The 71522-nt window shown below is 44.1% G+C and overlaps 3 protein-coding genes and 3 long non-coding RNA genes across 25 annotated transcripts; 5 read left to right on the plus strand and 1 right to left on the minus strand.

The window, feature by feature from the left end:
• Positions 1–20190: 20190 nt before the first annotated feature.
• Positions 20191–21019, plus strand: LOC127330150 (uncharacterized). Its single transcript, XM_051356472.2, has one exon. The coding sequence runs from the start codon at positions 20268–20270 to the stop codon at positions 20739–20741; it is 474 nt and encodes a 157-aa protein (XP_051212432.1). The 5' UTR covers positions 20191–20267; the 3' UTR covers positions 20742–21019.
• Positions 21020–24732: 3713 nt separating this feature from the next.
• Positions 24733–26835, plus strand: LOC127333337 (autophagy-related protein 8A). Its single transcript, XM_051359729.2, has 6 exons — positions 24733–24875; positions 25014–25057; positions 25789–25844; positions 25929–25981; positions 26310–26428; positions 26519–26835. The coding sequence occupies exons 2-6, from the start codon at positions 25021–25023 to the stop codon at positions 26611–26613; spliced, it is 360 nt and encodes a 119-aa protein (XP_051215689.1). The 5' UTR covers positions 24733–24875; positions 25014–25020; the 3' UTR covers positions 26614–26835.
• Positions 26836–30497: 3662 nt separating this feature from the next.
• On the plus strand, positions 30498–36944 carry LOC127333338 (uncharacterized). Its single transcript, XR_011750930.1, has 8 exons — positions 30498–30879; positions 31661–31740; positions 32544–32617; positions 33244–33327; positions 33423–33476; positions 33554–33676; positions 36087–36313; positions 36873–36944. It is a non-coding gene; the product is annotated as an uncharacterized lncRNA (long non-coding RNA).
• Positions 36945–39472: 2528 nt separating this feature from the next.
• LOC127333340 (uncharacterized) lies at positions 39473–50026 on the plus strand. Of its 19 annotated transcripts, none has more exons than XM_071826141.1 (13): positions 39473–40045; positions 40177–40260; positions 40343–40386; positions 41102–41245; positions 41383–41524; positions 41637–42064; positions 42143–42423; positions 43166–43406; positions 47658–47702; positions 47970–48028; positions 48099–48275; positions 48752–48987; positions 49722–50026. In XM_071826141.1, exons 1-4 carry the CDS (start codon positions 39492–39494, stop codon positions 41149–41151), a joined length of 732 nt encoding a protein of 243 aa, XP_071682242.1. In that variant the 5' UTR covers positions 39473–39491; the 3' UTR covers positions 41152–41245; positions 41383–41524; positions 41637–42064; positions 42143–42423; positions 43166–43406; positions 47658–47702; positions 47970–48028; positions 48099–48275; positions 48752–48987; positions 49722–50026. The 19 variants fall into 19 exon arrangements, 2 of the variants coding, with proteins under 2 accessions (XP_071682242.1, XP_071682241.1); XM_071826140.1 differs by having other exon boundaries at positions 39477–40045; positions 40343–40395; XR_011751784.1 differs by adding an exon at positions 40687–41003 and having other exon boundaries at positions 39536–40260; positions 40343–40395.
• On the plus strand, positions 43892–45137 carry LOC127333341 (uncharacterized). 2 transcript variants are annotated; one of them, XR_007871079.2, is made up of 4 exons: positions 43892–44147; positions 44232–44325; positions 44533–44648; positions 45019–45137. It is a non-coding gene; the product is annotated as an uncharacterized lncRNA (long non-coding RNA). The 2 variants fall into 2 exon arrangements; XR_007871078.2 differs by having other exon boundaries at positions 43892–44325.
• A 16707-nt stretch (positions 50027–66733) lies between the features above and the next one.
• On the minus strand, positions 66734–68431 carry LOC127333342 (uncharacterized). The gene is made up of 2 exons (XR_007871080.2): positions 68227–68431; positions 66734–66969 (listed from the first exon to the last, which is right to left on the minus strand). It is a non-coding gene; the product is annotated as an uncharacterized lncRNA (long non-coding RNA).
• Between the last annotated feature and the right edge of the window lie 3091 nt (positions 68432–71522).

The raw sequence follows: 71522 nt of genomic DNA on the forward strand, positions 1-71522 counted from the left end.
TGAGGATCACTCACGTAAATTGGCATAATTTTCTGAGTTACCTACAGAGAATTAGGCCTAGATTCGTGACAGCAAAGAAATCTGTTTCTGCGCAGTAATCCAAATCTAGTATGAACCTTACTATCAAAGACTTTACTTGGCACAACAATGCAACAAAATAAGATAAGGAGAGGTTGCTATAGTAGTAACAACTTCAAGACTCAAATATAAAATAAAATTGCAGTAGTAAAATCATGGGTTGTCTCCCATAAGCGCTTTTCTTTAACGCCTTTCAGCTAGGCGCAGAAAGTGTGTATCAAGTATTATCAAGAGACGAAGCATCAACATCATAATTTGTTCTAATGATAGAATCAAAAGGTAACTTCATTATCTTTCTAGGGAAGTGTTCCATACCTTTCTTGAGAGGAAATTGATATTTAATATTACCTTCCTTCATATCAATGATAGCACCAACAGTTCGAAGAAAAGGTCTTCCCAATATAATGAGACAAGATGCATTGCATTCAATATCCAAGACAACAAAATTAACGGGGACAAGGTTATTGTTAACGGTAATGCGAACATTATCAACTCTCCCCAACGGTTTCTTTGTCGAATTTTCGGCAAGATTAACATCCAAATAACAATTTTTCAATGGTGGCAAGTCAAGCATATTATAGATTTTCTCAGGCATAACGGAAATACTTGCACCAAGATCACATAAAGCATTACAATCAAAGTCATTGACCTTCATCTTAATGATGGGCTCCCAACCATCCTCTAGCTTCCTAGGAATAGAAGTTTCGCGATTTAATTTCTCTTCTCTAGCTTTTATGAGAGCATTTGTAATATGTTTCGTGAAAGCCAAATTTATAGCACTAGCATTAGGACTCTTAGCAAGTTTTTGTAAGAACTTTATAACTTCAGAGATGTGGCAATCATCAAAATCCAAACCATTATAATCTAAAGCAATGGGATCATTGTCCCCAAGGTTGGAAAAAATTTCAGCAGTTTTATCACAAAATAAGGGGCTTTAAAGTAGCTTTTAGCAAGCTTTCAAAGTGCTTTTTCACGCTTTGCATTAGAAGTGGAAACATTGCCAACACCAATTATTTTACCATTGATAGTAGGAGGTGCATCAACATGTGGAGAATTAGCATTACTAGTGGTGGTAATAGTCCAAACTTTAGCTATTTTATCTTCTTTAGCATTTTCTTCTCTTTCCCACCTAGCACGCAGTTCGGCCATCAATCTTATATTCTCATTAATTCTAACTTGGATGGAATTTGCTGTAGTAACAATTTTATTATTATGATCTTCATTAGGCATAACTTTCGATTTCAAAAGATCAACATCAGCAGCAAGACTATCGACTTTAGAAGCAAGTATATCAATTTTCCCAAGCTTTTCTTCAACAGATTTGTTAAAAGCAGTTTGTGTACTAATAAATTCTTTAAGCATGGCTTCAAGTCCATGGGGTGTGTTCCTATTATTGTTGTAAGAATTCCCATAAGAATTACCATAGCCGTTGCCATTATTATAAGGATATGGCCTATAGTTGTTACTAGAACTGTTCCGATAAGCGTTGTTGTTGAAATTATTATTTTTAATGAAGTTTACATCAACATGTTCTTCTTGAGCAACCAATGAAGCTAATGGAACATTATTAGGATCAACATTAGTCCTACCATTCACAAGCATAGACATAATAGCATCAATCTTATCACTCAAGGAAGAGGTTTCTTCGACAGAATTTACCTTCTTACCTTGTGGAGCTCTTTCCGTGTGCCATTCAGAGTAATTAATCATCATGTTATCAAGAAGCTTTGTTGCGTCGCCAAGAGTGATGGACATAAAGGTACCTCCAGCAGCTGAATCCAATAGGTTCCGCGAAGAAAAATTCAGTCCTGCATAAAAGGTTTGGATGATCATCCAAGTAGTCAGTCCATGGGTTGGGCAATTTTTAACCAAAGATTTCATTCTTTCCCAAGCTTGGACAACATGCTCATTATCCAATTGTTTAAAATTCATTATGCTACTTCTCAAAGATATAATTTTAGCAGGAGGATAATATCTACCAATAAAAGCATCCTTGCATTTAGTCCATGAATCAATACTATTCTTAGGCAGAGATAGCAACCAATCTTTAGCTCTTCCTCTTAATGAGAAAGGAAACAATTTTAATTTTATAATGTCACCATCTACATCCTTATACTTTTGCATTTAACATAATTCAACAAAATTATTGAGATGGGCAGCAACATCATCAGAACTAACACCAGAAAATTGCTCTCTCATAACAAGATTCAGTAAAGCAGGTTTAATTTCAAAGAATTCTGTTGTGGTAGCAGGTGGAGAAATAGGTGTGCATAAGAAATCATTATTATTTGTGGTTGTGAAGTCACACAACTTAGTATTTTCAGGAGTACCCATTTTAGCAAGAGTAAATAAAGCAAACTAGATAAAGTAAATGCAAGTAACTAATTTTTTGTGTTTTTGATATAGCAAACAAGATAGCAAGTAAAGTAAAACTAGCAACTAATTTTTTTTGTGTTTTGATATAATGCAGCAAACAAAGTAGTAAATAAAATAAAGCAAGACAAAAACAAAGTAAAGAGATTGGAGGTGGAGACTCCCCTTGCAGCGTGTCTTGATCTCCCCGGCAACGGCGCCAGAAAACAGTCTTGATACGCGTACATCACGCGACCGTTGGGAACCCCAAGAGGAAGGTGTGATGCGTACAGCGGCAAGTTTTCCCTCAGTAAGAAACCAAGGTTTATCAAACCAGTAGGAGCCAAGAAGCACGTTGAAGGTTGATGGCGGCGAGATGTAGTGCGGCGCAACACCAGGGATTCCGGCGCCAACGTGGAACCTGGACAACACAACTAAAGTACTTTGCCCCAACGAAACAGTGAGGTTGTCAATCTCACCGGCTTGCTGTAACAAAGGATTAGATGTATAGTGTGGATGATGATTGTTTGCAGAAAACAGTAGAACAAGTATTGCAGTAGATTGTATTCGATTAAAAGAATGGACCGGGGTCCACAGTTAACTAGAGGCGTCTCTCCGATAAGAATAAGCATGTTGGGTGAACAAATTATAGTTGGGCAATTGACAAATAAAGAGGGCATGACCATGCACATACATGATATGATGAGTATTGTGAGATTTAATTGGGCATTACGACAAAGTACATAGACCGCTATCCAGCATGCATCTATGCCTAAAAAGTCCACCTTCAGGTTATCATCCGAACCCCTTCCAGTATTAAGTTGCAAACAACAGACAATTGCATTAAGTATGGTGCGTAATGTAATCAATAACTACATCCTCGGACATAGCATCGATGTTTTATCCCTAGTGGCAACAGCACATCCACAACCTTAGAACTTTCTCACACGTCCTGCATTTAATGGAGGCATGAACCCACTATCGAGCATAAATACTCCCTCTTGGAGTTAAGAGTAAAAACTTGGCCAGAGCCTCTACTAATAACGGAGAGCATGCAAGATCATAAACAACACATAGGTAATAGATTGATAATCAACATAGCATAGTTTTCTCTATCCATCGGATCCCAACAAACACAACATATAGCATTACAGATAGATGATCTTGATCATGTTAGGCAGCTCACAAGACCCGACAATGAAGCACAATTAGGAGAAGACGACCATCTAGCTACTTCTATGGACCCATAGTCCAGGGGTGAACTACTCACTCATCACTCCGGAGGCGACCATGGCGGTGAAGAGTCCTCCGGGAGATGATTCCCCTCTCCGGCAGGGTGCCGGAGGCGATCTCCTGAATCCCCCGAGATGGGATTGGCGGCGGCGGCGTCTCTGGAAGGTTTTCCGTATCGTGGCTCTCGGTACTGGGGGTTTCGCGACGAAGGCTTTAAGTAGGCGGAGGAGATAGGTCAGGGGGCCACACGAGGGCCCCACACGCCAGGCCGGCGCGGCCAAGGGCCAGGCCGCGCCGCCCTGCTGTGTCGCCACCTCGTGGCCCCACTTCGTGACTCCTTCGGTCTTCTGGAAGCTTCGTGTGAAAATAGGCCCCTGGGCGTTGATTTCGTCCAATTCCGAGAATATTTCCTTACTAGGATTTCTGAAACCAAAAACAGCAGAAAACATCAACTGGCTCTTCGGCATCTCGTTAATAGGTTAGTGCCGGAAAATGCATAAATATGACATAAAGTATGCATAAAACATGTAGATATCATCAATAATGTGGCATGGAACATAAGAAATTATCGATACGTCGGAGACGTATCAGCCTCATCCACTACCTTTGCAGTAGTAGTAGATTTTCCAAATAGAAATTCAAGAGAAGATCTCTCCATAATGAATTATAGCAGCAGGCAGAAATAAAATCAGCACGTACAGAAAAGTTTCCCTTACCAATTCCACTTACCAATAGCGCTTCACTCCCCGGCAACGGCGCCAGAAAATAGTCTTGATGACCCACAAGTATAGGGGGTGTATCGTAGTACTTTCGATAAATAAGAGTGTCGAACCCAACGAGGAGCAGAAGGTGTTGACAAGCAGTTTCGATGAAGGATTCACTATAAATGCTAACAGACAAGTATTCAGGGGATTTTGATATAGCAGATAAATAAAGTACGAGTAAGTAAAATGCGAGCGAAATAATTGCAGCGAGTGGCCCAATCTTTTTTAGCACAAAGGACAAGCCGGTTTGTTTACTTATAATGACCAAACGTTCTTGAGGACACACGGGAATTTAGTCTAGTGCTTTCGCTTCATATAGATGATTAATCTTCATTGTTTTGATAAGTGTTGTGTGGGTGAACCTATGCTAATGCACCGCCCTTCCTAGGACTAATACATACATGTGATTATACCCCTTGCAAGCATCCGCAACTACAAGAAAGTAATTAAGATAAATCTAACCACAGCCTTAAACTCTGAGATCCTGCTATCCCTCCTGCATCGATATACCAACGGGGGTTCAGGTTGTTGTCACTCCGGCAACCCCACAATTAGCAAACGAATACAAGATGTATTCCCCTAGGACCATAAAGGTGAAGTATCATGTAGTCGACGTTCACATGACACCACTAGAAGAATAACACCACAACTTAAATATCAAACCATTGAATATTACTCAACATAATTCAGTACTAACATTTAGACTTCACCCATGTCCTCAAGAACTAAACGAACTACTCACGAGACATCATATGGAACATAATCAGAGGTGATATGATGATGAATAACAATCTGAACATAAACCTTGGTTCAATGGTTTCACTCAATAGCATCAATAACAAGTAGTAATCAATACCGGGAGAGTTTCCCCTATCAAACAATCAAGATTCAACCCTAGATGTTACAGCGGTGACGAGGTGCAGCGGTGGAGATGGCGGTGATGATGATGGAGATGATGGTGATGATGATCCCAATGATGTCCAGCTCTATGACGGTGACGATGGCGTCGATTTCCCCCTCCGGGAGGGAATTTCCCCGGCAGATTTCAACCTGCTGGAGAGCTCTTTTCTCTCTGGTGTTTTCCGCCCCGCAGAGGCGGCTGTGACTCCTCGCGACTATCCTCTGGAGCTTAGGTTTTTGGGACGAAGAAGTACGCGAAGGAGAGGCGGCAGAAGGGGGTTGTGGGCCCCCTCCCCACAAGGCGGCGCGGCCAGGCCTGGCCCCGCGCCGGCCTATGGGGGGCCATGGCGGCCCTCCTCGGTCCCTCCTTTTGGCTGGCTCCGTCTTCTGGAAAAATAAGATCTTCGGTATAATTTCCGTCAATTGCTGATCTTCCGAAATATTGCATTCTGACGGTGCTTTTTCAAGCAGAATCCTGACTCCGGTGAGCGATTCTACAATAATCATGAAACATGCAAAATAGATGAAATAACATAAGTATCATCTCTAAATATGAAATATATCAATGAATAACAGTAAATTATGATATAAAATAGTGATGCAAAATGGATGTATTAAGGGGAACATATTACATCTAGATCTTGGAGTCTTCTATGGATTTCCTCAATTGTTCTTCCTCTCTTATTCTCCTTTAAGCTTTTGTAGATTTGATGGAATTTATCAGTGGATGACTTGAGAAATTGCATTTTTCCATTGCATTTAGTATGTCTGTTTGAGCTCTCTATAGAGATTCAGTGAAGTGAAAGTTTGGGAGCTATTATTCTCGGGTACTTGTACCCCTTGGGTTTTTGGAACCCTAGATAGCTTGTTGGCCTTTTGCGGTGTTGTCAGCTTAGTGGTAATCACTTGGGACTATCCGATTGTTGTGGAGTTTGCTTAGAGATTGTGAAATTTGTGGAGTATAATTGGGAGCCTCCAATTAAGTTGCGGAGCTCGCTCCACCTTGTACGGGTTCAATGACCACCCTCAAGGGTCCCATAATGGATCGAGGTTTTCCCTTTTGGTGGGAATACTCTAGGAGAATACGGTTATCATTTGTGGAATTTATAGTGCTTTGTGCCTCCACATCGCTCCAATAAAGATTAGCACCCGCAAAGGGTGTGACTTCGGGGTACAACGTCATCTCCGTGTGCCTCGGTTATTTCTTAACCTTGTTTCTTAGCATAAGTTGTTGGTGCACATAGGTTATCCCTAGTTCATAGGTTTTGTGCTTGGCCAGTTAAACGTTAGTTTTATTGTGCACTTGTTCAAGCCCCTAACGTAAAAAGTTTTGAACCGTCTATTTGAAGGGGTTTGCAGAACAAAACAATTTTTTCTAACTTAACGCAAACCCTAATATGCCCAAGATCTATCCAAGGAGTAATGCAGTTACTGAGATGATATCAATGACGGAACCTCGTAGATCGATAGCAGTTAATGTTCCGCTATATCGTGGTTGATATAGACGTACTCTCGTCACCGACCTCAAGGTCGTGTAGAAGTCCTCTCTCATGATGTCGAGTGCCGAATGTGCAGCACCTCATAGTTTCACACACGTACGATACTCAATGACGCTCCCGCCTCCGATAAAGTGAAGTTGCACAAGTAGATCTTTTGGATCTGGATCCCAACAGCGCTCCCCAATACTGGGTGAAGTTGTCTCCCTCCCTATGCAGTTCTTGGGGAACCGCACGGAAAAGAAAACTAGAGAGATATATTTCTCTATTTAAGTGTGTATTTAATTTGCCCCTATGGGTCTCTTTGTATAGGGGGGAAAGGGGGGCAATGCTTCATAAAGGGGGCAAGGTGGGACAAACGAGAGATGGAGGTGGGGAGCCGGCGGGCAGCCCTAGGGCTGCCACCTACCACCGTGTGCTCCCTCCTCCCCGATCAGCCTAGGTGGGCCGGCCCACTTGGCCTAGCCGGCCACCGCCCTTTCCTTCCTATGGTCCCCTTTTCATATGGGGCCCAATAAAGGTAGGTAGGCCTTTTTTAATTAAATAAAACATAATTTTAATTAATTAAATATATTTTAATATATTAATTCATTTAATTAACATATTAAACATATCCTTTAATTGCCATTTGCCCGAGACACCCCCGAACTATTCCAAACAATTTTCGGACAACTCCAGAACCCTCTTCTGGATATATTCTCTCAACTTCGATGAATCCAAAATTAACTTGAGTTTCGCTGAACCCTTAAGTGTGTTACCCTACGGTTCGGGAATAACATGGATGTGATCGGAGACAACTTCTCCGGTCAAATGATCACTAGGGGGTCTAGATAACCATGGTGATCTCTATGCATTCCACGAAGATATGATCGTTGTTTGAACCATTGCGTTGAGTCTTATTCCTTTTGTTCAGTCGATACCGGCACACGTCCAAGACATGATCATCGGTATCACAATACATAGTTCGGTCTTGTTCGTGTGTGATTACAACCCCTTGATCTAGTCATACGTTGCACAACTTTCATGGATGTAATCTCACCGAGTAGGCCCTTTTTATCTCCCTGTCACGTGGATGAAAATATCCCGCTATTGATCCATACACCTCAACCCATCCCATCGGAATACCCAATTACACATTTATGATTACCTTGTTACTGTGTGACGATTGATGCATCCAAAGGAGCCTACGGTGACAGTGATTAGATATGATCTTACGGTCTAAGGATTAAGTCACTGCGCCTTTTATAAACATCGTAACATTGAATTTGATGTGACTTGATCATGTTATAATATGTATGTTTTAGGTATGTCAATCATATCATTCATCCAATCGATATGATCTCATTGTCAATGACGTGTATGTCCATGATAGGGAAACCTCGATCAACGATTGACCACAATGAACTAGATATGTGATACGTCTCCGACGTATCGATAATTTCTTATGTTCCATGCCATATTATTGATGATATCTACATGTTTTATGCATACTTTATGTCATATTTATGCATTTTCTGGAACTAACCTATTAACGAGATGCCAAAGAGCCGATTCTTTGTTTTCTGCTGTTTTTGGTTTCAGAAATCCTAGTAAGGAAATATTCTCGGAATTGGACGAAATCAACGCCCAGGGGCCTATTTTGCCACGAAGCTTCCAGAAGACCGAAGAGGAGATGAAGTGGGGCCACGAGGTGGCCAGACACTAGGGCGGCGCGGCCCAGGTCTTGGCCGCGCCGGCCTGTCGTCTGGGCCCCTCGTGTGGCCCCCTGACCTGCCCTTCCGCCTACAAATAGTCTTCGTCGCGAAACCCCCAGTACCGAGAGCCACGATACGGAAAACCTTCCAGAGACGCCGCCGCCGCCAATCCCATCTCGGGGGATTCAGGAGATCGCCTCCGGCACCCTGCCGGAGAGGGGAATCATCTCCCGGAGGACTCTACACCGCCATGGTCGCCTCCGGAGTGATGAGTGAGTAGTTCACCCCTGGACTATGGGTCCATAGAAGTAGCTAGATGGTTGTCTTCTCCTCATTATGCTTCATTGTCGGATCTTGTGAGCTGCCTAACATGATCAAGATCATCTATCTGTAATGCTATATGTTGTGTTTGTTGGGATCTGATGGATAGAGAATACTATGTTATGTTGATTATCAATCTATGTGTTGTTTATGATCTTGCATGCTCTCCATTACTAGTAGATGCTTTGGCCAAGTTGATGCTTGTAACTCCAAGAGGGAGTATTTATGCTCGATAGTGGGTTCATGTCTCCGTGAATCTGGGGGAGTGAGAGAAACCTCTAAGGTTATGGATGTGCTGCTGCCACTAGGGATAAAACATTGATGCTATGTCCGAGGATGTAGTTATTGATTACATTACGCAACATACTTAATGAAATTGTCTGTTGTTTGCAACTTAATACTGGAAGGGGTTCGGATGATAACCTGAAGGTGGACTTTTTAGGCATAGATGCATGCTGGATAGCGGTCTATGTACTTTGTCGTAATGCCCAATTAAATCTCACAATACTCATCATATCATGTATGTGCATGGTCATGCCCTCTCTATTTGTCAATTGCCCAACTGTAATTTGTTCACCCAACAAGCTATTTATCTTATGGGAGAGACACCTCTAGTGAACTGTGGACCCCGATCCATTCTTTTACATCGAATACAATCTACTGCAATACTTGTTCTACTGTTCTCTGCAAACAATCATCATCCACACTATACATCTAATCCTTTGTTACAGCAAGCCGGTGAGATTGACAACCTCACTGTTTCGTTGGGGCAAAGTACTTTGGTTGTGTTGTGCAGGTTCCACGTTGGTGCCGGAATCCCTGGTGTTGCGCCGCACTACATCTCGCCGCCATCAACCTTCAACGTGCTTCTTGGCTCCTACTGGTTCGATAAACCTTGGTTTCTTACTGAGGGAAAACTTGCCGCTGTACGCATCACACCTTCCTTTGGGGTTCCCAACGGACGCGTGCTGTACGCGTATCAAGCTCTTTTTCTGGCACCGTTGCCGGGGAGATCAAGACACGCTGCAAGGGGAGTCTCCACATCCAATCTCTTTACTTTGTTTTTGTCTTGCTTTACTTTATTTTATTTACTGCTTTGTTTGCTTTCTTATATCAAAATACAAAAAAATTAATTACTTGTTTTACTTTACTTAATTCCATGCATGTTTTTATTTCACTAGTTAGGCTTAATGGAAAACAACAAAAATATTAGACATCTTTATAGTATTTATCTTGAGTTAGGACATGAGGTGTTTGAAGAGAAAATTAAAAAACCTATGGAACTTTATATGCGTGCTAATGGTAATGTTATTAGTATGAATGCTTTGAACACTATTATTGATAATGCTATGGAAGAATTTAAGCTTGGGGAAGCTAGTTTTGATGAGCATGATATTTTTAGTCCCCTAAGCATGGAGAAGAAAATTTACTTTGATGATACTTTGCCTCCCATTTATGATGATAGTGGTATTTTGGTGCCACCTACTATGGAGGATAAAGTTTATTATGATTACAATGTGCCTCCTACATTTGATGATTATGGTAATGAGAACAATAATGACAGCTACTTTGTTGAATTTGCTCCCACTACAATTAATAAAAATGACTATGCTTATGTTGGGAGTAGTAATTATTTTATGCATGAGACTCATGATAAGAATGCTTTATGTGATACTTATATTGTTGAGTTTGTTCATGATGCTATTGAAAGTTATTATGAGAGAGGGAAACATGGCTATATGCATCTTAATAATATTAAGTTTCCCCTCTTTATGTTGAGAATCTTGAAGTTACGCTTGTGGTGCCTTTCTATGCTTGTTGCGTTATGCTTACATGACTTGTTTATTTACAAGATTCCTTTTCATAGGAAGTGGGTTAGGCTTAAATTTGTTTCATACTTTCTTTTTGATGCTCTCCTTGCTTCAACTCTCATCCTTATGTGAGCATCATTGAAATTACTGAGCCCATCTTAATGGCTATAAAGAAAGCGCTTGTGGGAGACAACCCATGATTTTACTACTGCACCTTTTATTTTATAGTTGAGTCTTGGAAGTTGTTACTACTGTAGCAACCTCTCCTTATCTTAGTTTTGTGCATTGTTGTGCCAAGTAAAGTCGTTGATAGTAAGGTTCATACTAGATTTGGATTACTGCGCAGAAACAGATTTCTTTGCTGTCACGAATCTGGGCCAAATTCTCTGTAGGTAACTCAGAAAATTATGCCAATTTACGTGAGTGATCCTCAGATATGTACGCAACTTTCATTCAATTTGAGCATTTTCATTTGAGCAAGTCTGGTGCCTCAATAAAATTCGTCTTTACGAACTGTTCTGTTTTGACAGATTCTGCCTTTTATTTCGCATTGCCTGTTTTGCTATGCTTGATGGATTTTTCGATACCATTGACTTTCAGTAGCTTTGTGCAATGTCCAGAAGTGTTAAGAATGATCATGTCACCTCTGAACATGTGAATTTTGATTATGCACTAACCCTCTAATGAGTTGTTTTGAGTTTGGTGTGAAGGAAGTTTTCAAGGATCAAGAGAGGGAGATGATACAACATGATCAAGGAGAGTGAAATCTCTAAGCTTGGGGATGCCCCGGTGGTTCACCCCTGCATATATCAAGAAGACTCAAGCGTCTAAGCTTGGGGATGCCCAAGGCATCCCCTTCTTCATCGACAACATTATCAGGTTCCTCCCCTGAAAATATTTTTATTCCATCACATCTTATGTACTTTGCTTAAAGCGTCGGTTTGTTTTTATTTTTGTTTTGTTTGAATAAAATGGATCCTAGCATTCATTGTGTGGGAGAGAGACACGCTCCGCTGTTGCATATGGACAAATATGTCCTTAGGCCTTACTCATAATATTCATGGCGAAAGTTTCTTCTTCGTTAAATTGTTATATGGTTGGAATTGGAAAATGATACATGTAGTAATTGCTATAATGTCTTGGATAATGTGATATTTGGCAATTGTTGTGCTCATGTTTAAGCTCTTGCATCATATACTTTGCACCCATTAATGAAGAAATACATAGAGCATGCTAAAATTTGGTTTGCATAATTGGTCTCTCTAAGGTCTAGATAATTTCTAGTATTGAGTTTCAACAACAAGGAAGACGGTGTAGAGTCTTATAATGTTTACAATATGTCTTTTATGTGAGTTTTGCTGCACCGCTTCATCCTTGTGTTTGTTTCAAATAACCTTGCTAGCCTAAGCCTTGTATCGAGAGGGAATACTTCTCATGCATCCAAAATCCTTGAGCCAACCACTATGCCATTTGTGTCCACCATACCTACCTACTACATGGTATTTCTCCGCCATTCCAAAGTAAATTGCTTGAGTGCTACCTTTAAAATTTCTATCCTCTACCTTTACAATATATAGCTCATGGGACAAATAGCCTAAAAACTATTGTGGTATTGAATATGTACTTATGCACTTTATCTCTTATTAAGTTGCTTGTTGTGCGATAACCATGTTCCTGGGGACGCCATCAACTACTCTTTGTTGAATATCATGTGAGTTGCTATGCATGTTCGTCTTGTCTGAAGTAAGGGAGATGTACCGCTAAAATGGTTAGAGCATTGCATAATGTTAGAGAAGAACATTGGGCCGCTAACTAAAGCCATGATCCATGGTGGAAGTTTTAGTTTTGGACAAATATCCTCAATCTCATATGAGAAAATTAATTGTTGCTACATGCTTATGCATATAAGAGGAGTCCATTATCTGTTGTCTATGTTGTCCCGGTATGGATGTCTAAGTTGAGAATAATCAATAGCGAGAAATCCGATGCGAGCTTTCTCCTTAGACCTTTGTACAGGCGGCATAGAGGTACCCCTTTGTGACACTTGGTTAAAACATGTGCATTGCGATGATAATCCAGGTAATCCGAGCTAATTAGGACAAGGTGCGGGCACTATTAGTATACTATGCATGAGGCTTGCAACTTGTAAGATATAATTTACATAACACATATGCTTTATTACTACCGTTGACAAAATTGTTTCTTGTTTTCAAAATCAAAGCTCTAGCACAAATATAGCAATCGATGCTTTCCTCTTTGAAGGACCTTTCTTTTACTTTTATTGTTGAGTCAGTTCACCTATTTCTCTCCACCTCAAGAAGCAAACACTTGTGTGAACTGTGCATTGATTCCTACATACTTGCATATTGCACTTGTTATATTACTTTACATTGACAATATCCATGAGATATACATGTTATAAGTTGAAAGCAACCGCTGAAACTTCATCTTCCTTTGTGTTGCTTCAATACCTCTACTATGAATTATTGCTTTATGAGTTAACTTTTATGCAAGACTTATTGATGCTTATCTTGAAGTACTATTCATGAAAAGTCTTTGCTATATGATTCATTTGTTTACTCATGTCATTTACATTGTTTGGATCGCTACATTCACTGCATATGCTTACAATAGTATGATCAAGGTTATGATGGCATGTCACTCCAGAAATTATCTTTGTTATCGTTTACCTGCTCGGGACGAGCAGAAACTAAGCTTGGGGATGCTGATACGTCTCCGACGTATCGATAATTTCTTATGTTCCATGCCACATTATTGATGATATCTACATGTTTTATGCATACTTTATGTCATATTTATGCATTTTCTGGAACTAACCTATTAGTGAGATGCCGAAGAGCCAGTTGCTGTTTTCTGCTGTTTTTGGTTTCAGAAATCATAGTAAGGAAATATTCTCGGAATTGGACGAAATCATCGCCCAGGGGACTATTTTGCCACGAAGCTTACAGAAGACCGAAGAGGAGACGAAATGGGGCCATGAGGTGGCCAGACACTAGGGCGGCGCGGCCCAGGTCTTGGCCGCGCCGGCCTGTCGTCTGGGCCCCTCGTGTGGCCCCCTGACCTGCCCTTCCGCCTACAAATAGTCTTCGTCGCGAAACCCCCAGTACCGAGAGCCACGATACGGAAAACCTTCCAGAGACGCCGCCGCCGCCAATCCCATCTCGGGGGATTCAGGAGATCGCCTCCGGCACCCTGCCGGAGAGGGGAATCATCTCCCGGAGGACTCTACACCGCCATGGTCGCCTCCGGAGTGATGAGTGAGTAGTTCACCCCTGGACTATGGGTCCATAGCAGTAGCTAGATGGTTGTCTTCTCCTCATTATGCTTCATTGTCGGATCTTGTGAGCTGTCTAACATGATCAAGATCATCTATCTGTAATGCTATATGTTGTGTTTGTTGGGATCTGATGGATAGAGAATACTATGTTATGTTGATTATCAATCTATGTGTTGTTTATGATCTTGCATGCTCTCCGTTACTAGTAGATGCTTTGGCCAAGTTGATGCTTGTAACTCCAAGAGGGAGTATTTATGCTCGATAGTGGGTTCATGTCTCCGTGAATCTGGGGGAGTGAGAGAAACCTCTAAGGTTATGGATGTGCTGTTGCCACTAAGGATAAAACATTGATGCTATGTCCGAGGATGTAGTTATTGATTACATTACGCACCATACTTAATGCAATTGTCTGTTGTTTGCAACTTAATACTGGAAGGGGTTCGGATGATAACCTGAAGGTGGACTTTTTAGGCATAGATGCATGTTGGATAGCGGTCTATGTACTTTGTCGCAATGCCCAATTAAATCTCACAATACTCATCATATCATGTATGTGCATGGTCATGCCCTCTCTATTTGTCAATTGCCCAACTGTAATTTGTTCACCCAACATGCTATTTATCTTATGGGAGAGACACCTCTAGTGAACTGTGGACCCCGGTCCATTCTTTTACATCGAATACAATCTACTGCAATACTTGTTCTACTGTTCTCTGCAAACAATCATCATCCACACTATACATCTAATCCTTTGTTACAGCAAGCCGGTGAGATTGACAACCTCACTGTTTCGTTGGGGCAAAGTACTTTGGTTGTGTTGTGCAGGTTCCACGTTGGCGCCGGAATCCCTGGTGTTGCGCCGCACTACATCTCGCCGCCATCAACCTTCAACGTGCTTCTTGGCTCCTACTGGTTCGATAAACCTTGGTTTCTTACTGAGGGAAAACTTGCCGCTGTACGCATCACACCTTCCTCTTGGGGTTCCCAACGGACGCGTGCTGTACGCGTATCAATATGCACATGTGTGCTTACTAGGGACCATGTTGTTTGTTCACAATACCACAAGTGTATTAATATTTCCGCTTAATACAGTTATAGCATGCCACGAAACTTATTATGAACATTTGACATATAATAAATACTAATTATTATTTGTCTCTAGAGCACTATCTCCAACACTATTCACTCCCCCCTATGGGATTTGTGGCTAACACACGGGCCACACAAAACCGCAGACGGACATAACAAACGAGTGGAGTTGTCCGCCTCGATAAAAATATCATCTACATCTGGTCCGCAGTTAGGTCGGTATTGACAAATTTATAGGGATTTACCAGTTCTCAGTTAGCTGAGAACTAACTTCGTGCTCAGTTAAGTTTTACATCATTTGATTTGCATCGTGATTCATGCTATTCATGAGTTGCAACATAACTTGCAACTAAAATTTGATGACATCATCTGACTGAGAATGAAGTTAGTTCAAAGTCGACTGAGAAATAATCACACCCAAATTTATATACACTTAGGTGGTCCAGCTAGACTAGGTTTTTCTGTGATTGTGTCCCTTATCCATCCGAAGAGAAAAGTATAGATCTCCCACATGCCCTAAGAGTACCTCCAGCCAGCCCCCGGGAGGCCCCCAGGAGCCTGTTTTTTCGTGCAGACGGCGAAAAATGGCTTAGTTGCGCCCCCGGATTCTCCTTTTCGCTCGGATTTGGACTTTCATCCATCTGGCGAGCCCATGTTAACCCCCCCGGAGCGCGCTCAGGGAGTCCGGAGGAAACAAAAGCGCGGGAATCGTCGAGGAAAACTCCCGCGCGCCTGGTGGCCCCGATCTGTCGGCGAGAGAGAGAGATCATCGTCCTCATCACATCATCTTCCGCTCGCGGTAAAATCCCACCGCCGATGAGCCCTCGCCCGACGCGTAGCTTCCACGCGACAAAATTAATGTCGTCTGCGAGAATTCACGCCTGCTCCCTCTATTTATCGTGGAGCTACCATGCCTACTCGCATTCACCACCGCCGTTTCACCTCTCTCCCCTCTCCTCACGTCAAAAAAAACCTCGGCATCAATGGTGGGTAGGTTCCCCGCCGACGACGCGGCGAACAACGGTTTCGGCCGGCGGTCCCTCCATCAGTGGGAGGGCCGGCTGTTGTACATGGCCGGGTACCCGGTCCTGCCGGACTTCCGCGCTCCTGGAGGTTGGCGGCTAAGTGCGGGAGGCGTGCCAATCCCGCCGCCGCAAGGCGACACCATGGTACCGGAGATCGAGGCGGAGCTCGCTGCCATGAGCGACGAGCAGCACGCCGACCAGCAGTTCTTCCCCGACAACTACACTGCGTGGACGGCGTACTTCCTGCAACACTATGAGTGGGAGCTGGCCGCGTACGACGGCCCTCCTCCCCCCCGCACGCAACAACGCCGCAGGCCGCCGTCGTTGGTGGAGCGCACATCGAGGGCGGCAACTACCCCGTGCTGCAGATGCCGCCGCCGAGGCTGGTGCCCTCTGTGTCGCGATGCCACGGGAGCTCTTGGATGCCACAGCGCATGGCACCCTCTTCCTCGTCATCGGGCTCGGCATCTCGATCGGCGACGAGGTCATCTGGATCGGCTCCTCCTGCGGCGCCGAGGACCAGCCTACGCCCCGTGAAGGCCGAGCCCGCGTCTCCACCGAGCAACCGAGGATGCAATGTTGGCACCATCGTCATCCGCAAGGGGCGTGCCTCATCTCCACCACGTGGGAGGAAGCATAAGCCAAAGAGGGAGGCCGCAGCGATGATCGACCACGCCGCTGAGGAGGCCGCGATCCTCGAGGCGATTGCGAGGTCGTTGAACGACCTCATCCCCGCTGACAACACCCTGCCCATAAACGAGGCTCTCGCCTGGTCCAGGCAGGAGTGGGAGAGGGAGGAGGCGGAGCAGCAGCGCCGGCCTTTGGAGGAGGCTGCCGCGCGGCGCCGCGCACCAGTCATCAAGTTGGAGGACAGCAGCGACGACAAATGGTATCGACCGTCGCCGTCGCGCCTCGGCGGTCCTGACTAGGGTTCTAGCCGTTGGGGAGACCCCGGTCAGAGCAGCAGCCAGCAGGCGCCGGCCACGCCGCCCAAGTACGACGATGACTCCGACGACGGCGAGGACGACGACGGCGACTACACGGCGTTCTACCACCATTTCAGCATGTATAATGCCATGTTTTATGTTTAATGTATATGTTCCCCTAGCCGAATTCAAATATATATATTATGAATTTGACATATATATATGAACTCGTCTATATATGTTAAATATCTCTAAATTTAGGTTAAGTTTGAACGAATTTCACTATGATCTGATCGAATTCAGCCTATCACCAAGATTTTCCTGAACTTGCCGTTGGGAAACAGAGCCGCCCCAAACCAAAATTTACATCCATCCTGCGCTATTTACCGCCGGATTTCGGCCTGTGGAGTCTACCGGAGGTGCTCTAAGGGCATCTCCAGCGGCGTGACGCAAACGGTCGCTGAGTGACCGTTTTCGTCTGCCGTGACCGGAAATGCGTCTGGCACCACCTCCGGCGACGCAAAGTGACCGGGCCGTCCGCGGAGACGCAAACCTCGACCAAATATGCGCCCGGGATGCGTCTCCGCGGACGCGGAAAGTGTCCGCTCGCGTTTGGCGGATGTTTTGTCTGGCCTACTAGGCAGTGACACAGCGTCGATGCGTCTTCTCCGCCAGTACTAGCACCGAGACGTCGCTTCGGTAGTCTGCAGCCGCGTAAATGGCGATGCCTCGCGTGGTGCGCGGTCGTCGCCTACCTCTGCGCACGTAGTAATGGCGATGCCACGCGTGGCGCGGCCGTCGCCCTGCCTCCGGCCTATATAAACAGGGGCGCGAGCATCTCATCTCATCTCCTCCACACTAAACCCTAGCCGCCGCTTCCGCTCAGCCTCCACCAGATCCACCATGAGCAGCGCCGGACGCGGCCAGGCTGCTTCCGCTCAGCCTCCACCTTCACCTCCCACTCCACCTCCCCCGGCCTCCTCGAGCTCCGAGGAGCTCGACTCCGACGACAGCACGGGCTACCTCCTCGACCCGGCCAGGGACGCCAAGGACTTGGCACTCGCGGCGCAGGAAGCAGAGGAGGAGTTGGCGGGCCATGCGGCGTTGGATGCCGAGCTAGAGCAGCGCGGGCTGGTGGCGGCCGCGGCCGCAGAGGACTCCGAATCCAAGATATCTTGGTCTTCCGATGACCCTGATGCGCTTACGCCGGATGAGAGGGCGGCGGAGCAGAGGGCTATCGTCGAGTCGTTCGAGACGCTCAAGGACGACGCCGTGAGCGCGAGGCTGGAGCAGTGCCTGCAAGAGGACGCGGCGGCGCACCGAGCCATAGCAGCCGCACGGGAGGCGGCGGAGAAACAGGCGATGGAGCGACGCAACGACGGTGCCGGCCCGTCCGGAAGCAAGTAGTCTAGTCTTCTAGATCTACATTGTATAGTTTTTATGCATTAAGATGTATTAATTTCTATATTTTTAAATGCGTTGCAAATCTAAAAATGGATCACCCGGTGGACGCACACCCAGACGTAAACGGACACTCGGATAAAATATGTCTGCGAGACGACGCAAACGGATGGTCAGACGTCGGAAATACGTCGCGGGTGGCCGGAGCCGGACGGCCCTCGAGACCTCGCGTCATGCCATTTGCATCACTGCTCTCATCAGTTTATCATCTGCCACGCCTCGCATCCATCACATCTCGCCGTCTCCTCCCCTTCTGAAAAAAAAGGCTAAATCCTCGGCCTTTCAAGGGCTCACTCCAACGCTCTGGCACTCTACACGTACGCAGGCGCGAATCTGTGTCCTCCTCGAGCAGCCACCCGCCCAATCGAGGCCCTCCAGCTCCCTCGTCCTGTCACCTTATCCGTGCGTCCCGCTTGCTTGGCATATTGCTCCTACTGCTGGCACGTTGGAACACGTACGCGCACTATGTGAGAAACCTCCCCGGAGAGAAACATGCTGGCCCGCCTAGCTGGCTGGTGTACGAGTGATTTGATTGATGCGTGAATGCTTCAAACTGAGCAATGTTTTCCTTTCTATTTCTAGTTTGAAGCATGGGTCGATCGTAGTTGCTGTATCAGAGCTTAAAACTAGCCATATATAGACGTTGTCAATAAGTAGATGTGGATATGTTCGCTTTCATGTAAAAAGCGACCCTTTTTTTTGCTTAAAGCGCGGCATAAGGAGCAGTTTCTACTTATTTCTATTCATTTAGTAAGTTGATTTTCATCGCATTCTTTTTCCAAGGTAAAGTAGGAACGCCTCCTTTATAGGGTAGAAGGCGGTTTTATAATTAAGTGATGCTTCTTTCCTTTTAGCTTGTTTGATCGTCACAAAAACAAAACAAAATTGACTTCCCATATCCCTGGCACAAAGGTGCAACGATAATAATAATAATAATAATAATAATAATAATAATAAATAGATATTCGATGTGTGCCATGTTCATGCACGCTCCTCCAACCGGAAAAATTAATCAACCAAAATTCTGCGTCCTTGTAGCATGAGCTCCTTTTACAGTTTCCGATCAAGGGGGCGGCTATATGGGATCCACTCCCTAGGTAGCCCGATACTTAAAAAAAATTAAAATGGGAGATGAATCTATGGACATGTAAAGTTTGGTTGAATAAAAGTGTTATATTTGGGGCTACACAAAAATATGGCACTAAGTAAGCATCAAAATCGTTTTTTGTCTTCACATTTTTCATTTTTGTGTAGGTCGCATGTGAAAACATAATTCTATAAATTAAATTAAACATACATACTAAGCATCTACATGTTTTTGGATATACTTATAAAGATACTTTTAGATGAAAAAATGGAGTATTTTGAATTTTTCAAGACACTCCCTCAAGCACGAGCTTCCTTTGGGTTTTTTAATCAACCGAGCCATAGATCTTCGAAACGAGGAGCTGGAACGCATGACAAGTGGCATAAAAAACAAAACAAAATGTGAATCCGAAGTGGGTGGTTTTCGCTCCATACCTCACAATCAAACAGGCTCTAGTTCTCCATGTTGGCATCAGATTGGAATGCGAGAGCAAACAGTGGTACGTGCTGGGTGTGGGGCAAAATCTAGTGCAACAGAGCATTTGTGTGATGATGGTGAAGGTGAAACCACCTTTGGGTCTGTTGGTCGGTGCGCGGGCAGTGCAATCTTGTCTCGGCGCACCCCTGTGAGTGACAAATATGCGTACGTGCCTTGGTAGTGCCAAGTGCCAACTCCAGAGAGCAGGTAGGTAGCTAGCTAGGCTAGGACACCAGGAAAAGCTTAGAGGTAGCGATGGCGGGACATGGGGAAGAGTTCGACGAGGGAGAAGTATGGGACGTACTGCAGGACCGGAGCAAAGAAGCTGCTCTCGCCGGCTTCACTCCTCCGGTGAGGAGCAGAAGAGGCGTCGGCAGCAAGAACAAGGGCGCCGCCGTGCCCAAAGACGACAATGACGAGGGCACCGGTGCAAGCGCGAGGAAGGGCAAAAGGCCACCGTCGTCGTCGACGGCGCCGGTGGCCATCCCGGACTCGCGCTCGTCGGGGCATAGCGGCGTCGACGGCCGGAGGAGTGGCCAGGAGGAGGAGGACGATGAGGAGGCAGGGGAAGTGCTGCCGCCGCACGAGTGGCTCGCGAGGAAGATGGAGAAGATGAGCACGGTGCCGGCAGCGTCGTCGCCGGAGATGGTGAGGGGAAGGAGCAAAGGGAGGGAGATGAGGAAGTTCAGGGACGCCGTGCTGCCCAAGACCGCCTTCTCCGAGCACTAGAAGATCGAGGCGCGCAGCATCAAACTTGCCACAATCTAATGCATGCCAGGGCTAAAAGCTTGAATAAGTAAGTGGTTCACATAGCACAGGATTGCATGCATGCACTTGATGTAACCTCGAGTGCTGGTACCGTCTCACTAATTTACTACTGAATCCATTCTCCATCTATGCATTTTATTTTTTAATCAAATAGCTGTAATGCATGTACCCGTACGTTTTGTACGTGTAACCTTTTAACTGCGTGATTTATACGCAATTTATTGTATTCTTGTTTGATATTTCTCTTCTGCTTAATGATCTACAGTACATGTGGGCAGCATGCTTTGCCAAACTTTTTTTTTTTTTTTTTTGAGAATCCCTTGTTTTAGTGTTTTGGGTCTTCATTTGCATTGCTAGTCTCGTTTTCCGCCCGTTCGACACCTTATGGGCTTAATCTTTCAGCTTTTTGGTCCTCTTTCGCTGCTGGTTTGAGTGCAATAAAAGGCCCAGATGCTAGTAGTTTCCTTTCATTTCAACGTTTTTTTTTTTGGTTCACGGGAGAAGTAGGTAGAACAAATACATATTGGCTATTAGGTTTCTACTATATCCCTGAAAAAAAAGGTTTCTACTATACATAGCAGTTTGTACTTTGTACGGAGTGCACTAGTTACTTTCCTTGAGGACAAATTCTACCGCATCCCAATGTTTCCCAAACCTTTTTCCACAAAATTAGTTCAGCATACAAATTTGTAGAGAACTGCCAACAGTGCAGCTGACGAGTGAAAATTGTCACCAAGTGTGGCAGACTACTACTAAAAAGGTGTGGTATAAGACTAAAAAAATTGCATGAAGAATTGGCAAAATATGCCATGAAAATTTTATGCAATAGAACCGATAAATATAGAAGGCAAACATATACAAGATTATCATTAGTAAACTTTAGTACTCGACCAACTAGTGATAATTATCAAAGGAAAACAATATCAAAAGTGTAGTTGGTAACTAGCCAAAGCCCCCTAAAAGTACCATACATTGCAATAATAAACAAAGAAGTGTGTCGAAACTTCGGAAGTTCAATTCGGCTCCCGGGTGCGTATGCTCCCTCTACCAAAAAAACATATTTCAAAATGTCAAAAAATTTGGATAAAAAATTCTACATGTACATCTCCATAATGTATGTGCATTCGCTAAGTTTCACTCAAAACCAATATTTTTTGTGGTCTATGTAAAAATGAGAAACTTTATCTTGTGAAAAGCATTATTTTTAGCACTGACTTTTGTCTTTTTTACACACGTCACATGATAAGTCGATTTTTTATGAAACTACTCGATCTGTGAGCGCGTAGCACATGAAGATGTACGTTAAAAAAATTTGTTTCAATTTTTTTAAAATTTAAAATATACATAAGATGCATTTCAAAATATAGGGAGCATATGCACTCATGTTCCAAAATACCGCTCCCGTCGAAACATGTCCAAGTTAGGTTGTTGTGACTTGTGAGGGTGCCAATCATAAAGAACAAATATGAAGCAGTCAAGAGTTCCATTAGATAGATCGATGCCTTTAAAAAAAATTCAAGTTCGCAAAAAAAATGAGACTTCTGATGACCAAACGTACTCAGAATCCGATTAAAGGAGGGTGTTTACCTATACTGCTATCTGGTACAGACGTGCAGTGCACGTGACTTAGCATTTCCAAAAGTTCCTCGGCAGAGTTAGGAGGAGCAGCCAAGCAGGACCCACGCAAGTACACTGGAGCTTGGCTCAGGGGAATATACTGCCGGGAGCCTGGAATATGCAGTGAATATTGAAGAACACCACGAGAAATCCCTAAAGCAACATGACACAAATTTATTTCCACAAATGTATGAGCCAGGGCCAATGGGCTTCCGTGTACTTACATTTAGACATGTTTTTCGCTATCGATGTGAACGTTGCCTCCATTGAAAGAATATTATGACTTTATGAGACACCAAAGTGTTAAACCCGAGATTTGAACTCAGGTGGACTGAAGACTTCAGGCCCGAGCCCAGCCCGAAGTGCAAGTCCTCAGTCTGGGATTTTCGGGCCGGGTCGGGCCGGGCTGTCCATGCCCAGCTGTAGACTGAAGGTGTCACTGCTCTCCTAACAATCCAACCACAGGTTGGTTCTCTTTGATTAAGTGCCTCTTGTGCATATTATCTCACTTAAACCCATACCGGTCGACCACCTAATCATCGTGGTAAAACATGTATCCAATATTTATAAGCAAATCATTGTGGTCTATTATTCAAAATTATTGAAAAACTTCATCAGTCTCATGCAAAAAAAGATTCAAGGTATGCAATGGATCTCCATACATTGAGTAACATGTTCATGAATAGGTCGCGTCATACACAATGATAATAAACAAATATAAACAAAGAATGTTCACTACAACACAAAAACATGCTCACATCTTGAAAATTAAAACAACAACCCCTCAGGACATGTACAAAATGTGTGTGACATAATGCCAATATGTACAGAACAAATAACATATGTACTTTAAAAATGTTGAAACACCATTGTGCAACATAAAGAGATCTCGATTTCTCCTATCCTTACCCTCATTGCCAACATTTTGAACACTACACTTTCCCTATTCAGACTTGTGGAGTTCTTTTGTAGTGGATCAAAGTATACCAATTCCTTGACACCACATTAGGTTATGAAGCTCGGTTATCTAGTGTCAAACTACCCCACGAGGCATCCATGGAGTTGCATCTCTCTCCAGTTCGAGCTCCAACCTTAGCTCATACACGGCATGAAACCTCTCCTGCTCCATCCACAAGTTTGTACCTCCTCCCCAAACCAAGGAGGATAAGAATAAGAAGGCTCGGGAGGATGGGAGGTGTCGCAGAAAGGGGAATAGCTAGTGATCTCCAACTTAGGTTCATCCACAAGTTCGTACATGGGGATCACTCTACATATGGTATTTGAGGCAGAGGAGGAAGAACAAGAAGAGGGACATACACCATGTAAGGAGGATTGAGACATTTTGAGAGGTCGAAACACAAATCTTTTTGCGGAAGAAAAGGAGGCGCTAGATATATAGGCGGTTATTTCTTCTATAGTAAGGAGAACTTGAAACCATGTGGTCGGCCCACCCGACGACTGGGTCATACATATGGTTTCACATCTCCATAGAGTATCTATATTGATTATAGTATACCACCGCCCCCAACTAATAAGTTGCACAATCTTATCACGGTGAAGCTTTGAAAACAAAACCGGGCAACAATATGTGAGTTGTGTAAGATTGACAACGTTGGATTTGTATTTAAAAACAATTTCCAACGATGCCAATTTTGTGTCAAACAACTTTTGTATACTTGAACAAGTTATTGGTCAAATACAATCTTGAAAATATAGTGCACCTTATTCATATAAACAAATGGATTATTTACCAGAAAGTGAGGAGAGATAGTGGATTCAAGCAAAACAGAAAGTTATGTAGATGGAGAACAATGAATGTTGTTCAATCTCAAGGATTTTTATATAATATTGGCTAGTGAACTGTTTGCTAAAATTACAATAATTTCAGAAGTTTTACATGAAGGAATTCGATTTCAAATTATCCTGATTTTACACGTTCAACTCTACTTTGTAAGAGCAAGTACAATAGAGTCCAGTCAGCTGACTATAAGGCATTAAATAATATATTTTAGATGAGTTGGAAGAGAGAAGAGGAAAGAGAAGGGAGGTGAAATTTCTTATGCACGATAGCAAACTCTTGACGTCTTTCCTAGGCACTTTGTGAGAGTGAAATATGGGCCATATGTTAGTAAAATACTTCATTAGTATAGCCAACTATTGTACATGTTAGCTATATGATGACTACAAGTGATATGACATCTTGTTATAGCTAGCAGTTGATTGTACTATTGGAATTGCTCTAAGACGAACCGGAAGACGGTGTTAGAGTTGTTTATGCAATACAACTAGAACCCGAGGGGTTCGGCAATATTCCCCACAGGAAAAGTCCTGATAAATACCCGTGACACGGCACCCACCATCAAACCCTACCCCGCGACTTCCTTCCGGTTGCTTCCGCCGAGCGACTTCCGATCCCCCCTCGATTCCGGCAGCCCGATCACTTCGATCAATCCCGTCGCCGCCTGCGCCCTTCCGTTGGTGAGCCCCTTTATCTTGTTTCCCCAAAAGAGACGGCCAAATTCCGGCGAATTTGGGGGTTCTTATCGCGTTCGTCATCTGCTCTGTTTTTTTTAGTGATGGTCGATTTGATCGGTAGGTTGTTTCGATCTATTGCAGGCTGGAGATGGCCAAGACTTCCTTCAAGCTCGAGCACCCCCTGGGTTTGTTTCTTCTCTCTTAACTCCGCCCCTCCTAATTTCTCGCAATTTAGGATCTATTCTATTGTTTGTGCCCTGATAGATGGCTTTCGGTTGCAAACTTGACGACGAGTTCTACTGAACCTAGTGTAGCCTTCTTTCACGCGATGTTTGATAATCTGACTCTAGAGTATTAATTGTAGATTGTTGAGGCAACAGGCTTATCTGTAGATTCTCAATGCTTTGTTTTTTTGGGCGGGTGGTTATTGCTTGTATTGTTGTCCGTGTGATTCAGATCGGCGTTGCATTGGGGGTTTTACTTTAGAATAGGACTTGTAGATTAATATTACAGCAAGTATTTGTCACTTGCTTCAGCATATTGCTTGAAATCTATATGAAGCCTTAGTTCATCAATTCAGTAGGGTCTGAACTTGTGATAGAGTTGTAGTCATTAATCTATTGTTTGAAATTCATTTGCAGTAGAATTTAGTTTTGATGGATTATATCGATTTATGCATTGGACTTTTTCCTGCATTGGATTCGCAAGGTCGTTTTTTCCAATAATCATTCATATGTCTAGAATTATTGTTTGGCCAGTGTGTAAACCTGCTGTATTTTCATTTGTGTCATTGAACCTAAAACATGTACAGAGGTTGTTTGGGTTCTCCTATGGGCCCAGATGGTATTTTCTTCTGTTACTGCCATTGCTTGTTCTCCTATTCTCATCTTATGAGATTAAATTGCAAATTTTACAGAAAGGAGGCAAGCTGAATCTGCTAGGATCCGTGAGAAGTACTCTGACAGGATTCCTGTAATATATCTCTGGACTTGTATATTTTACATGTACAGATCATCTACGTGCATGTCACTTAATTGAGTTATATGATAATTTCAGGTGATCGTTGAGAAGGCTGATAAGTCTGATGTCCCAGAAATCGATAAGAAGAAGTAAGCTAATATTCTTCATCAGTCCTTCATTGTGGTTTTATTATTTCCCGGGTTTAGCTTATCCTTTTCTGTACATGCTCATATTTATTCCCTGATGTATTGTATTTCCATGACAATTTGTTAGTCTGGGTGCTTGGCATCTTAGTTATCTTCTTAACTAACATTCGTTTGCATATGCTTGTTGACTATTTTACATACAAAATCAAGTTAATTCTTCTGCTGTTAATTAAACTTAAGACTTCAAACCTTTTTCTAATAAGTATTTTCTGTTGTTCCTTCATGCTAGGAATCTGTATTGATCTCTTGCTTATCATTGTTCCTGGTGCAGGTACCTTGTCCCTGCTGACCTAACTGTTGGTCAGTTTGTCTATGTGGTGCGGAAGAGGATCAAGCTGAGCCCAGAAAAGGCCATCTTTGTCTTCGTGAATCAAAGTTTGCCACCAACTGGTAATAAATAGTTCAGAACATATTAACCGTTCGTCATTGGTCATATGATGCCTTCCTCTCATGATATATGAACTGGTATTTCTGTTGCAGCTTCGCTGATGTCTGCGATCTATGAAGAGAACAAGGACGAGGATGGCTTCCTGTACATGACTTACAGTGGCGAGAACACGTTCGGCTCTGCGTAATGCATCTGAACTGCCACTGTAAATAAAAGGAGGAGATCAGGCTGTCGTCATCTTCCCCTATGTACATGCTTCATCTCTAGTATGCTGCTGGATTGCTGCCATCGTTTAATGCGTCTTTATGTGTTCGGTATCTACTATTATCTGAAAGTCTGAATGGCCTGTAAAACCCATATATACTACGGTTTCCTATTATTCCTAAAGGGTCGAAGAATTGCCTATTAATGCTTATGTGTCGTCTGGTTTGTGATTGCCATAATCCTTTGTGATTATTTTTAATTGCATTTTGTCTGAGATAATGTTTAAACAGTGCCTTGTTTAATTGATTCCCAATGCTTTATAGGTGTTCGTCAGTGACAAAATTTGGTAGATGTCATTTTGCTGTTGCCTTTTGGATAGTTTTTTTTGTCAAACCCTATTATTGTTTGGTCAGTGTATACCTGCTGTAATTTTATTTGTGGCCGACCCAAATGGTATAAACCTGTGTACGTCATGTTAGCCTGCTTCAGTTGTCTGGCCTAAGACATGTGCAATCCTGTGATCAATTACGGTTGCAACCTGCTTCATTTTGCTGGTCCCTTGTGCGAACTCTCGGGATCAATTACAGATACAGCTGACTGACTAGCTGCATAACGTGCGGTGCCCTGGAATAATAAAAAGAGGTGTATACACTTTTTTTTTTTGAAGTAAGGTGTATACACTTTTAATCCCACATCCTGCAAGCTGGGTGCAAATTAGTCCCAGTTCTTGCTAACATGTAAAGATAAGTCTCATAACTTGCAACCAGCGTGTAGTTTAGTTCATTTGAATTGGTTAACATGAGGTGAGAGGCAGACAACGCACATTTGCAGAAAGGTCTAGAAAGAATCCTGGCTCGTCCCACGCGTTGGTCAAAATCGTTTCTACTAAAGAGGGGAACGGGATAGCGGCAACCCTAAGAGAGAACAGCGATGTGGTGGTGGCGGCAGCATGATGGCGGAGCAAAGAGAAGTCTCGATGGAGTGTACTGGGTGTTCTCCTGAACCTGCTCGTCGAGGCCCGCGGTGGAGGGGCAGGTCCATGGTCCTTGCTTCTGCTCACGGTGGAGGGCGGCAGTAGGAGACCGCAAGGATGGCTGTGCAAGAGGAGGCAGAGAGGATGGCGGCGCAGGAGCAGAATGAGAAGCTCTATGATAAGGTGATAGCTCCTCCACTACATTCTCATGTCGGAGGATAAGATGCGGATGGTAGAGCCGATAGGATGGCGGCTGCTCCTTCCCACCAACATGAGCCTGAAGATGCAAGTTTGCATCCTCTAGGGCAGGGTCGACGCGATGAATGGGTTGCTGTCCGCACCAGCGTCCTCACTGCCAAACCCGTGTCGCGGCGTCGCCGTCGGCACCACCACAGTAAGGCATGTAGCCTATGTCTGCATTTTTTTTTAGTTTGTATGTCTAAAACTGTTTAAATTAAGTTTGATTGAAATTGCCTTAAATTGAAATGCTTTTCACAGAAGAAGGGAGAGCATGGAGAAGATGGAGAAGTGGAGCTAGAAGAAGATGCACAATTACAGAGAAGAAGGGAGAGCATGAACAAGTGGTAGTAATTCAGAGAGCAAGTACAAGTAAAGTGTAGGTCTAGGTTGTTTGGTCAATGCTTTGGCAATCAAGTTTGCTGTATGGTGTATGTTTCCTCTGTAATGTTTGCATCATAAATAAAAGTGGCATCTTCTTGTAGTGTGTTGAATTTCAAATAAATGAAAGAAGCTTCTTCTTATCCTCTATCTTGTGTAGTAATGTATCTTCTTATCTATATACTAAATAGTGTTAGATACATTCAAAATTTGACAAACGTAGGACAACTTTCATTGGATGGAGGGAGTACTAATCTTTTGTATAAGTTTGGTCAAATTTGAATTTCAAATAAATGAAAGAAGCTTCTTCTTATCCTCTATCTTGTGTAGTAATGTATCTTCTTATCTATATACTAAATAGTGTTAGATACATTCAAAATTTGACAAACGTAGGACAACTTTCATTGGATGGAGGGAGTACTAATCTTTTGTATAAGTTTGGTCAAATGGTAATAAAAGTACACTTATATGAGGATGGAGGGAGTACTATTTTTTACCTTTTTTTAAGAGCTTATTTGTAGGGAGTGCTATTTTTTACTAATATGGAGGGAGTACTATTTTTTACTCCCATGGTAAGGCAAACCACGGAAAATATTTTTGTACTTACACGCATAGGTGGGGATGTTTCCATCACCGTCCGCTTTGCTTTGAGATTTCTCCTATAAATGATCCTAGACTACCCTCTCAACCAGGGGGTCTGAAAGGGGCAAACGTTCGTTGGCCGTTGGATGCCAGCGATCCACTCCCGCTTTTCACCTCAGCCATTGGATGCTGTCGCTTTTTTGTCACCAGTTTCTTCTCCAAACGGGTCAATGACAGCTGGGGCCAGGTGCGTGTGGGACCGACGAGCAGAGGCAGCGGTGCTGTATGGTCTGTGTCGCCTGGTCGCCTGTCGATCAGAGGTGAGAGAATCTAGATCGAATAGGGCAAACCAATCCCCGTCCTCTTCTCCTCCTCTCATTCTCCCCCAATCCGCCGCCTCCTCTCGTTTCCTCTCCCCCGCTCGGAAGCAGCACACCGCCGCTCAACTGGAGGACCGCGGGCAGGCGCGGAAGACGTCCGCGCGGAGGCGACGCGTCGGCAGCGGCTGGCGGCGCGCGTCCTCGATTTACTCCAGCGGCGGCGGGGGCTGGCAGTAAGCACCCCAGAGGTTATCCCCCTCCTCTTCTCTCAGAGGAGAAGCGCCGCGACAGTTACCCCCTCGCGCTGGCGAGGTGCGCCGCATCGAGATGCCCGTCCTCCAATCAGCCGCCTCCATCCTCCTCCCTCAATTCGCGCCGCCTCCTCTCCTACTCCCCAAGGCGCTGCAGAAGGGATGGGTAGAGGCAGCACGACGCAGCCGACGTGACCCAGGAGGGAGCGCCGGGAGCCGTGCGAAAAGTAGGTGGGCAGGGGCCGCGTCAGCCGCCGCTTGGGGGCGATGTTCTCCTCCACGCCATGGCCGACCACCCCTTGCGCCGCGTCATGTCCTCGCCGCCGTCCGCGCCTCCACGTCCTATTTCTAACCTCTACCAACGCCATGGAGTGCGTCTCCTCCAAGTACAGTTCCTCCCTTGATTAATTTTATTTTATTTCGGTTCTAGGGTTCCTTGGCGCGCCATGTCCGCCTGTGTCAGCCCCGCCTCTTTCCATGGAGGGTGGGAGGAGGCGCTGCAGGAGCAGGTCCCAGAGGAGGGCGGCGGCGCATCAGTGAGTCCCTCGCGCTGGTGAGGTGCGCCGCCTCGAGATGCGTCTCACTGGCCGAAGGGAGCTTGAGGAGCAGCGATGGGACAGAGGCGGCGGAGCAGCGAGGGGCGACACTAGCTCGAAGGTGGAGGAGCAGCAAGGTGCGGCGCCAGGTGTAGGAGGGGTTGGTGGCGTCGACCCAGAGGAGGATCTGGCGGAAGGAGGGTGGTGGCTCTCGTCGAGCTGGAGATGTGTTATTCTCTGCCTCCTCTCTCCTTTTTGGAATTTTTGGTAGAGGATACGAACCGGCCTCAGCGGGAGTAGGACGAGTATGTCGTAGATGGCATGGATTCTTTTCGGTAGCTTTGCTCTGTTGGATGTTTTTTATTGCATGAGCTTAGTGCCGCTGGTTGATGTAATTGTTTCGATCTTGTCTTTGGGTTCCTTTGATGTCAATTTAGACAGACCTATTCAGTTTGATTTTCTTCCCTTAGGATTGGCTTTCTCCACCTGATTGAACAGTTGAGCAAGCAGGAAGCCATTGGAGAAGAAGCCTGACCTGGCTGCTTGGATTGCTTGGTTATTGCTGTTTATGATTGTTTATAATGCCTCTCTATCCGCAGGCGAGCTGGATGGAAGTCTTCCGGAAGGATCAGACTGGATGGGGAAGGACGGTTCCGGTCGGCTGCCGTGGGAGCGGGGAATTGAAGGGTGGCGCCAGTCGCTGCAGGAGATTCGACGGCAGCGGGCGGACTGGAAGGGGCCGGCAGCGAGCGGGGGCATACGGACTGGAAGGGGCCGACGGCGAGCAATGTAAGGGAGCAGGAGAGCGGCACGACATGGCGGGAGCAGGTGGTCGCCTCTCCATGGTGCTCAGCTATCCTGCGTGAGTTGGAGCGATGCAGGCTGACTGTGCTGCGCAGGAGCGGCGTTAAGGTCAGAGCGGTCTACATCTTCTTCTTTCCTCGCTCATAGGTGAGGATATCGATGGAGGTGAGCTGGTCCCAAATCCCAATCCCAATATGTAGAGTATATTATGGCTTTCTTCCTATCCATATATAAGAAAGCTATTTTTAGATACCTTATGTGACTGCACTCATGCAGCATTCCAATTGCTTTTACAATACTAATTTGTTATTGCAATGTATAAACTTTACTCAATTTTGCTTTTTCCGCATCTGTACATTTTGAAATAGCTGCATACATCTTATTGCTACAGTGGCAGCTTTGCTCATGCTGAAAAAAAGGCTGACAACTTATATTCCATTCCGTTGAGCAGACTACCATGATTATCATCTACCAGTGTATTTTGTGGGGGTTAAAGTATTTTGGTTCAGTTATCTATTCAATTGATGCGCTGATGGTAGGCTAGCAAACAATAGTTTACCTACGAAGATTTAGAAACTGTGGTACCGAGTAAATTATGCATCTCTGAGATTTGCAGCTGAAACTAAGATTTGGTTAAGCGAAAAAATAGGATACTTTGCGAAAATGCTCTTTTTCGTATTCCTTCAATTACTTATGAAGTTTATATGTTGTCTTTCTCTCGTTGCACTCAAGGTTGTAGTAACGAAGAGGTAGCACAAAAATATGTTGTTTTACCTTCTGCATCACTGGAATTCATAGTCATTTTAGTGTACAAGTACCTATTGTTGACTGAACTAAAAATGATTACAATGAGCAGAAGTGGTACTGATTCTGTAATTGGTACAATCTCATATCCCTTTTTTACACTCATTTGGTCTTCATTTTATTATGTTTGGTGTCCAACTAGGCTGGAAAAATTCCCCGATGAGCTCCTTCCGCTGTGCTGACTCATGTAGGACTTTTGGCCTGCATGATCTTCTTGCACAGGTACTTTATCGACGGTGCGTGCCACTCGAAGTTCCCATGCGCATACAAGCTACCATATCTTCGTTTTGGGTTCATTCCCTCATTTCTTTTACCGTAGTACCATGGCTGATATGCCTTTGTGTACCTTATTTTTATTCCTGTTGATTTTGAAATAGCATTAAAGTAGGAGTGGAGAAAATTATATGTTCTCAATTGCCCTTGTTCTTTTGGTGTAATTGGACTAGAGGTCTCCTAATTGCCTCATTTTAGTCACAATGGTGCTTCATTAATACAAGTGGCATAGTTGAATCAAGTTTTCTATCGACGGACAAAGTTTTTTTGGGCCTGCATTAGTAAGGGGACTTAAAATTATGGTACCGTTGGTTTGGATCAGCTGTACAGTGGTGAATTAGCGCAAATTGGTTTGGTAGCTGAGTTCACATTGTAGGTATAGGTGGAATCACTTTCTTGATTAGGATTGTCTGCTTTCATGTATGTTTCTAATTGAAAGCTTTTTTCTAATGTATGAAAGTTGCATGATGCTTCAGTTATCTAATTGGCTACCGTGTAGGGTTTTTAGTGTTTTGTTGTGCAGCTGCTATGTATGCATGTTTTTTATCGCATCTCCCTTTCAATTCTTGGTTTTTAATTTTCCAAAGAATACGTACAACATTCTGACTCAAAACTAGCAGCGTGAGGAGGGTGACCTCAGGTATAGCTTACCATGCTCTTCACATGGAAACAAGTTCAATGGTCTTCTATGTATTATTACTTACCCATACAAATGGTATTTCTTTTCTAATCCAAGTTCTCACTTCTAACAGTAAGATCCTACTGAAGGGTGGGAAGGGGAGCGGTAGATTCGGCCGTCGATTTGTGCAAGTGTCCGAGCTGTAAGGTATGCGCTTCTGGTATTTTTTTTCCTCTGTATGTGCATTATGATGCTGTATTGGCTGAAGGGGAAGATAGATATAAGTTCGATGTGTCTTTGAACAGGATAACATAAGTTCATGATATGTGTTTGGTGAGTAAAAGATCCATTTTTGTTTGATTTGGCCCAGGTTATCTAACCACGAAAAAATAGCAAGCACGGTTGTATTGATCTTTTTTGTGAGTGATATGTTAAGGAATGTATAGTTCTGTTAAATGGCAATACAAGTTTGGTTAAGTCAGTTGCTCTTGCAAATGTATAGTTCTGCTAAATGACAATACAAGTTTGGTATTCTGATTAGTGATAATTTTGGAAGGTTTTAATTATTTTTTCCTACCGAAAAAACAGCAACAGATTGCATCCCAAATTCGGCAAATGGGTCATAGCAACTTCAAATGTTTCTTGTTCTTTCCGCATGTGCAAGCATAAATATTTTCCTCTCTGAACAAAATTTTGAACCTCAATACATCAATGATTCTTATGTTGTGATCATTCTCATGTATATGCACTTGAATATCATGATTAGAATTTTCGTGTGGAGTGTCGACATACACACAAATATTAGGTATAATTCTAACTTTTGAAGTATATAGATGCAGATGATGTACTTGATGCTGGTGAAGAAATCATGTGCACATGATGATCTTTCCTCGACAGAGTTGGTGTTTTGTAACGATGTATTGTCACATTCTTCCTATAAACGTTCATTATACTGTTGTAGTTGCAGCATACAAGGCATATGTCTCTGACCTACTTTTCTTTCTCTTCGTAGGACTATCTCTGATTTTGGAAGCTAATGGACATGTCTCCTTCGGTGACATAATGAGTGCTTTTCTTAACTTCAATTAACAAACCCATCTCCTGGTTTATGCTCTTCTTTAATTTCACATCCCTTGGTTGCAGAGCTAAAGCAATCTGCCAGTGGTTGGGATCCTACTGAGATTAGTATAAAGCATGAAGAATGACCTTGCCAGGAACCACTACTTTCAGTGAGACGGTTCAGCAACTACGACATTCAGCCTGCAGGTAATGGTTCATGTTCTTTTCCCATTTTCTCTGCCAAGGTCTGGTTCAATTGTTTTTTGAGGTTTTTCATATCCACCACATACTAATTAGTCACTTATCCATACGTATTTCATCATGTCTCTGTTAATGATACCGTGTTGTGTTGTTTTGTCTCGTTTCCTCCAGGTTCACACATGATTGATACCCAAGAACATGGTTTTGTGACCTTGTTATGGCGGATGATCTTTCATGTACTATTGTTTATAGTAATATCTCTTGAAACTCAACTGAAGGGGAAGATCTGAAGGTGATGCTGTTATTTTATTTGGATATGTCAATGTACACCGATTCCTTCGATTGAACAATAAGCGTCAAATTAAAGCAAGGTTAGTTCAGACTTCTGGATTTCTACTTCATGATTCCCTTTCATTCTTGAATTATTTGCATTGATAAGTTCATTCTCCGGAGTTGCACCTTCTTTTGTCTTTAATTGTAGCTCACGATCTCACATGTTCATGTTATATCATTGCTCCTTGGTATTATGTTATATTAATTTAAGTGTGTTGTGCATTGTTCCAGGAGCCCCCCAAGTGTATGAAGCATGCAAAAAGGACAAATGTGACCGCAGATTATGTTAACAGTGCTCTCAGCCTCAGGAATGTTGAGGTGCCTTTCCTTCAACAGTTAAAAAAATATGAATATACAAAATGTAGAGTTGGTAGATAACTAGACATAGTATGCCTTGTATATGTGACTTTGGTAGTTAAATTATATGTGGGTTGTTGTTTTTCCTTGGTTGTTATTTCTTGACTGATTGAGACCTGGGTTATTTTCTTGAGCTTTAAACTGTTGCGCCTTCTTCTTACAGGTAGCAGGTAGCAGAAGATCTGCTTGGGGAAACACAAGATGGAGAAAAGCAACCAGACATTGCCGCTGTTATTGCAGTAATTTTCTGCCCCTCTCTCTCTTTCTCAATTTTAACAATTGCAGAGCATATTTAGTGTCGAAAAGTTAATTCTCACCCAATGGTGAAAGTCATCATGTTGTGGGAAAATGAATGTCACATGTGCCTTGCAATAGTTTGTTTTCATTTCTCAATGAAAAGAGAACGTTTTTGTATAAAAGTGAAGTCCCAGAGATTGCCGCTGTTATTGCAGTAATTTTCTGCCCCTCTCTCTTTCTCAATTTTAACAATTGCAGAGCACATGTAGTGTCGAAAAGTTAATTCTTACCCAATGGTGAAAGTCATCATGTTGTGGGAAAATGAATGTCGCATGTGCCTTGCAACAGTTTGTTTTCATTTCTCAATGAAAAGAGAACGTTTTTGTATAAAAGTGAAGTCTGACCCAATGGAGAAAGTTTCTGAAAAATCAAAACATTGCGTGTGACCACTACTTGTTATCTACAAGAACTGATTTTTGTGTCTCCATGGCGAGCGGCAGTGGATGCATCTGTCCGCCCACACATCCCAGAATCCATGGTTGGAGCTATGTCCAGTCTACGAGGTATAGGTTGGAGTTTGAATTTACTTTGCCATGTCTCATGGTAATATACACGAATCGTACTTTGTTCTGAATAATGCAATTTCTGCATACTAGATATACATTTCTTGAGATGGACCTGATGCATATTCCGAACACAGCCTAATTTACATTGTGGGGATTATGTTTCCCTTTTTCTTACCTATGTTTAAATAGGCTTTATGTAAAGTTCAGATTTGCTCTAGCCTTATATGAAATATAATCAATTTATTTTTTTAGGGGGGGGGGGGCTCTTTTCTAATATATCTTATGTTGTGTTATTGTATAAGTATAACTACTACAATTGATGTTAATGGATCAACCATTTGCTTCCTTGCATCCGATGGTTCCATTTTTCAAACTAAACATTTTCATCGGCGTCAGCTAATAACTGACTAGCTCCTGAGCTGGTGACCAGTGGTTCAGCCGCCGCCTGATGGCTACCAGGCCAAGGTAGTTTGCATCTCTATCATGGACATATGTGGTGGTTGCTTGCATACTGAAACTAGGACTATTTTTCTTTGTGTTCTCCTTGATTATGTTAATCAGGCCACCTGTGCTCTGTTTGCAATCTTTTTAGTACCGGTGCTCGCATATTGGTTTTTGAGCTTCACTTTATGGTATTGGAAATAGAAATAATGAAAACATGAAAATATCAATAGCAAATGAACCAAGGAAACTTACTTTATATACTTTAGTTGATCATCTAAATCTAATTATCGTGGTAGTATAGTTTGGACCATTTCCGGTGGTGAGTAGCACCTAACTGCAAATGCTCGATTGTGTTTTACTTTTTTTGCAAAATAGAATGAAATTTATTTTGATTACTTACAGGTTCATATGACGACGAGCGAATAAATGCAACCCATTAACTTCTGAATTATGGTTTATATAGTTTCGTATTTTCTTAGCAGCAGGTACAAATTGGAAGATGGAGTCTGCTGAGATTGTTAGAAGAGTTGTTGTGGCAGCTGCCGTCCATATCTGCTGTGAGTTAGTCTGGAGATAGTGTGTGCCTCTCAGTTCTGTTGTGAGTTAGCTTGGAGATAGTTTGTGCCCCTCTTTACAGCTATTGTTGGTATTTGTCCATGTGGTTCGCTGCTTGATTCAATGATTCTATTAATAATTGTAGGCAGAGGTATTTAGCCTTTGTATGGTAAGTTTCTTCAAAATATGTAGATTCAGCATTTCTAAATTCCTTTGAATTACGGTGGGAACCGGGGAGCTAAGCAACTGATTTGTAGGTTTGTCTGTAGTACGTAAAGACATGCATCAGCAGTAGAATAAAATACGTAAGACTTATGGTTTTAGTTCTGGCTTGACTTTGCCCTTCCACGCCCTCTCATCCTCCAAATCAACAGTTCTTATCAGGAAACATCTCATCCTTCATTCTGCAGTTAGTACCTCTGCACCGTTTTTAATTCCATACAGAAGTATAATTCTGCTGTTCTTGATAGTTCAATATCCATTATCTTGCCAGTTTTATTATGAAATGAATTAGCAGTATCCTTCTCTAATTTCCCATACTCAGGATTCCTGTTTCGCATTCATGCAAATCAGAAATCATATATACATGTTAATAACATTACCGATCACTGCTAATACTATCTTTGGTAATAGCGTGTGCTAGAATTTATATGGTCTTGTGTTTTTAATTATGTTATAACATAATTAATGCTCACTTGACTTGCATGCAGGCTTGGGTGAGCTCAGCCTTGGCCGAGCTGATACTGTCACCAGCGCAGGGTGGCGTTCGCTTGAGATTCCACTCAAGATCGGCCGGATTTTGTAGTCAGTCGAGTTGTAGTGTTCAGTAATCAGAACTTGTCAAGTCGTTAAATTTCAGAGAAGATGTAAACTCGTATGAGTTTCAGAATTATATGGCCATATCCACTGTAATTTTATCCCAAAGCTGCTAATGTATGAGTTTCAGCGCTGCAAATGTATGAGTTTTGTGCACTATCCTGTCATCTACTACAATGCCCAAGCTTGTACACTGTAGTTTGAAGTTTTTGTGTATTTCTTAATCGACTTGCTAGATGGAATGGTGTTCAGTTAGAGAAGATGGATGCTTGCTTGGTAGCTTATCATATGTATTGTCCCTTTTGATTTTGCTTGTAGATTTTCAGATAGTATTTTTGCTGGCCAACCTTCTATAAACAAGATGGTATATGCCCTTGCCATGCTCTATAAAGAAAAGGGATTCCATGTGTTTGTGCATGTGGTATTCTCCAAACTGTATTTCTCTCTTATTAGCATAAATTTAAATATCTCCTGATGTTTCAGATATTGTCTTCTATGGTTTACCACATTAGTAAAAAATGTTGTTTGCAGAATATAACTGTCACAGTTTCCCCTGTGTGGAAAATTAACGACTACGGGTCCATTTTTGGTTGAGATTTTGGTTTTGAAAGTGGGATGTACCTAGCTTGGCATGTACATCTTGACATGGCTGTTTATCCCAGGCTCCAGGTGACACAATAGGGATTTGTGCTAATTATCATTGGTCATCATAGTGTGATGCAAACTTGTGTCTCTACACCACTAATCTAATCAGGCTACGACCATGATTTCAAAATTTAGTTTGCTGGCTGACTGAAAATAATGTTTGTTGGGTGGTAGTACTTGATTGCCACTTGACTAACATCTTGTGTATATATGTTTGTTGGGTGGCAAGAGAAAACGATGACTTGTGCTATATTACTAGAGCTAGAATCGTTTGTTGATTTTAGGCCTTAGATTAATCTTTGTAGATTATATGACACTGACATCAAATTAAAATTCAGTATAAACCATCATGTTTACAAATAGTGAGTTTTGTTGAGCACATCTAACTGAAAGAGGATTATTTTTGACATCAAATTCTTCATGAAATATGTCAGCATCCACGGCCAGCTCGGAGCACGTCCGTGCGTCATCGGCATGTGATCCTGTTGGAGTTGATGAGTGGCAGAGCCTCATTGCAAAGGTACATGTTACTGTAATTGTGTCCGCTAAAGACACTCAATTTCGAATGGTATGACTTTCAAAAAAAAAATGGAATGGTATGTTTGGAACCTGGTTACATAATGTATGCAAGTATTGCAGGCGTTGTATATGCGGTCAACTACAGTGTGTGTGTCCGTTTAAATAGCTGCAGCAACTGAACATCACATGTATCTATTTTTTTCTTGCTATGTAACAACTATATAATTGTAAGTGTCATCGGATGTAATGCACATATGATATATGCACACTCTGGTAGTTCTGTTTATTGCGTTCGATCTCCTTTTTAGGAACTTGGTTCTCATGTTTTATAGTTTCATCTTGCATAGTATGTTGGCATGTTAACATACTCACTAGGCTGGAGTGTATTGGTTCCAATTTTTGGGATATTGTAGGCTAATATTTCTTTTTTGTTCTTGCTTTGTTCACACGATCATGTGATTATTTAGTTTTGGGCTGCAGTTACGAACATATCAAAGGCACTATTTAGGATCTTCACTAAACAAGATTTCTAATGCTGAGTTTTGTGTTCTTGCCAATGAATATTTCCCTGCGTGATTTGAGGAAGATGCACGGTTTGTTTATTTTGGTTTGGTCATTGTTTATTTCGGTTTATTTCTAACCCTGGATTATGTGAATGGATCATATCAAAACTTCATAACAGATGCATCTACTTCCAGCAAGTGTTTCGGTTCACTTGTGCAGACATCCACGCGATATATTGATGATTTAGTTATATACCATATGGTGCTTACCAATGTGGTTCCGGTAAAGCCTGATAAGTTATAGAAATTGTGAAATATTTAATATCAATGGACAATAGCATAAAATGAGAAAACAAAATCTCATGGCAAAAATGGAAGGCGAATCTAATAGAACCGTGGATACTCTCCGCATTAACTTTGAATGACCAATACATGAAAGATCGTCTTACAACTATTTTGATATGAAACATCCTGTATAATTCTGTAAAATTTAAAGGAACAAGAAATAAACGCCATATTTGATGCGTATATACCAACTCAAGACATAAACCATCACCAAAAATATAGATTTAAGCACCAAAATAAATTATTTATTAAATTACCGTTCTATATGTCAGCATTTATTGGCATATTAATACGCTTTCATTTGCACTTGCGCGATAGCGCAACGGGTCATCTAGTTTCTCCTATAAATGTCCCTAGACTACCCGGGCATGCAAGGGCTTTGAGAGGGGCAAAACAATCTGGTTCGTTCGTTTCACCAGCCACAATCCCACTTTTCACTACAGCCGTTCGATCGGTAATATTTTTCCTCACTCGCTCAGCTTCCCGTGGAGTCCATGACGCATGGGGCCAGCTACATGCGAGTCCCGACGGTCAGAGACAGCCACGGGTGCTCGTTGGCGTCGCCTTCCGTCTGGAGCCGCGCGAAATGGTGAAAACCTAGATCGCGAGTCCCCGATTCACTCCCCAATCCCCGTCCGTCCTCTCCTCCCCAATCCTTGTCTCTCCTCCTCCCCAACCGTGGCGGCGCGCGTGGAGGAGCGGAAAGGGACGGCGGTAACCCGTGCGGCGCCAGCGGTGGCGGACTCACCCTTCCCCGCGCGCGAGGAGAAGAGATCGGGGAGGCGCGGGACAAGCACGAGGGAGGCACCGTCTGGAGCTTCTAGAGGAGACCGGATAGAGGCATTGGAGCTCGCGTCGCTGGAGACGGGGAGGTGCGGTGGAGCGCGTGCCTCTACTCCGTCGCGGTCGCGGTCGCCAACTCCGAGCTCGCCCACGTCGCCCTCGTCCCGCCGCTCGTCACCTCCATGTTCTGGACATGTCTCTCCCTTGTCGGCGCAGATGCGGGTGGAATATTGGCGGCGGCTCAGGCCAAGGCAAGGAGAACCAAGATCTAGGTCGGTGCGCTCTTTTTGCCCTCTCCTTCCTCTCGTCTCCCTCCTCCGGCCGAGATCTGGGGCGGCACACATCATGGCCGGAGCAGTTCCTCACGTCCTCAGTCGCCCCTCCTCGATGATTGTTGCTTCAGGAGCTGCACTGATCGACCTCTTTCTCCTCCTACTACCTGCTCGACAGTTGAAGCACGAACATCTGGTACAGGATGTCCGCCCAGGTGCACGCATGCTTCTCTTCTTCCTAATTTTTGCCTCCTACCAGTGCCCTTCTCCTACAACTTCTCACTTTTCTTTGTGCAGGTGTTCGATGAAATTCCAAAAAGGTTTCGGGAGGATTGATCTCTGTAAGCTATGTGAGTTAGTTCTTCAAAAATATTAGTGCCAGTCAATCGTGACAAAACTCCTATATATTTTAGATCTACTTTTAACACTGGATCTGGCAGTAGTGCGAATTTTTGATTCTCCCATGATGAGAAAAATGGACAATCTTGCTTATTGTTTTATGATTAAAAATGAGCATGGCCATGTGATATCATGTATTCATGCTCTTTTAATTCTTTACCACCATTACATCTTATATCATTAGTTCCTTGTCAAAGAAATATAAGGATTGTAATTGATCTGCTTACACTGCTTCATTGTAGAGGGTGGAGAGTTCTGTGTTGTATCAGTCTTTAAGAGTTCACACTTCACCGAGGGGAAGGAAACAAGTTGTATTGAGAGCTGCCCATTTTTTTTTGTCTTGTTGTGCCTGCGTGGTTCATAAAAATATGGGGTTTCTATCCACTTTCTTGGATCAATCTTGATTTGCCATGCCTCAGCCACTCATTGGTATGGCACTGTGGCATCAGCACAGCTTTTGGTGGCCTTGGCCTTGTCCCCAAAGATGATTTTAGAGCTCTGATGCCTTCTCTCATGTTTGGCTGGCTCTAACTGCATGGATTGGTTTAATATAATTTTTGTAATCAAGTTGCAGCCTCTCATCCATTATTCATATTGGAAATAAATGTTGACTGAGTAGCTGTACAAACTGACTGATCTAATGGTTTTTTTTTGTAGCATCAGTAATCACATGCAAGCGTGCATGCCCAAAAAGGAGAGAGAGCTAGCCTGCTATAGTGTTAGACATCTTCTGGATATATATAGCTGTCTTAATGTATCCATGGATTTTTGAACGCCTATATTTTTCAGAATGGTAACAAGGTAACTGCTCATTAGTACGGACATAAATATATTGCTTTAAATCCTACCAATTTGTATTTCATAGCAACGATGTTTTCAAGCTTTAGAAGTGCAAAGCATATAACTGCAATTTAAACCATGCATGTCATAATATTCAGGCCTTTTGAAGTTTTTAGTCTGGATTGGCTGCATGCATTCTGAAGACTCAGGGAAACACGAAGGAGCACTGCCAAATGGATGATTTTTCTTGGGACTCTTGTGCGGTTCAAACAGCTCTAAAAATTGTACCTATTTAGTAAGGTATATCCACTTGCATCATATTAGTCAAATATAAAGAAAATATTCGATCGTGTGGTGCATATTTCAATGAAATGGAGGTTATAGATAACCTACTTTGTGGCTAATTTTTCAGTCCTAAAGAGAATATTCTTTCGAGGTGTTTATTCTTATTGTCGTGTGAAAATTGGATCGTGTGGTGCATATTTCAAAGAAATAGAGGTTCTGCTCGACAAGATCTTGATGCTCAAGCTGGAAAGTGGTTCATATTACAACCAGGTGATGCTTTGTGACCTTCCCATATCCACTTCTCAATTACCACATCATGTTAGCTATTTAGAAGTGTTAATTATTATGGTCATTAGTTGGCACTTACAAAAAATTGGAGGTTTTCTGAAGTTCGGTGATTTATCTGTGATGACGAAAAGTTGTGTTAACAACTACTACATTGGTAATATAAAATGGAGCATTTTTATCAGTGAGGGTATTTATTTTATTTATGCTTGTTTTCCGTAAGCCTGGCCACTGCAGATCATACTGAAGTTCAGGAAGTGGCTGCATGAGGTGAGGCCGAGACCCTCTTGTTCTTGTTTCGCTTTTACCTTTCCATAGGATTCTCATGCTAGATTACCTACTGTGTAGGTGTGTTGTGTTCTTGTTTTCCCTGGGAGCAGAACATGACCGCGTGTGTCATTGGGTGATCCAATCTGGTCAAGATCTCTGTGCAGCTTGGTAATTCAGGTACCGAAGCTTTGGGACATTCACTGCGATGAGATGGCTTATTATGTGAGAACTCTCTACTCATTTGCCTTTTATTCTTGGTATGCTCTGTTTGTTTTGGCCCACGCGGTGGTTGAATGGAACATTGAGGACTTTTGGAGGGTGGCCAGTAGGATGAGCTAGATCTTTTCTTCAGAGCAAAGGTGAAATGCTGAACCCTAAACCCTATTTGTTTCTTGCAAGTTATACTTTGGGGTATTTGTTGGATTCAATCCTCCTTAATTGAGTATAAATTTGAGCATACTTTGGAATAAAAAGTAGTAACTGCAGAATGGTGTTTCAGATTATAATATAAAATTTATGTTTTTCTAATGATGAATAATCCTTTACTTGCTTCCTTTTTTTTTGGTTTGAAATTATCAGTTGAAAATAGTTATATAGCAGCAGGAATCAAGGATAAATAATTCATTAGTAGAATAATTAACACAGTTGCTTGTTCTTCTTCTCTGTTTTGTCTTCTTTTTTTCTCATGAAAAAGCACATCCTTAATTCAAAATAATTAATTTGAACTCCTGAAATGGACATCTGGGGTGGTCAAGTGTAGGCTATATTCATGTGATCTGCAGATTTGTACTCACTTGCTACTTATTAGGCTGATGCTTTTGGATATAGAGATAAACAAAATATTATATCTGGCTATAAAAGCTGTAGTGTGTGTGACTGTTTGTCTCACGCATATCGGCATATTGGAGTAGATGTAGAGATAAACAGAACATCACATCTGAATACAAGCTGAATGCGGTGTGTCATGAGTGGTTTAGTTAACCGCATAATGGAGTTCGTCTCTTGCGCCATCTTTAATTACATGTTTAAGCTTTTTTAGTTACTGTTTCGTGTGTCCTTCATGTTTACCCTTTTTTAATCACTTCATTTCTTTGTTGTCAGGCAAGTTCTATGGTTGAGAAAGAGATTCAATATTTTTGTGTGGCCATGGGCCATGAAAATGAATCTTTTGAGGATTTCGTGAAGTCGCATGATGCGTACCAAGAGTACCTTATGTTTTCCCGATGAATAATGGTCTTGCCAGTGTTGCTGGAAATGTTGATAAATTATCTTCTTTGCAAAAAAGAGTTTGAAATTGTGAAGATAATGGATGATGAAGCAAAGAAAGCTTCTTTGATACCAGGTTAGCTGGGAATTGTAGTATCTCTATTAATTTTTACTTTTCTTCAGGCCACCTCACTACAAGAGGAACCCACCTACAACAACACATACTTTGCAACGACGTACACATGTGTTGTAATTTTTTACCATAGATACACATACAAGCGTTGTAGGCGGTAATTGTTTGGCGCTACATATATGACAGCAATTAGATGATGTAGCATTGTGTTTATTTTCGGAAATATATCTTAACAAAATAATTATATCACCGAAACTGATTATGAAACATGCGCTAAACCTGATCATTTATCCCGCGAACAATTCCGAAAAGAAAATTTTAGCGCGTGCCCGCTCCTTGTCCCTCTAATTTTTGCATGATTATTAGTTCTCAAATGTTGACTTACGCGCCATAATAGTATGATGGCCCCACCATTCATTCAAAGGGCCTTTTAGGGGACTATTTTCGAAAGAGAAAATCAATCAGCTAACTCTCCGCAAAATCTGCTACCTCCGCCATATGAGCACGGTATTTCCCTTGTACGGAAATTTGCATCTATCTCATATTGAAGCGATGGAGCCAGAGGCAGCCGGTGGCGGCCGCAGCACCACCCCTGTAAATTCACCAGGTAGTCACTCGTCTCCCGATCTGTATTACATCACAGGTAATCCCAACTCTCTAGATCTGTAGTTCATCAGGCAATCCTTCCTCTCCAATCTTTATTTCATCAGGTAATCCCTCGTCTCCTGATCTGTATATCATCAGGTAATCGATCTTCTCCCATATCTCTTACCTGAATTCCTCCTCTCCGAATCTGTCATGAATCAACTCCGATCATTCTCATCGCAGGCACAGCCAGCCAGTGGCAACTCCGATGAGTTGATTACGACTTTGACTAAGGCACGCATCGACCAATGCCCGATCGCAGGGACGCCCTCTCCAGGTCACCTCGCCTCCCTCGCCATCTCCTATCTCCTCCTTGTTGCCTTCACCAAATCAACGCAACAACAATGCGCCTCACTCCGGTTCCGTTTCTTCTCTTGCCTGTTTGGTCGGATTTAATGGAGTAGGAGATCCCGATTTGTTGATTCTGAAAACACCCTTTCTCAACTTGTAACGTCCTTTAAAATTTCCCTTTATATCTCCGCAGGGGCAATGGGATTGCCGATAGGCAATGCCAGCAGAGGAATGCATCAAAGCGGATACTGATGGGATGGTGGTGGATTCGTTTCCTTCTTGACTTCTCACATGGCATCCAAATATAAAGTAAGCAAATAGCCTGGCCTCCATCCTCTAGATGCTTTTGGTTTCATTTTCATGCTAATTTGATTTCTGTAACTAGATGTCAAAAATATATATGTTTTGGTATGAATGGCCGAAGAAGCTAATTTTGAGCATGACCTGGTAGAATCCTTATGGAAGTAGAAAAGAAAATATCTCGAAATTCACTCAAATATATATGATCTCGCCTTCTATTTTTATTTTCTTATCTGTACAGAGTATCTCTGGTTCTCCGCCTAGTCAAGAACTCAGTATGTTTGAGCAAGAAAATAATATGATGGTATTATCTCAATGTATTATCACGTTCCAATAATGTCTTCACATCAAATATTTATTTTCTCACCTTTCACTACAGATCAAGCAAAGAGTTTCCCATCAACCGAAAATGCAATCATCAAAGAAGTGTTATATTGAAGATACCGTTGTTTGTTGATGTACTTCTTGGAAATCAGCAATTTTCAGGATTGAACAGCTGCATAGTTAGACTCTTGTGCGCTAATCAGATATCAGGTATGTTTATCTCCTCCATTTAACTATAAAAATATGTTCATATTCATCTAGATCAGGGATCTTATATTATGCTAGTGCATTTATTTTAGTAAATATAAAATTCCAAGTTCAAATGCTTATTATCGCGTCTTCTGGTATGGTACCAGATCTTTTATTGGCCATCTGACATTGAAGAATAAAATAACCTTAGGATTTTTTATAGATTTTCAGTACTTGATCTGAACTTTGTCTAGTTAAAAGTATCACCACTCCTTATATTTTCTGTTATCGTTTTCTTTTAACTAAGTACCAGCTATACTAAATGATTATAATTCGAAGGTGTTGATTAATCATATATTACCAGTAAACCTTCCTAAGTCAATGCCTTCTAAGAAATAACATAAGGGCAATCCAGTCACCTGATGATTTACTTTAAATTTTTTCAAGTCTATTCTCATTTTTTCTACTTTAATGTCTGCAACCTGCATATTGTTATGATGTTATTCTTGTCTCGACAGACTTTTGATGCATTTCTTTTTATTCACAGAACGTAGAAACTTTTGTCCAAAATGACAATGCGAATGAGGAAAAGAAGATACTGCACACAATATTAATTCATTCTTGTTAGAACTGTAAGCTGCGATTAAAAATATTAACTTGATGGTGCTGAAATAACAGACCAATTGTTGGATGTACATGTCATTTCCGCACTTGGTATGGAAACCAAAAAATTTGCACCATTATTGGTAACGAAGAAGGAACATATATTGCATGGCCTTCAATCTTTGTACGTGACTATTTGCTGTCTCGCCACTTGCATCACGTGATATTTCTTCCACTATTGTGTTAACAATTTGGCCTTTTCCTGTAGATTCAAAAGATAAATAGATGATGATATGGGTGACAAGTTGAATGGAAGGAGGACAATGTTGTTGCTGCTGGATAATCTACTTCACATTTCTGCATCTTTAGTTATCTTGTGGGAGGAAGTGATGTTGTAAACATAATATTTATATATGTACCATGTGGATGGTGTTCCTCTTGTAATGCTATGATTTTAGTTCAATACATAATATATTTATCTTCCATATAAATAGCTATATTGATTTTTCTCACCTCTTGTATGTCTTGAAAGCACATCATGGACCCAATTCAATATAAATGTGGAAAAAGTAATATTACAATTTTATATGTGGACCACCACTTGCAAACGTTCAAATATTTAATTGATAAAATTAATATTATGCATGAATTCAATCGGGCAGTATAAGCACCAACATATGTATGCGTTGCCCGCCCTTAGTTCTATACGTTGCTGCCTAGCAACGCCCTCGTTACCAACAGACCTATATGCGTTGCATTGTACCCTTGCAACACCCAAAAACGCAACGCATCATTATCCGTTGGTAGAGGCGCTAGCAACGCCTATCTTGGTATTTAGATACAGATAAATGTGTTGCTGTAGGAGGGGTTTTGTTGTAGTGCCTCTGTCATAGAGCTGGCTGTGCTAAATGCTTCTCTGTAGTTGGTTTAGGTACACTTCTCTTTCATCTTAGGCTGTTATGTTAGCTGTCAATTTTAAATGCACTATATGGAAGCCACCCTAGACTATAATGTCCTATTGGGGTGTCACAAATCAAACTTGCATGATTTGCTGAGGGATATAACTATTTAGTAATTGCTCCTGGTTTTGCTTTTTTTTTTACTTGATATTCTGAATAGTTCTTTTGAAACAAAATTGTTTCTAGATTTTGTATGTTGATATGCAATCATGATGATTTGCCTTTTCACACTTTTGTGCTTGTTCTGGCATGGCTCCTGAATATTGTAGAGTTCACACTTGGTTTTTTTTTCCTTTTCGGATTATCTATCTTTTGTTGCTCTGGTATTGTAATGCCATGCCCCATTCAGATGATGCACGCTCCCAGCATTTGGAATTTTATTGTGCACCAGTTAGTAGAACAACTCACTATAAGTGCTTGCTCAGTACCATCATTTTAAGATGCATTGTGGCACAACATACCAATTTATGCTTATACTCATCGTTAATCTCCAGTAAGTTGATACTACCAATCACTCTTTCTGTATATACCGAAAATATATTTTCTTGAGTTTCATTTCAATGTATAAAGCGTGCATCCAGTGATCCAGGTTTAAAATTCAGCTCTATTTTCTCCCTTTTATCTATTTTACTTTTAGGCTTGGAGGATGGGCGACCACGCGCATCAGCCATGGTGCCACTTGCCGTCGCTTGTTTGTCTTACCCTCCACCTGAGCTCTTTTCATTTCTTCCTATTTTAGTTCTTATTTCTCGTGGATGATGCTGCATTTATGTACCAGATTATTCAGTGCATATCCTAATTTTTTTAGTGAATTAGGTCTATTTTTTAGTTTGGCACAGGGTCCCAAAATTTGCCGGCTCGGCTGTTTGTACCGCTGTTGTTTGTTCTTGCAGTATGCTTTTAGTGATTATGATGGACTGGTAATGTTTGTACTCATGTGTAGGTTGGGCTACTGGAGTCACTAAATCTTGCCATGGTCGCTCCCAGGGTAAAGCATTCTATCTGGAATCATTTCTTCAGTATACGTCATTATTGAATATTCTCCTCACCTACCATTAAGAAATGTGTTGTGTGTAGCCATGCCTCCTTCCGACCTCTGTGTACAGACATTTTTCTCCAATTGCTTGTTTGTTCAGAATGGTGCATATTTTTAATAATAATCAAGAGAAGTGGTTTAATTGTATGCATTAGGCAAGTTCTGCCCTCGAGGTCATAGCCAACTACTAAAAATGAATAATTCTTTTTGTTGAGGAAGCCATTGAAAATATTGGCGATGAGCTGCTGCTGCTGATTCGTACGTGATGTACCTCCTAGGTGAGCTGCTGCTGCTGATTCCTACATGATGTAGGTGCTAGGTGCCTAATTCATGGTTATGATGTTGCAGGATGAGAATGAATCTACATAGACCTGCAAGATATAGTGTCACATGTTCACAGAAAGGGTACACAATGATTTCATTTCTATGGATCTAATTGTGCCTGGCATATTGGCCTTCTCAAGAGTTCCATTTCTGCATTTCCTCGCTGCTCTATATAGCTATTAGCCTATTATCGCAATAAAGGTATTTTACATTACCTTTTTTCGCATCCTGGATGGTTTAAATTATTTGGGTGCATGCCCTCTGTAGAAAAAACATGTGCTTCGAGGTCGTGCTTACTCCTCTTGGAAATGTAACCCTTTTCTTGTTGCAAACCTTGCTGGCTGTCAACACCATTTGAATCCATGAATATTTAGTTGTTGTAAATGATTTTGGATTATTCATCTAAATTCTCAGTTGAGTTATTTCATGTTTGCTTCTATTATGCCGTACTCGGTGCGTATGAAAAAGAACATCCTTAATTCTAAATAATTTGTTTGAAATCCTGGAAATGGAGATGTGGGGTGATCAAGGATAGGCTATAGTCATGGGAGGTAGTTGCCCCTATTAGGCCAACCTTTATATGCTTTTGGAAATATAGATATAAATAGAACATGTCTGAACACGAAAGCTGGGAGTGTGTGCGCATGATTGTCTCAAGCATATATTTATTTCTTCAGGGGATCACATGTATGTGCATATTAATGCTGGATCAGCTAAGTTGCGCAAGGGTGTGCCTCCTAAAGATGCATGCTGCAGGTAGTGCCATGTGATCCTATCAAATCTTCATGCCTATTGAGGTGTGAGAGATTATTGAATTAATGAAGTTCAATATATGGAGGCCGCTTTCCATTGTAATGCTGGATCAGCTAAGTTACAAAGGGCATGCTTCAGGAGGGCAAGATGTATGCTGCAGGTAGTTCCATGTGATTCTATTAAATCTTCATGCCTATTGAGGTGTCGGAGATTATTGAATTAATGATGTCCAATATATGGAGGGTGCTTTCCATTGTACCTTACTATGAAATTTAAGAACATATCTACTACTTGGTTCATTGTAATCTGGTACTTGGTATTGTTTCCGCTTTAAAATTTCATTATTGTTTGATCAAAATATTCAGTCCGGTGCTATTACTCTGGATATTTCTTCTGACATTCCTGTAAATAATGAAATGTACTTTTATTTGCATGAAATACTCCTTATGATCCATAATAGGTATTCGGTACAAACATGTGCCTTGCTGCATTCAGATCTATTGCCTTCAGCGCCTATGAGCATGTTCCCTTGAGCCCCAGGTCTAAGGATTGTTTATGGTGGTACCTATATGCTAAATAAGCCAGAGTGTCAGGTAGTTCTTATCCCTTATGTGATAATCATGCATGCCAGTGTGGTGTTACATCAGACGCTAAAACTGTTAAATGCAAGAAGGTTGTTTGTCATCCCTCTTTACTTGCCCAACAGGTAGATACCGCTGTTTCCAATTGATTTTATACTTCCTTTTGCACATGTTTGTACCGAATTAGCTGATTTTTTTTGTGTCTATCTGAATTTTTTTTGCTTTTGTCTCATATATATAATTTTCATTGTATGATTATTCTTTTGCTACATAGTACTATGCCCACATTGATATTTACTCTGTTTGTGATCAGGTAAGGAAGATTGGAAAGTTGCATTTTCAACTGCCATTATGAAGCCTTGTGATAAGACAAGGCATCGCTCCTGTCCCGGTCTTTGCTCCTTTTTCGATAGGGTTTGAAGCTTCCTCTAGCTAAATCCATTCATACTGGTCTTTTTCTGTTACATATGACACTGTGAGTGATCAAATGTTGTGGTCTTTTTGTCTGCATCCAAATATAGCAGCACAATATACATGTAAGTAATGTAATTGGCCATGTTGCCAAGAAAATTGGAACTACCATATTTTTTGCTATCTCGAATCATGTGATCCTTCTTAGATGTGCTGGCAAATCCTAAAAGATTTCAGTGAGGTTCCTGCAATTTTGGATGCATTAGATAAATCAAATGAGACAAAGTGCCACCAAATTAAGGATGCATGTATGTAAATATGCAGGCAGTTCAAAGCAGACATATAGGAGCATGTTTCACTAGCTATCAACATTCATTGGAAAATATAAATTACTCCAATTTGTATTTGACATATATACTGAAGAATCTATATATTTTAATAGATATGGCATGATGATGTATAGTGATCTTGTATATGCAAGGGCAGTGCTGAGCATCCCCCGGGGGATCAAATCCCTGATCCCTCGGGTCCCCAGCCATTCGATGGAAACAATAGCGACGGTCAGATTGGAGTCAACAATCCCACCCGAAAAAAAGAAACCATCCATGAAGAAAAACAATTCCTTCCTCCTCCGACCCGTATGATGTGTAGCACGCCGACGATGTGGAGTCCCATGCCGAACCGCTGCAGCTTCGGTAGCACCGCCATCTGCTCCAGCAGCACCCTGCAGTTTCGGTAGCACCGCCGTCCACTCCGGCAGAACCGATGCCGCTCTGGCCGCACCACGGCCCCTCACAAGCACAAGCAGCATATTGTAGCTTCGCCACCGGCCTGTGGTAGCACCGCCGCAGACCTCGCCAGTCTCCTTACAGCACGGCGGCGTCCTGTTTGTAGCAACCGTCGCCGGAGTTTGCAACAACTGTCGGCGCCGATCGTAGCAAAATCACCGTCCTTGATGTAGCCGCCGCGGCCGCCCTTTGCAGCAGCCGCCGCCACCGATTGAAGCAACCGCCGCCACCACAAGTAGCAGAGGCTCACGTTGGTCGTCGCCAACGCCCTTTGTAGAAGATGTCAGCCAGCGCAGAAGCCGCCGCCGATTGAAGCAGCCGCGGTCGCCACAAGTAGCATACGCAGACGCCCTATGTAGTAGACGCCAACGTTGGAAGCAGTCGTCGCCACAAGTAGCAGATGCCGACGCCCTTGTAGGTTGTAGCAAAAACCGCCGCCAATTGAAGCAGCCTTTGCCGCCATAATAGGAGAGGCCGACGCCTGTCGCAACATCATATCGGCAAACGCCGGTCTCGCGCCCCGCAACTCCTTCGCCGCCCAAGCCATCAGCGGCAACGTGGCCCCACTTCTCCGGTGTCCATGGTGGACTCAACCTCGCTCCCCCCATAGGCGTCGCGCGCGTCTCTGTAGGAGAAGATGCCAAGGTTTGGGCCGACGACGTAGGGATGGGCGGCGGCGGCGGCGCTTGGTGCGGAGTTGGTCCAAGCTCTCCGCCGTGGATCCAGTCTACAGCTAGGCGCGCGGGCGTGGGGGCGTGGATGCGAGCGATGATGTGGAAGGAAGAAGAAATTGGGAAGGAAAGGATAAGGTCTGGTGGGCCCCGCGTTTTGGCACGTAGAAGGACGCGTGGCGCGCTAGCGACCAGGAGGATGCAACGCCAGCGATCGTCCGGGGGCATGCAAGCGTTTTCCTATATGCAAGTATGATAAGTACCACTTGGTGTGGCCTGTGCGCATTTGTTCTTTGATTCTTGGTGAGGATCCTGGTGTATTCTTATTGAAGGAAATGATACTATTTCAGTTGTACTTATTGTATGTGTTGATGGCACCAAAAAAAGTATATTTATACACATTTATTTCTCTTTGCTATGAATAAATGGTTGGATGCAGCAAATGTTGCTCCTGTATTGTACATATGTTAGACAGTTGCTTGGAAGGTTTTATTGTCTTTTAAAAGGATTGTTTATATAAGCTTAAAGGCTCTCAAAGACATATTGAATTATTAGAAAACTATACAGACATCAGCCGAGCAAAACTTATGTTTTATTTTCTTTGAAAAAGATCGCCTATACAACAGCTCTCAAAGATCTAATGGATTCTTGGACAACTAAACAAACATCAACATCATAAAACATACGGTTATAGTACTGTCTTGCATTTGCCTGTGCGCCGGGGCGCACCGGGTCATCTAGTTTGGATAAAAGGAGAAGAGAGAGCTACTTTTTCCTCTACCATACCGAAAATCTCTAGGGATAAATCAACGGTGATGGAAACACCCACATCCATACGCATATGTGTGTAAAGAATCCATTCTGGGCAAGCCACCTTTTTCCTAACCCCTTGTCCTCTTCCTCATACCACGGCTCACAATATATCTTTACTGCAGTTGGACAAATGCTCATGTCGTGTCTTTTTGCTCTTATACGTGTTTATATCTCTACTGCCACTACGTATATCGAAGTTGCAAAATTGAGAAATTTTAAGCCATATAATTCTTCATATATGCACCCGTTTGATAAAATATCCAAGTGTCCTCTCGTTGTTGCCGATTCCTCTGTGTGTGACTCTCTGTAGCATATACTAATACACATCCACTTGTTCTTCGAACAAAAGGTTCATCATTGCAGACAATTTAAAGAGCTTCACAATGCAGACTATCCAGTCGAGTACATTCCTAATCTCATACTCCCTCCGTTCCTTTCTATAGTGCCTATAGATTTTTGGCATTTGTTTCAGAATATAAGGTTTTAGCTTAGCTTTTTTCAATTACCCCCTCCCCGTTCAGCTCCTAAATCGTTCAGCTTCCAAATTTATTATGGTAAGTTAGGAAGATATGGATTTCCCAAATTTTACGTTGATCTCAAATTGTTTAGCTAGGGATCTTGTGTAAAAAATACTCTTGCGCTAATTTTCGTGCAAAAAAATATAGGCACTATAGAATGAAACAGTGGGAGTATTTTATATAAATATCCGTGTGTTGCTAAGAAATGAAAAATACACAAAGTCAAAAATTAATCTGGGAGAGAAAAACGATTATCCCATAGTTTGAGTTTCATAAACTATTTTAATAAATCAAAGACTTCTATTTAGGTAGAAGAGAATTCCTTTTCAATAGTTCTGAAAAGGAGCATCATGACAGACTCTTTAGAAGTCTGAAAGCTAGATCAAGAAATAAAGGAAAGAAAAAAGTGAGGCAGTCGGATATGGGCATGCGACCAGTACTACACCGACTAGTGCATGTGTATGCTAAGAGCAACTTATTTTTTTGCAATCATGCTAAGAGCAACTCTAGAACATCCCATAGAACTCGCACCCTTTATAATTCTTGCCGGATTTACAGTTTTTGGCCCAAAGGGAGCCTTATAACGAGTCAGCCCTTTTAAAATAATAATAAGAAGCACCGTATTTTCAACCGCCGCACCCGCTATATCTAGGGTTTGGAGGGTATTTACGGGCCAAAAACTGGCTGAATCTCCCATTCTCTTCGTTCGCGCCACCGTTTGTACCACCGCCTTCAGCCGCCGATTCCTCGTGGCTCCGTAAAAATACCCCAATGTCATTCGCAAATCCGAAAGTGCCGCATCGAGAAGTGGCCCATGAACTGCTCGTCGTTGTTCGGACACGGTAGCGGCGGCTGCTCCGCGTTGGTGCGCTGACGGGTTCTTCGGAGCGCGTCTTAACCGCCACCGAGGGTGCGCTATTCCCTATCGAGCTCCACTCCCCCGTCGAGGAGGCCGCATGGGAGATGCGGTCGGACACGACGGGGTGGTTTCGTAGGTTCCACACTTCCACTGCTAATGTGGTGATGCAGTGAGTCATCAGCAGCTCGGGTGCGGTGAAGGACATGATGGACCACGACTGCGGCGCCAACGCGTTGGCCGAGGGGTATTCTCCGTGCATTCGACAATGAGTTCGCCGTCATGATCATGGTCATATACCCAAGGGCCAAATGCACCGGGCGCAAGCACGCAACTTCTCCATCCCCATGATGCCATGCGGGTGCCCCTAACGATCAGTTCGGGGTGTTTGTGGTTCACTTGGGGACCATACCCAACATCATCACAACATGGAAACCAAGCGAGTAGCCTTGGCGCCGTCATCATGTACAAGCAGCAAAAAGCATGAAAATACCACACACAATTAATGCCGATTCATATCTCGATCCATGTGTGATACTCCATTAGGTGTTCTTCCTACTTGGTTGATTTTGCATGCGGTGGAGAAATGATACATGTTCAATCTTTCTTACGGCCTCCGCACATGGCAGGATGGATATATAACAGTCACCGACTAAAAAGTTGCATAGTGTCTATGTATATCTAATTTTAGATAAATCTAAGACATCCTTTTATAAATAGTAGGAGTACTTTATAGTAATAATATTCATCGGACCTGCTATTTGTTAGGATGATGCACACTAATAGAAAGAAAGGTGAGGGCGGTGAAATTTAGCATGTAATAGTGGCACCATGTAAAATGTGATACCACCACAATTTCTGCTTTAATACCCCCTCGGTCCCATCGCAACATGTCTTAAGTTCAACTAAATTTTAATATATCTAGATAGTACATAGTTAAGGGGTGTTTCATGAGACACGACGAGACGGAGGGATATCTTTTTTTTTTTTTGACTACGTACGCCCGAAAGGCATACGTTACTTGTATTCATACGGTAAGGAAATACAGTACAGAGCAGTACAAATACGCATAAACCAGAGACGGAGGGATATCTTGAAATCACTTATCCTGTTTGGTGATGTGAAACGCATGGAGTATGTTAGCTGCATCATAATTGCACTTTGGGTTGAGCACGCTTGATACTATTGGTTATCATCCATTTGTTCGATGAGGTGCAATCATACGTGTTGATTGATGCTACTACCCGTGATGATGCTTTGATGTATCGTGTGCCCACCCTGACTTGTCTCCGTCCTCGTTTACTCTGCTGCATGCGGAATTCCAAACTTTTCTTCAGCGTGGAGCTTAGAAGAAGCACTCTTGCCTCTTTGGGCTGTAGTAGATGAGAGTGAACACGCAAATGAATGAATGAGTCGATCAATCTGTAGTATAGACCAGCTGGTAGACGTCGACGTCGACGTCGATGCTTGTAATTGCAAGGGGAACCTCACATCAGCTCGTTTGGCCATGCCTGGCTTGGCTATGGCTAGCTCCCATCTCTTTCAAGTACACTACTCGCTCTTCTCTTGCGCGGCCTCGGACCGAGTCAGGCTATAAACAAAAGAATGTCTTTGCGGTTCGATTGCTACCGTATGTATTGCAGCTCCCTGTGATTACTACTACGGGTCCTAGGGGTCTGTTTGGTTTATGGCCCCAGCTGACCCTAACCAACATAGTATATGTTTGGTTTGTTGCCAATACTTTGGTTGTCTAAAGAAAAATAGTTGGTCCAATTTTTTTGGCCAACGCTAGGTGGTGGAATCGCACGCCAAATAATTGGCTAGCAAATTTTGGTACTCACTTCAATCCATAGTAATTGCCACTAATATAGACATATTTGGATATATTTTAGTTCTAGATATATTTATACTAGTGAAAAATAATATGAATCGGAAGGAGTAAGACAAATGCGGGCACCATCCAAACACATCCTAGATTAGCAGCAGTGCTTCTCGTGTCACAGTATCAATGTTCAGTGAGGATTTATTAGCCTTGAAAAATAATGGTAATCATCTCCTGAACAACATCAACATGGGTCCCTGTCACTTGTATAATTACATATGCTGGCCAGCTTAGTTATCTTGAAGAAACATAACTACGTGCTCCCTTAGGGCATCTCCAGCGGCGCGACGCAAACGGACGCTGAGCGATCGTTTGCGTCCGCGTGGACCGGAAATGCGTCTGGCACCCTCTCCAGCGGCACGACGCAATCTGCGGACGCTCGGCGGACGCGCAAAGTGTCCGCTCGCTTCCCCACCGGGCCCGCCTGGCAGCGAGTCTGCATCGAGGGTATCGCTTCGGCGGTCAGCGCTTCCGCGGCTGCCTGTTCTGCACGCGCACTGGCGGGCGGTGGCTGGGCTTTTGCGCCGCCTTCAATGCATCGTATCTCGCGTGTGGCCGCCCTTAAAAGACCACCGGCCGCGTTCCTCCTTCCCCCACACCTCCACTCGCACCACCACCGTCGCAGCGCCATGGGGAAGAAGAACGACTTCGAGGCCTCCGGCAGCGGGCAGCAAGAGGGTGCCGCACCCCGTCACGCTGGGGAGGCTAATGCACGGCAAATGGTTGTCGTGCGAGGGCTGGTCCGGCGTGCAACTGCCTGGCGGCTGGCGGCTTAGCTGCCGCCGGGTGCCCATCCCTCCAGTCCCTGCCCGCGAGCCTGACCGGACCGCGGAGATCCGGCGAAGGAGGCGGTACCTGCCGCCGGACCTCCTCGCCGATCCGGCGTACGCCATCGACTCCGACAGCTGGCGTACGTATCTGTCGATCGAGACGGATAAGAGAAGAAGGGCGGGCTTCATGGGCGACAGGGATTTTCCCTTCGGGGCTGCACCGCCGACTCGTCCACGAAGACAGGAGGCGCTGAGGCGTCGTCAGCAGGCGGCGACGCGCGCGCAGCACAACGACGACGATGACGACAACGATCGCGACGACGACGCCTACGCCGCCTACGACGACGAGGACGACTACATCGAGGCGCTCGCGTACCAACGAGGAGGTGAAGGACGACAGCGACGACTACGTCGCGGCCGTCTTCCACGAATGGCAGCAGGCCGTGGCGGAGGGCCGCGCTTTCGAGTTCCCGGAGAACATGACGAACGACGAGATGGTGAAGCTCGGCGTCCTCGTCTCCGAGAACGACGCGCATGTGCAGACGCCGCTGCCCCGGTACGCCACCGGCGTCATGCCGCCGGGCATGTCGGAGGATGAAGCCCTTCGACTGGCACTACAGGACTCGGCGGCGCCACAACCGCAGCCCTGGGCGCCTCCTCCACCGCCGCCACAGCCGCAGCCCTGGGCGCCTCCTCCACCTCCGCCACAACCATATCCCTGTGCGCCTCCACCGCCGCCACAGCCGCAGCTCTGGGCGCCTCCACCGCCGCAGCCCTGGGCGCTTCCTCCACCTCCAGCACCACCGGCGCGCCCGACGTACGCTCCCCCGGATGGCAACTGGCCGTGGGTGATACCGGAGCTCATCATGCTCGATAGCGACGAGGAGCAGCAGTAGGCGTCTTTTTTCATGTTTTAACTATGTAAATTATGTTTCATGTATTAAAAAGATGATTCGGCCAAAAAAAATGCGTCGTGCCGCTGGAGCCACCCCCGACGCAAATGGACGCGCGGTCGATTTCGACCATTTCGGCCGACGCAAACGGACGCGCGCGGACGCTAAAATGCGTCGCGCCGCGGGAGATGCCCTTAGTTCACGAGCAAGCGTAGTAGTTCTAACTTTCGGCCTAAGTAAAAAAATAAACATTTAATGAACATCATAAAAAATAGTAGCAATGTATATAAGATAAAATTCATATACTCCGTCTGATCCATAATAAGGACTGGCAAACACTCCATTAGCTGCTTGTTTCATGTCCCACGAGATTTCATCGATTTGAATGTACAAGTACGCCAATTTAGCTGAACTAGTGGATTGTATGTTCCCTTTTCATGGACCACTTGGTTCCATTCGTCCTACCCAACCAAGGTGCTAAGTGTGGAACATGGGCATTACATTTCAGTTTGTTCTTTACAATCTAAAACATGATGCATTTAGGTGATTGTCTCTTAAGATACACTACTACCTACTATCCACAAAAGATAAAACAGAGGAAATCCTCGAACTAGCCATTGAACTTTGGCTTTATTGAGCACACGTGAAGTAAGGATAGTCTTGGTAATTGGCGTGCGACAAAGTCAAATACCCCCTCCATCCCATGAAGAATGTCAGAGGTTTGCTAAAATTTGAATGTATCTAGTACTATTTAGCGTTCAGATGCATTCAAATTTAAATAAATCCGAGACAATCTTCCTGAGAAGGAGGGAGTAACTTCACAAGTCATCGTCAAGAAAGTATGCCCTCCGCTTTTATTGACTTCAGGTTCTAGGTTTAATCAAAATCAAAATTTACTAAGTTTGACCAGAAGTATAGAAAAAAGTACCAACTTCCGTAATATCAAATACATATAATCTGGAAATATCCTTTATGATGATTACAATAATATAGATTTTACATTATAGATGTGTTGCCTGCCAAAACCCACCGGCGAGCAGCGACGGGCAACACGGAGAGCCGGGAGGCTCCCAGGACTGCTGGTGGGTCCTGGTCCCTCGGGCGACGGCCCGCAATGCTCCGGCACACGTCCAAGCTGGTGCAAGGGCGTGCCACCTGACCTATACCTGGTCAGGAAGGTGATGAGTTGCTTCGATTAATTTTCTGCATGGCAGACACGTAAACATTAAATACGAGCCTCGATCGGCTCTCAGGTTATCCTGTGAATCGGCTCAAGGAGCCGATCCACCCATGATTCGTATTGGATCTACGATAACATGGTGGTCCTGCTTGATCAATACTAAGCTAAAACGATCTACGACGATTTAGGGTTTTCACCACATAACCGGAACATCCTACACGTAGTTGAGCCTGGCAGATACGGAAGATAACAAGAAAACCAGCCCTAGAAAAGGCCTAAAAACCAACATGGAGTTGATTCCCGGAACATCCCTTCTAGGATCAGCAAACCGTACCTCACACACTACTGGATCATTCAACCCGTTTGCAAGGCCTAACTATATGGATATCAAACTAATCCTTGAAGAACAAGGAACGACCGTAACAGATCGAATCTACTAAATAAAGACTAAGCAAGGTGCTGCCCTTACACCTAAGATGGGTGCAAGGGCAGCTAGATATCCAGGGGTAGCATAACTAAGCGAATATGTCAAGAAAGTACCAATGCTAACCCTAACATATCTATGATAACGGTGTTGCTCGCCATCAAAAAGGCTTCAGTACGAGCAACACATAAACAACGAATAAACAAGATACTGCCTAGATCGCCAGATGCGATCTAGGCAGCATAGCGCTTACCCGGAAGAAACCCTCGAAACAAGGGGTGGCGATGCGCCTAGATTGGTTTGTTGCGAACGTGATCGTCCTCCTTTCTCAATAACACTACATACATATTTATAGTCCGTAGACTTTCTAACTTGGGAATAAACCCAATCAAGGCATTTGAAATGCTAAACTATATCTCTTAATTCTAACCGACACGTAACCTACCATAATTTACAGATACACGGGCAATCTAGCCCAAACTCTTGTACAAGGCCGATTCATAAATATTCTACGTGCATATTCTCTAAGCCCATTTAATCACGGCCCATCTCCAGACTTGGTTAAAATCTGGCGATAACACATGCCCCCTGGTTTTGGTAATGATAATTCCAAAACCACTCTGTTCTTTTCTTCGTCGGGTCATGTCGTGGCAGAGCAGAACCGTCACAGTATCCTTCATCATGATGCGCTGCCTTCTCAACTTCTCTGCACGATTTGACAGTTCTTTGGCACCACTTCCTCGGAAACCGCTGTAGCATTAAATCTCCACTATATCCCCTTTATTTAACCGCGCCGAGCAGTTCGCCTCTTCATCCTCTTGCTCCGTACTAGCCATCGGCAAAAAAAAACCCTCCCCTGCAGCCATGTCTTCCTCTTCCTCCTCTGCCTCATCGGGCCTTTCCTTCTAGTCCTCCTCCTCCAGCTAGCCGATACCAGAGTACGACCAAATGGCGCAGTACGAGAAGGAGGCTCCCGAGCATTGGGACGAGAGGGAGTGGGACTTCACCATCTAGGTGAACGACGACCTACCCCTGACCGCCGTCGAGTCAGACGATGACCTGTCTCTGACCGACGGGGAGGCGAACCTCCGGTTCCTCGTCAACGGGGAATTGGAGGCGGAGAGTGAGGACGACCTCTTCTCCTGGGCCAGCTTCACCTCCTACGACGAGGAGGAGGAAGAGGAGGACGACGCCTCCTCCGACGAGCCGCCGGCGTAACGCTTCCGCGCCGGGTCAGAGGACGCTGACGACAATGATGAGGAGGAAGAAGCCCCTGCCGAGGGCTACGACAGCAGCGACGAGGACCTCGCCGGTAGCAGCGCCGACGGCAGCTACGACGGCGACGACGAGGGCAGCGACGGCCCTTAGATTAAGGACTACTAGCATAGGACTAGTAGTAGCAATCAGCTCCTCTTTTGTTCTTCTTTTCTTGAGCAATCGGCTCTTCTCTGTAAAAAAAACCCTCTTTATCTATGAAGAAAATGTTTCTATGTCGATTTTGCTTTCATATCAATTTTGCCGATTGTCAAAGCAAGTCAACGCGCAAAGAGCCGATGGCAGCGCATCGGCCTTTACCATAAAACGCAAGTAAGGCCAAATGAGTTGCCTATTCAAACGGTAACCTGCGACCTCTGTCTGAAGGAGTAAACTCAGATCCCCAAATCGCCGCTCGAACAGATCCAACTCACAACCACGCGAATCTCAGATCTCAGTCGCGCAGATTCAACTCCGCAGCGAATCCAATGGCAGAATCATCCCACGCTAATGCTACGGTCTCTGGCCTGAAGGTAATCCTCAATGGTCACCATCCAACATAGTGCTGGAATTTAACAGTAAACACCTGAATTAACGTCTCATCCCGTTATTAATTTTAGGTATCAGACATTCTGCTACTGCATCCTTCATACCCTCGAGGCATCCCTTCAGTAGAGCCTCTATATGTGATCTGATAACTGCTCAATTGAGCTTGTACCTCTAGAGTCGATGGCTGTGCATCGGCTTTTAGTCTGAAGTCGATGTCTGTGCATCAGCTGTACTTGTATCCTGTTGCTTTGTGTATTTTTCTAAAGTCGATGTCTGTGCATCGGCTGTGATTTGTATGTAAAAAAAATTTTACTGGCCGATTTTATGCATCGGCCCCCATATTTCACTGTCCGTCATCCCACATGCTTGGGAAATATTTCTTGAGATGCTGACCATTGACAGCTACTGGGAATTTAACACCGTCCAGCTGCTCGAGCATGTAATGCATTACCCTTTTAAACTTGGTCGACTCTGTACGGCCCATGCCAATTAGGAGACCATTTACCATACACTTTATCCTTTGTCCCCAATGGCAATACAACTTCCCATACCAAGTCACCAACTTGGAACTCCTTTGGTCTCACCTTCTTATTGTACGCGCGGGCTACCTTGGCTTTGTTCTCTTTAATCTTCTCCAGCAACCAAAGTCTGAGTTCCGTTAGATCCTCAATGCTGTCACTCATCAGGGTTGCATATTCTTCAGTTGTTAAATCATTCTGAAACGTAACACGCCTTGAACCAGCCGTAATTTCCCAGGGTAGTACGGGTTCTTGTCCATAGACCAGATGGTATGGCGAGGTTTTTATAGCTCCATGACATGACATGCGATAAGCCCATAAAGCTTCTGACAATACCTCATGCCAACGTCTAGGGTGCTCGTCAACTTTCCTCTTAATCAGCTTGATAAGGCTCTGGTTGGACGCTTCAGCTTGCCCATTTGCTTGAGCATAGTATGGAGACGATCGGATCAACTTAATTCCCATGTCATCGCAGAACTTTCTGAACTCTTTAGAAATGAAGACCGAACCTCCATCGGTCGTGATAGTCTGGGGAATCCCGAATCTATGAATGACATGTTCTTTAACGAAATTGATAACATCTTTCGACGCCACTGACCTCATAGGGACGGCTTCCACCCATTTAGTGAAATAATCTGTAATGGCCAAAATCCACTCGTGGCCTTTGCTCGATGCAGGATGAATTTTGCCGATCATATCCATGCCCCAACCTCGAAACGGCGAAGGCTTGATGATGGGGTTCATTGCTGATGCAGGTACCATCTGAATTTTCCCAAACATCTGACACGCTTGACATCCTTTATAGTACCTGAAGCAATCCTCAAGCATGGTGGGCCAGTAAAACCCTGATCGCCTGATCAGCCATTTCATCTTATGAGCCGACTGGTGAGTTCCACAGGCGCCTTCGTGTACCTCGTGTAAGAGCCGATTCGACTCGGCTGGTCCCAAGCATTTGAGAAGTAACCCTTCCAGAGTCCTGTAGAACATGTCATCTCCTATAAGGACATACTTCATGGCCTTGTATCTTATCCGTTTAGGTGCCCCCCGAGCCAGATCTTTCAAGTAATTGAAGATATCGGCTCTCCAGTCATCCGGTTCCGAGAATCAGCACGAACATCGGCTCCTTCTGCTACGGCCTTGTAGCCTGATGCCATCTGTGCGAGATCGTTGGCCTCGGTATTTTGCGATCTTGGGATCCAATTGAAGTTTATGTACCTAAATTGTGCCATCAACTCACGACATTGCATCCATAATGGGAAGAGCGACTCGCTCTCACACTTGTATTCCTCCGTGAGTTGGGAAATCACTAATTTAGAGTCTCCAAAAAGCTCCACTGCTTCTGCCCTGGCTTCTATAAGTAACTCCATTCCCTTGCGTATTGCTTCATACTCAGCAACGTTGTTGGTGCAAGGGGTAGATAATCTGATGGAGAAGGAATATGTTGCCCCCCGGGGCGACACGAGTAGAATGCCGATGCCGCAACCATCATCACAAGCTGATCCATCGAAGAACATGGCCCATGCACGTACAGACAGTGCTGCTATATCAGTATTGATTCGTTCAGCGATCAGATCGGCCAACGCTTGTGTGACGCCCCGGAACCGGTACCATGAGGATCCCAGCGAACCCGCCGAAATCCGCATGATATCGATTCAGAGACGCCCTCCGACACGACGTGCGCGAAGAATCACACACGTGATGCCAGAGGAATTAACACGAGCGGTAACATTACAACAGGATTACAATAGAGCCCACAAGGAACATATATTACAACAACGACTCCGACGAGTCAAGATACAAATATACAATACAAAGATCCAAATCATACAAAAGATCAAATACGTCCGAGTACGGACAAGATACAAATCGGACTAAGAGTCCTGAAGATAACCAGTGACGTCCATAACCCTACCCAGGCCAAGCCGGAAGGGTAACCTTGCTAACGTCGTCATCTCGTACCTGTCGAAGTCGAGCCATCGGTTGCCGACAAAAGGGGGAGGAGACAAAAAGAAAGGAAGGCGAGGGTAAGTACCATTGGCACGTACTTGCGAGACAAGACCAGCTATGCTCGCTGGTGGGCGGTATAAACTTCACCCGGCTATATGTGGAGTTTAGCGGCAGCAAAGCTACTATCCAATAGAGACACGCTACAACATCCGTCTACTCAGAGAAGATAAGAGAGCGCACAAGGTAACAGATAAATACTACACAAATATAACCCAGCCAAATACACATATCCCCTTCAACAAAGCGAAGAGGCAATGTAAAAGGCACTCCACGGTTGACAATTTTATTATATGTTGGTTGTAGTAATGCAATATTGCTACGCAAGTTATTATCAAATTATTAGCAACAAGATAACAGTATAAGTTGTTCTATGATCAAGCTATACAATTCCAAGTCGTCCATAACCGCGGACACGGCTTATCGATAAGATGTACACCCTGCAGGGGTTGCCCAAATGTAACCATACGCATGCTCGAACCCACTTACTACAGGTGGAGTCTCACAACAAGACCGTTCCCAATGCAAGAGAAAGTTTAATGGGAGCCACCCAACTAAGCTACCCGTGACGAAGTTCGGCCGTACTCCGATACGGACCCAGAGGTTTGCGACATAGTCCAGGCGGGCACTAACGACCAGGCACAGGATAAGTCTATCCGCAATATGAGTACAGTACAGAATAAACACCCGAAGGCAACAGGAAGTAAATCGTGCATCGTGCATATGAGCAAATAAAACCAAGGTTGTGGCTCCCAATAAACAGACTCGAGGAAAGGTAGTGGGTGATGGGGGTCCCATTCCCCCACGTACGGGTAGAGCGCTCAATCTCGGAACAGATAACAAGAACTCGGGTCCTAGGGGACATTAGCGAGACAAAGATCCGATGCTTTCGCAAAGGGGCTCACAGATGCCTCTGCTTACAATTTTAGTTGTTAACAATTAAGTAAAGCATGTGTATCTCCAACAATTGATATAGCATGTGAAAACCTCCCAACAAGATATCCCGAACATTTCGAGATATCAACAAAACCCTAAACTCGCCTACGACTCGCAAAGCTGGCAAACAACAAACAATAGGTAGGGCGAGGAGGTGTATCTCGGACATATAGGTAATAGGTGGATAGGACACGTGACACAACAGAATCGCAACATAAGGATAGCAATAGATCAAAAGAGCATGTAAAAGTAAAATAGGTGAAGGGGTGGGCTCGCCTGTGAAAAGCCTGAGAAGAACTTGTCGGAGAACTCGTCGTATCTCACATCACCACTTCGCGATCCTATCCGGGAAGAAGCAAATGCTGGACAAACAACGGATGCAAATCTTACTACTACGGCAAAAGAATCGGCATGATCATGATATGATATGCATGACATGGCAAACATGATGCGATGCAACTTATCCATATTAATCGGAGTCGGAACCCCGGGCAACAAATTAGGTTGGAGTTGCATTTTCTACCGACAAATTTAAGTGTTGATTAGCATGGCATAACATGGCAGGGGTTCGCTACTTCAATATTAAACGGAGCGGGGAAACCCTATGTGGAATTCCGAAATACTCCGCATATATGTGAGGTGAACATGCACAAACTATCATCGTGCGACATGATGCGAGATGCAAACAGGCATATGGATGGCATATTCATGTTCTTCACATTTTTCTGATCAAATTTCATATATAACACTTTTTATTTTGAGTTGCCAATTAAAAGTTATTAGCAGATTAGTTTTTAGTATTTAAATATAGAAAACAGATTTTATTTTAAATAGAAAAGGGCACAGATATAATTTTCGAAAGGGGGAAGGACCCCGGGTTAGTTTTGAAAAGATGCAGGGGGTTTTCTAGAGAACCTACAGGTGTAGGAGCTGCGGGTTAGAACAAAGATAAGGCAGGGGGCTCGGTGCAAAAAAGGAGAGATCTGGATCTGGCTGGATTTTCTCACCGAGGGAAGATCCGGCCACAGTCGATGACGGGTGGGACCCGGATGATGACGTGGCGCCAGCCTGGCGAACCATGCGGGCACGCGCGCAAGGCGTTCGACACCAGGCACGTTCCAGAGGGCGGCGGTCACTGCGGGGCGGCGTGGAAGCTCGCCGGCGCTAGGAGGCGTCCCAGGACACGAGGCCGGGCGCGTTGGAACCGCCTCGTCGGCGCGGATGAGATGGTGATGGAGGAAACGTCAGGGGCTCGCCGGAGCTTCGTCGGCGGCGGGAGTCTGCAGAGAGGTGGCCGGCATCAAGGTGTGAGGAGGAAAACGGAAGAGAGGGAGGGGAAAAAGATGTCCAGGGGATGCAGAAACTCACCCTCGAGCTCAAGGTGCCGACGGCTGGAACGGAGGTGGACGGAGGCCACCGGAATCGGCGAAAATTGCCGTCAGAAGCGGAAGGGAACGGAGGTCGTGGCGAGGATTTGGGGGACCCTGGGTCGATTACTTGCATCAGGAGGTGGAGGGGGACGAGGCGCACCCTACGGTTCCCTCGGAACATCGAGGGGTGGATGGTGGCGGCGACGCCATGGTGAACCCGTGATGGTGGAGTTCTCGGTGGCTTGCAGAGAAGAAAAAGAGGGAGGGAGGGGAGGTCGCTGGCGGCGCGAGGGAGAGGGAAGAAAGAGGAGGAGCTAGGGTTTGGAAAGATAGGATAAGAAGGAGGGGGAGCAGGTGAGGAGAGGGGTGGTTGGCGCGGTGGTGGAGGACCAGGGCACTCATGCCATCGGCGTGCTCACCTTTGGAGAAGACGACAACGAGGTAAAAAGGTGCGTACCCCTTCGGTCTGTTGGGTTGGGTTGGGCCAGAGGAAGAGAAGGGAGGTGGGCTGCTGCGGTGGAGGAAGGTGGGCCGGGTGTGGCCTCGGGCCAGAAGAGAGGAGGAGAAGATTGGGCCACGAGGGAGAGGGGGAAAAGGGTTTTTCTCTTGAAAACTCTTTATCTTTTCTTTACAAAACTGTTTGTAAACTGTTTTATTTTAATAGTTCAAGCAAGTTTTAATTTTGAATCCAGGGATGGAGAGAGAGAGTAAACAAAATAGTTTGGCTTTGTAAAATAATTTTATTTATTAAAACATGGATGATATGATGCATATGCCATGATGATGCATAAAAAGAAAAGAACAGGCAAATCTATTAGGGGTACTAACCTGGGCCGTTACAATCGACACCACTAACAAGGAACCTCGCCCCGAGGTTCCACGTCAAGCCAAGGGGGAGTTGGTTAAACTATCGAGTCTTCCTGTACCATGTTGTCAATCACCCGACCTCGAGGTGGAACCTTGTTCTGGCGAAGTGTTGATCTTCTCGACACCACTAACAAGAATTCTTGCTCCATGTAGATCAGCGACACCACTAACAAGAAGTCGTTGTTCCGTTGTTGATGATGCGCTGTTGTCGAGATCCTCCGAAGAACGAACCTAATAGGTGAGGGGCAAAGATCGTCCAACCCGTGTCGGGACCTAATACTCGGAGAAGCAGATAAGAGAAGATTCAAAACGCATAGGTAAGATGAGAAAGAATAGAGGTAAGGAGAAAATTCAGAGCTAATCAGATCTATCCATCGAATTTTCAGAAAATAGTTTTGACACTAGACACAACAACGTCCGTTGACAAGGTTATCCTACAGGCTGGACTAGTGGGGTACCGTCAACCTGAGCTCTGATACCAACTTGTGATGCCCCGGAACCGGTACCATGAGGATCCCAGCGAACCCGCCGAAATCCGCATGATATCGATTCAGAGACGCCCTCCGACACGACGTGCGCGAAGAATCACACACGTGATGCCAGAGGAATTAACACGAGCGGTAACATTACAACAGGATTACAATAGAGCCCACAAGGAACATATATTACAACAACGACTCCGACGAGTCAAGATACAAATATACAATACAAAGATCCAAATCATACAAAAGATCAAATACGTCCGAGTACGGACAAGATACAAATCGGACTAAGAGTCCTGAAGATAACCAGTGACGTCCATAACCCTACCCAGGCCAAGCCGGAAGGGTAACCTTGCTAACGTCGTCATCTCGTACCTGTCGAAGTCGAGCCATCGGTTGCCGACAAAAGGGGGAGGAGACAAAAAGAAAGGAAGGCGAGGGTAAGTACCATTGGCACGTACTTGCGAGACAAGACCAGCTATGCTCGCTGGTGGGCGGTATAAACTTCACCAGGCTATATGTGGAGTTTAGCGGCAGCAAAGCTACTATCCAATAGAGACACGCTACAACATCCGTCTACTCAGAGAAGATAAGAGAGCGCACAAGGTAACAGATAAATACTACACAAATATAACCCAACCAAATACACATATCCCCTTCAACAAAGCGAAGAGGCAATGTAAAAGGCACTCCACGGTTGACAATTTTATTATATGTTGGTTGTAGTAATGCAATATTGCTACGCAAGTTATTATCAAATTATTAGCAACAAGATAACAGTGTAAGTTGTTCTATGATCAAGCTATACAATTCCAAGTCGTCCATAACCGCGGATACGGCTTATCGATAAGATGTACACCCTGCAGGGGTTGCCCAAATGTAACCATACGCATGCTCGAACCCACTTACTACAGGTGGAGTCTCACAACAAGACCGCTCCCAATGCAAGAGAAAGTTTAATGGGAGCCACCCAACTAAGCTACCCGTGACGAAGTTCGGCCGTACTCCGATACGGACCCAGAGGTTTGCGACATAGTCCAGGCGGGCACTAACGACCAGGCACAGGATAAGTCTATCCGCAATATGAGTACAGTACAGAATAAACACCCGAAGGCAACAGGAAGTAAATCGTGCATCGTGCATATGAGCAAATAAAACCAAGGTTGTGGCTCCCAATAAACATACTCGAGGAAAGGTAGTGGGTGATGGGGGTCCCATTCCCCCACGTACGGGTAGAGCGCTCAATCTCGGAACAGATAACAAGAACTTGGGTCCTAGGGGACATTAGCGAGACAAAGATCCGATGCTTTCGCAAAGGGGCTCACAGATGCCTCTGCTTACAATTTTAGTTGTTAACAATTAAGTAAAGCATGTGTATCTCCAACAATTGATATAGCATGTGAAAACCTCCCAACAAGATATCCCGAACATTTCGAGATATCAACAAAACCCTAAACTCGCCTACGACTCGCAAAGCTGGCAAACAACAAACAATAGGTAGGGCGAGGAGGTGTATCTCGGACATATAGGTAATAGGTGGATAGGACACGTGACACAACAGAATCGCAACATAAGGATAGCAATAGATCAAAAGAGCAGGTAAAAGTAAAATAGGTGAAGGGGTGGGCTCACCTGTGAAAAGCTGCAGAAGAACTTGTCGGAGAACTCGTCGTATCTCACATCACCACTTCGCGATCCTATCCGGGAAGAAGCAAATGCTGGACAAACAACGGATGCAAATCTTACTACTACGGCAAAAGAATCGGCATGATCATGATATGATATGCATGACATGGCAAACATGATGCGATGCAACTTATCCATATTAATCGGAGTCGGAACCCCGGGCAACAAATTAGGTTGGAGTTGCATTTTCTACCGACAAATTTAAGTGTTTATTAGCATGGCATAACATGGCAGGGGTTCGCTACTTCAATATTAAACGGAGCGGGGAAACCCTATGTGGAATTCCGAAATACTCCGCATATATGTGAGGTGAACATGCACAAACTATCATCGTGCGACATGATGCGAGATGCAAACAGGCATATGGATGGCATATTCATGTTCTTCACATTTTTCTGGTCAAATTTCATATATAACACTTTTTATTTTGAGTTGCCAATTAAAAGTTATTAGCAGATTAGTTTTTAGTATTTAAATATAGAAAACAGATTTTATTTTAAATAGAAAAGGGCACAGATATAATTTTTGAAAGGGGGAAGGACCCCGGGTTAGTTTTGAAAAGATGCAGGGGGTTTTCTAGAGAACCTACAGGTGTAGGAGCTGCGGGTTAGAACAAAGATAAGGCAGGGGGCTCGGTGCAAAAAGGAGAGATCTGGATCTGGCTGGATTTTCTCACCGAGGGAAGATCCGGCCACAGTCGATGACGGGTGGGACCCGGATGATGACGTGGCGCTAGCCTGGCGAACCATGCGGGCACGCGCGCAAGGTGTTCGACGCCAGGCACGTTCCAGAGGGCGGCGGTCACTGCGGGGCGGCGTGGAAGCTCGCCGGCGCTAGGAGGCGTCCCAGGACACGAGGCCGGGTGCGTTGGAACTGCCTCGTCGGCGCGGATGAGATGGTGATGGAGGAAACGTCAGGGGCTCGCCGGAGCTTCGTCGGCGGCGGGAGTCTGCAGAGAGGTGGCCGGCATCAAGGTGTGAGGAGGAAAACGGAAGAGAGGGAGGGGAAAAAGATGTCCAGGGGATGCAGAAACTCACCCTCGAGCTCAAGGTGCCGACGGCTGGAACGGAGGTGGACGGAGGCCACCGGAATCGGCGAAAATTGCCGTCAGAAGCGGAAGGGAACGGAGGTCGTGGCGAGGATTTGGGGGACCCTGGGTCGATTACTTGCATCAGGAGGTGGAGGGGGACGAGGCGCACCCTACGGTTCCCTCGGAACATCGAGGGGTGGATGGTGGCGGCGACGCCATGGTGAACCCGTGATGGTGGAGTTCTCGGTGGCTTGCAGAGAAGAAAAAAAGGGAGGGAGGGGAGGTCGCTGGCGGCGCGAGGGAGAGGGAAGAAAGAGGAGGAGCTAGGGTTTGGAAAGATAGGATAAGAAGGAGGGGGAGCAGGTGAGGAGAGGGGTGGTTGGCGCGGTGGTGGAGGACCAGGGCACTCATGCCATCGGCGTGCTCACCTTTGGAGAAGACGACAACGAGGTAAAAAGGTGCGTACCCCTTCGGTCTGTTGGGTTGGGTTGGGCCAGAGGAAGAGAAGGGAGGTGGGCTGCTGCGGTGGAGGAAGGTGGGCCGGGTGTGGCCTCGGGCCAGAAGAGAGGAGGAGAAGATTGGGCCACGAGGGAGAGGGGGAAAAGGGTTTTTCTCTTGAAAACTCTTTATCTTTTCTTTTCAAAACTGTTTGTAAACTGTTTTATTTTAATAGTTCAAGCAAGTTTTAATTTTGAATCCAGGGATGGAGAGAGAGAGTAAACAAAATAGTTTGGCTTTGTAAAATAATTTTATTTATTAAAACATGGATGATATGATGCATATGCCATGATGATGCATAAAAAGAAAAGAACAGGCAAATCTATTAGGGGTACTAACCTGGGCCGTTACAGCTTGTCCCTTGACTACCTTCGCAGGCTGATACCGTAGATCAAATTCCGATAATGCAAACACCCACTTACCGAGTCGGCCTTTCAGCACAGGAGCCGACAGCATATGTTTGACGACGTCTGACTTGCATATGATGATAATTTCTGTTGTCAGCAAGACGTGACGAAGCTTGGTGTAGGTAAAAAATAGGCAGAGGCACAACTTCTCAATCTCAGGGTACCTCGTCTCTGCATCCAACATCCTTCTGCTGAGGTAGAAAGCGACTCTCTCTAGACCATCATAAACTTGCACCATCACTGAAGCGATGGAAGTGTCAGCTACTGACAAGTAAATATAGAATGGTCTGTCTTGCTGGGGCGGAACCAACACAGGTGGCTTCGTTAAATACTCTTTAATTTCGTCAAACGCTCGCTGTTGCTCTGCCCCCCAGTAAAACTCCTCATCAGATTTAATTTTTACCAGTCCCATGAACGGCTCGATTCGCCCTGGCAGATTAGAGATGAATCTTCTGACGAAGTTGATCTTGCCGATGAGAGACTGGAGTTCCTTCTTCGTGGTAGGTGGCTGCATTGTTTGCACTGCCTCCTGACTTTTTAGGCCGATCTCAATTCCGCATTCATGAACCAAGAAACCCAAGAATTGACCGGCCGTTACACCAAAAGCACACTTCTTTGGATTCATTCTTAGTCCGAATTTCCTAGTTTGGTCCAGGATGCGTCGCAAATCATCCAAGTGTCCTTCCAGTGAAACAGACTTTACCACCACGTTGTCGATGTATATCTCCACCAACTTGCCGATCAGATCATGAAAGATGTAATTCATGGCTCTTTGGTATGTTGCGCCGGCATTTTTCAGTCCAAATGTCATGACTACATCTCAAATAAGCCGACTGAACCTGGCACTCTGAATGCAGTCTTGTGTATATCTTCTGGAGCCATGAAAATTTGGTTGTAACCGGCATTGCCATCCATGAAACTTAAAACCTTGTGACCAGCAGCTGCATTGATTAATGTTTCTGCTACTGGCATGGGATATTCATCCTTGGGAGTGGCTCTATTGAGATCCCGAAAAATCTATGGCGACTCGCCATCGGCCATCATTTTTCTGCACAGGTACGATACTGGAAATCCATTCAGCATACCTGCATGGCCTGAGGAACCCGGCGGCCAACATCTTCTCGATCTCTTTCTTGACTTCTTCTAAAATGTCGGCCTTCATCTGTCGTGCTCACTGCTGGAACGACCGAAATCCTTTCTTGAGAGGGAGCCGATGCTCAATGATGCTCCTGTCTAACTCAGGCATCTCTGTGTAATCCCATGCAAAGCAATCTGGTATTCTTTCAACAGAGCTATCATCAGGCTCC

The sequence above is a fragment of the Lolium perenne genome, chromosome 2 (genome assembly GCF_019359855.2).
Source record: "Lolium perenne isolate Kyuss_39 chromosome 2, Kyuss_2.0, whole genome shotgun sequence".
NCBI classification, from domain to species: Eukaryota; Viridiplantae; Streptophyta; class Magnoliopsida; order Poales; family Poaceae; genus Lolium; species Lolium perenne.

Bases quoted from the DNA above. Each gene is read 5' to 3' on its own strand.
- LOC127330150 (XM_051356472.2), top strand. From the start codon at position 20,268: ATGGCGGGACATGGGGAAGAGTTCGACGAGGGAGAAGTATGGGACGTA.
- LOC127333337 (XM_051359729.2), top strand. From the start codon at position 25,021: ATGGCCAAGACTTCCTTCAAGCTCGAGCACCCCCTGG. The intron at 25,058-25,788 runs GTTTGTTTCTTC...CAAATTTTACAG, and splicing joins CAAGCTCGAGCACCCCCTGG to AAAGGAGGCAAGCTGAATCT. The intron at 25,845-25,928 runs GTAATATATCTC...TGATAATTTCAG, and splicing joins AGTACTCTGACAGGATTCCT to GTGATCGTTGAGAAGGCTGA.
- LOC127333340 (XM_071826140.1), top strand. From the start codon at position 39,492: ATGGGGCCAGCTACATGCGAGTCCCGACGGTCAGAGACAGCCACGGGT. The intron at 40,046-40,176 runs GTCGGTGCGCTC...TTGTTGCTTCAG, and splicing joins CAAGGAGAACCAAGATCTAG to GAGCTGCACTGATCGACCTC. The intron at 40,396-41,101 runs GTGAGTTAGTTC...TTTTTTTTGTAG, and splicing joins GATTGATCTCTGTAAGCTAT to CATCAGTAATCACATGCAAG.